At 38.5% G+C, this 72,089-nt stretch overlaps 3 protein-coding genes, 1 long non-coding RNA gene and 1 pseudogene across 8 annotated transcripts; 4 read left to right on the top strand and 1 right to left on the bottom strand.

The window, feature by feature from the left end:
• Positions 1-950: 950 nt before the first annotated feature.
• LOC118802762 lies at positions 951-9,289 on the bottom strand (annotated as a pseudogene).
• Positions 9,290-13,216: 3,927 nt separating this feature from the next.
• On the top strand, positions 13,217-18,525 carry LOC118802757 (alpha-1-antitrypsin homolog). Of its 2 annotated transcripts, XM_036563227.1 has the most exons (5): positions 13,217-13,327; positions 15,844-16,518; positions 16,634-16,904; positions 17,933-18,080; positions 18,174-18,513. In XM_036563227.1, the coding sequence occupies exons 2-5, from the start codon at positions 15,852-15,854 to the stop codon at positions 18,369-18,371; spliced, it is 1,284 nt and encodes a 427-aa protein (XP_036419120.1). In that variant the 5' UTR covers positions 13,217-13,327; positions 15,844-15,851; the 3' UTR covers positions 18,372-18,513. The 2 variants fall into 2 exon arrangements, with proteins under 2 accessions (XP_036419120.1, XP_036419121.1); XM_036563228.1 differs by lacking the exon at positions 13,217-13,327 and having other exon boundaries at positions 15,852-16,518; positions 18,174-18,525.
• A 21,731-nt stretch (positions 18,526-40,256) lies between these two features.
• LOC118802755 (alpha-1-antitrypsin homolog) lies at positions 40,257-45,577 on the top strand. Of its 3 annotated transcripts, none has more exons than XM_036563223.1 (5): positions 40,257-40,351; positions 40,821-41,495; positions 41,602-41,872; positions 44,232-44,379; positions 44,520-45,577. In XM_036563223.1, the coding sequence occupies exons 2-5, from the start codon at positions 40,829-40,831 to the stop codon at positions 44,706-44,708; spliced, it is 1,275 nt and encodes a 424-aa protein (XP_036419116.1). In that variant the 5' UTR covers positions 40,257-40,351; positions 40,821-40,828; the 3' UTR covers positions 44,709-45,577. The 3 variants fall into 3 exon arrangements, with proteins under 3 accessions (XP_036419116.1, XP_036419117.1, XP_036419118.1); XM_036563224.1 differs by having other exon boundaries at positions 40,297-40,351; positions 40,797-41,495; XM_036563225.1 differs by having other exon boundaries at positions 40,333-40,351; positions 41,038-41,495.
• A 9,096-nt stretch (positions 45,578-54,673) lies between these two features.
• LOC118802753 (alpha-1-antitrypsin homolog) lies at positions 54,674-70,726 on the top strand. 2 transcript variants are annotated; one of them, XM_036563222.1, is made up of 6 exons: positions 54,674-54,732; positions 55,513-56,187; positions 56,292-56,562; positions 58,379-58,526; positions 58,666-58,833; positions 70,691-70,726. In XM_036563222.1, the coding sequence occupies exons 2-6, from the start codon at positions 55,521-55,523 to the stop codon at positions 70,709-70,711; spliced, it is 1,275 nt and encodes a 424-aa protein (XP_036419115.1). In that variant the 5' UTR covers positions 54,674-54,732; positions 55,513-55,520; the 3' UTR covers positions 70,712-70,726. The 2 variants fall into 2 exon arrangements, with proteins under 2 accessions (XP_036419115.1, XP_036419114.1); XM_036563221.1 differs by lacking the exon at positions 70,691-70,726 and having other exon boundaries at positions 58,666-59,255.
• LOC118802756 lies at positions 60,277-70,684 on the top strand. The gene is made up of 3 exons (XR_005006780.1): positions 60,277-63,605; positions 70,326-70,420; positions 70,528-70,684. It is a non-coding gene; the product is annotated as an uncharacterized LOC118802756 (long non-coding RNA).
• Positions 70,727-72,089: the final 1,363 nt, after the last annotated feature.

Here is a 72,089-nt window from a genome sequence, read left to right as displayed (position 1 = left end):
GCAATTCATTTCAGAATAAAAAAAAAAACTTTTATTCTGAAATAAAAATAGTTTGTTAATGGTTATGTTAGGTCATAAATGCTTTAAAAAAGCATTCATAACATAAAAAAGCAAAAATGAGCTGTTCTATCTGATGAATATGAATATGTGATGAAGCTGACAGGTTTGTAACTGAATTTCTCCTTTTGATTCTCTCCTTAATGTGGGGCTTCTTTAGACAGATCTGCCGTGGATTTATTGCTTCTTATTGTCCTGCTGTGTGAAAGTGCTGTGGTTTTCAGATGCCTAACTGATGTAGTTCAGAATGTCTCTGGTTTTATTTGGCTGACAAAAACATCAACACTGTGGACGTTCTTTGAAAATGCTGTTTTTACACTTTGCAGCATTTTTCACAGGCAGTCTCACATTACATGTTTTGAACGGTATGGCTTTTGTTGATCTGCTGTTCTTTAGGGAACCAAACATGGTTCGTCTACACTGTAAAAAATAGCTTGTCAAATCTACCTAAAAAATTATTCCATGTGGTAACAAGTGAATTAACTAGTTTAATCAACTCAAAAAATTGCTTAGATTGAAATAATCATTCATTCAAAGTATTTATTCAGGTTGAATAAAACTAGTTCAACTGCTTGTTACAATATGAAGTGCATTTTTAGGTAGATTTGATGAGCCACTGTTTACATTGCAGACAAACCCTTTTCTAGCATCTTTATTTTGAAGAGTGTACTATTTATATGGTAAGTACTTCTGATCACAATGTGACTCGTTTTGTTTGGCAGACAAAAACATCAACACTATAAATGAATTGAAAATGCTGTATTTTATTTAACCCAACACTTTTATCTTCATACGCAGATTCAGATTAAATGTTTTTAACAGTGTGGCTTTTGCTCGATCTGCTGTTTGTTGAAATAAAGGTGCTTCAACAGTCATCTAGATCTGCAGTGTGGGTGGGAGGTGGCTGCCTCTATGCGGTGGGATCGGTTATCTTGCCCATGAAGAGGATACTCTTGGTGCTGTCATTCACAATAAAGACCAAGAAGGGTCTGTTGAGGTTCACAGGCCGTGGTCTGGCTGGAATAGCCATAGCTACAATCTCAATGGTGGTGGCAGCAGCTGTATGAGTGCCCTTCTCATCAACTTTGAGGACGGCCTGATGGAGGACCTGAGGGGAAGTCACACTTCTACATTGTAATCTGAAGTTTCCTATAAACGGCTTTGGGGAATGTTTATAAATATTTTTTCGGATTCTTTTACCTTGGAAAAATTCAAGTTTTTCGCCTCACTGATCCCGGAGAAGTCTGCAGTGTCCGAGAATGCATCAACTATTCCCATTTCCTTCAGAGTGTCCGCAAGTGAAAAGGAGGAAGAGGTGGAGAACTTGGGCATAAAGAGTTCCACATAACTGCACAGCAGAAGAGAGGAACCTTTAAACACAGTCACTTTATGAGAAACTCATAATTTTCCTGTCATTGTAAGGTTTCATGTGTGATTCCTGCACTATCCATTTGAAAGTTGTTTTTTACAGAAACCTTAAATGATATAGACACATTCTGAGAATTAATATCTTATATTACTGCTGTCAAAAACTTGTATCCCTATTTTTGTAGATTTTTAGTTTTTGTCATAATGTGAAAACCATCCCAGGTGACTGCCTCATGAAGCTGACTGAGAGAATGCTAAGCTGTCATCAAAGTAAAAGGTGGCACTTTGAATAATTTAAAGTGTAAACATTCAGGTTTGTTGTTTTTTGTTCACTACATAATTCAAGGTGTGCTCATTCATACTTTTGATGTCTTCAGTATTAATATACAGTGTAAAAAATAACAAAAATAAAGAAAAAATATTGGATGAGAAGGTACACTGTGATACTTTGACCTATTTGAAACATTTGTCTGCTGAACATGGGCCAGTAAACTGGCATTTTCTGGAATGTTTACTTCATCAAATATGACTGAAAATGGGAACTACAATATTGAAAGGTTGTCTGTACAACCTTTTGGTGTGGTGTGTCCCCAAAAGCCTCTAATCAGTAGATCAAATCCAGCTGAGGGTCACCTGGACACAAGTTTCACTGGAAGAGACTAAAAAAAACATTTGACCTTTCTATACTCTGGTATTAACAAGGTCAGTGTGCCAAATATGCTTAATTTTGCTTTGAAAGGTGACCTAGAAATAGAAATAGTATAGACTCAGTGTGGTCTCAGACTTTTGGATTCTGCTGTATCTTAATTACATTTTGTATTGTAGAATGTTTAATTTTGCTGAATTTCAAATAAGCTTTCATGCCTGATTTTGGTAAAACGTGGTCTACCAGCCCAGCACATGTTGCTGTAAGACACTGGATTATGATGTCTCTGTGGGGAACGGCGAGGCTGTGAAGGTGGGGACACACAGATTTGCTAGCGTTTGATCATTCGGTGCCTATGCTTCAAATGACACAATTGTGACTGCTGTGAATAATGCATCATAAAATAATGATCTGGAATTGAATGGCGCAGGAATTGAATCCTATGATTTCAAGCTTTCTTGTGGTATATGGCATCACTGTATTGTGGGACGGTTTGATGCATAAAAATGATGTATAAAAACTGGAGAAAAGAAGCTTACCTGTACAGTGATCTAGAAAAGGTTCATCTTAGAATGTGCAACTCAATCTAATGATCATGTCTTATGTAACATATTAAGGAGGAAGCTTCCTGAATTAAAGCTGCAAACAAACTTTAGGTTGGCTTAATAAAGCTGTTGCCATGGTATCCCAGATGATTCCTAACGTGTTAGTAGGCCTTTGCTGTGATATCGCAAGTGATTGCTAAAGTGTTAGTAGACTGTTGCTATGATGTCACTGTGTTATCTCAGGAAGTTGCTAAGGTGTTGCTTGGCCATTGCTGTGGTATTCCAGGTGGTTACTTAGGTGATGCTTGGCCATTGCTGTTATCCCAGGTGGTTGTTAAGGTGTTTCTAGACTATTGCTATGGTATTTCAGAGAGGTTGCTCAGGTGTTTCAAGGCTGAAATTGTACCCCAGGTGGTTGCTGTGTAAGTATGAAAGGCAATGTGAAAGATACTTTATGATATCATTAATGGCAGTAAGTTTAGAATTTTTGGAACGTCCCGCCTTTCATTTCCTACAGGAAAAAACTGCTTGAAAGAATCCTGTTAAAAAACTGTGCATGTGATCTGTCCCAAAAGAACACATACATGATTCCTGTATAGGCTTTATGAGTTTTGTCGGTCTACCTTGAAAACTGCAATCTGTGCAAAAAACAGTACAATAATAAAACAAAGAAGAGTAGGTTGTTTTGGTTTAGCCAAGTAGTGTGTTAAAAATAACAATTATTACTTATTAATATATTGATTTGCAAAGTTCTTGCTGAAACTAAAAGCTTGCTGCCTGAGGTTACCTGTCAGATAATCTGTCACACCAGTACTTGAGGTGATCCTTGTCAATGTTCTTCTCCAGCTCCTGCATTTACCCCTCATCAGGTAGAACAATCATCATGGAAGTGCTGCCTTTATAGGGGACCATGATAATCGAAGAGAAGTTATTTCGGTCATCGTAGAATTCATAAAAGCCGATGTTCTCCATCATGTCCACAGTCACCTTGGTGTTCTCATCCACATGAAAGTCAGCTTTTTTGGTATGCTCCAAATGAAAAGTATTTTCCCATTTGCCTTAGAGGGCAGAAATCATGGCTCATTACTGCAATTCATCATTTTAAAACACAGTTAAACTGAGGAAGATATTACTTTCTGATGGAATGTTTAGGTGCCTACTGTACCTCTGAAAAACACGTAGTTGATAAGCATCATCATAGTGTCCTGGTCCAGTTCCTTGATCATGTCAGTGATCATATCTTTGGTCTTTTTGGCGATGTACTTGTTGATTTCCTGCTCAGCAACTTCAGGTTTGGAGAAGTCCACACTGAAGGCCTCTCCTTGGTAGTAATGCTGAGCATCCTTTAGAAACTTGTCTACAGGTTTGAAGCCTTCTCGGACGGCTACAGCACTTCCTGCCTCCAGCAGCATGGTGTCCTCGCTGTGACCCAGCATGTGAAAAAGGTGCTCATAACCTTCATTGACCTGATCAGGAGTGAGGGCACTGTAGCCCAGGGTGCTGAAGATCTGTGAGTGGGTTTCACCTTTGGCTCCCAGGGCCAGCATGGACAGAGCCATGGAGATGCTCAGTGGAGAAAAGAAGACGTTCTTGCCTTCGGCTTCTGGATGGGCGGCCAGCTTCTTGTAGAGAGAGAAGGTAAAGTCAGCATTGTGGGGGGCGAGTCTCTGGGACAAGTGCTCATCTGCATCGTGGCTGGGGTGAGGTTCATCTTTGCCATGGTGGAGATGTTGATGGTGATCTGCTGAATGATCTTCATGACCATGTCGGGCCGCCGAGGACACCGTCAGCAGGAGGGAAACCAGGAAACAGCAAGAGATCTTTCCACACATTTTATCTCCTGGACAGAGAGAACACACTTATTCTGTATTTGAACAACAGTAGTGCAGTTAGTGAGGCTACATTTTGGTACCTGATGCATCATTACAGACTACATTGCGATGTCATCACTCTCAATGAAGGTACAATGTAACTTTCTTTCCCTGTACAGTTCCATAAAAATAACAGTAATGCTAAAAGCCATATTCTGCAATGCTGCTGTTACTGTCATCACTCTATATGAAGGTGAAAATGATAGGAGTGAGAAGAGCATTGCAGTAATCAGTTTGGGGAAATGTGCACATTGTAAAAATGTGCAAACTTGGTGACATTTGCAGTGAAAATTGCTTCAGTATGTAATGCACACTCATATATATGTATAATAATAATTGAACTACCTCACAATTACTCAAGAATGCAATTATATTGTTTTTTAAACGAAGTTCTTCTCAGGCTAAACAGCAGCAATTAATATAATAATAATAATTTAACATTTTTAGTTTCTCCAAAATGCGAGCTTAACAGACGAAGACAAACGTCTCTTTCAGGGAAGGCCTTGCATATTTCAGCAAGACAATAATAAACCACACACTGCATCCATCACAACTGCATATGTTCACAGAAGTCCAGGTGCTGAACTGGCCTGCCTGCATTTCAGACCTTTCACCAATAGACAACACTTGCCGCATCATGAAACGAAAAATCCAGCAAAGAAGACCCAGGACTGTTGAGCAGCTAGAATCCTACATCAAACAAAAATGGGACAACATTCCTCTCCCAAAATTCCAGCAATTGATCTCCTTACTTCCCAGATGTTGCTAAAAGAAGAGGGATGCTACACAATGGTAGAATTTGACCCTGTCCCAACTTTTTTGAGATGCGTTGCTGCCATCAAGTTCTAAACGAGTTAATGTTTTTCATGAATTGGTGAAATGTCTCACTTTCAACATGTGATATGTGTTCAATGTTCTATTGTGAATAAATGATAAATAAAATTTGCAAATCATTGCATTCTATTTTATTTGCATTTATTTACATTGTACACAGCATCCCAACTTTTCTGCAATTGGGGTTGTATGATCCATTAGTAAATTTTTCCAGTGAGTGATAGTAATAGCGTTTTTGACTTCCAGTTCATTAGGATGGTTTTCTTGGCGATGGTTAGAGCTGCGAGTTGGAGGTTTCCTTTGTCACAGTGATTGCTGATGTGTCTCCTATAACAGACACAGCTCTGGGGGCAGGGGCATATTGATATTTAAACACTGTGCTAATAATTGTTGATAATTGATAGGTTGATAATTTCTTGCCAGAAATGTTTTATGGGTGTGCAGTGCCACATGGCATGGATATAACTATCTGCGGTATTCTGTGCGCAATGCAAACAGATTTCAGACCTGATAAACCCCATTTTGAACATGTTTTGTCCAGCGTGGATGATTTTATATTGTATGAGCTGTAGTTTAGTACTTTTTAGTACTATTTTTATATATTTGTAACCAGAAATCTGCACCGGGAGGGATGGATAGATGTTCTCCCCATTGTATAGACAAAGTTATTTGCATCTGATTTAGAAACTATTTTGTAAGTTTTTGATTGAAGTTTGTTTGGAGATTGTGAGGGGTAGATCTGATGGATTTTTAGTCACTTTAATTATGGAGCACAGAAGGGATTTTTGCTGGTGGAATTTGAGAAATTGATGACTGCCAATGCTGTGATTCTGGTTAAGATGTGAAGGTGATGCCAAGATATTGTTGTGAAGAATGTGTTTATGGTGTGTAATGCCTTTATCAATCCAGGAAGCACAGTGTAGTGTGTTTTTTTTATTAATTTTTTTTTATTTATGAGGTCAGGGTTCTTCCAAATGGGGGGGGGAGTTAATATTCAAAGACAGGGACAGAGTTTGTGATTTTGTGAAATTTCCACCAGGCTGTCAGAGTTGTTGCTATTGTCGGATTTTCCAAGCAGGCCTGAGTGTTTGTTCTACATCAATCAGTCTATCTGGTTGGGATTTATCAATTTTAGTATATATTGTAATTGATTTGCATGGAAAAGTTGTAAAAATTTGGAGCTTCTAAACCTTCATGTTTTTTTTTAATTCTGTAATGTGGTCATTTTGATTCTGGGTGGTTTATTTTTCCGGTAAATATTTGAGATTTGAGTAGTGTCTAAGGACCAGGTTGTGGGAGGTTGAAGAGGCATCATTGAGAATAAGTAATTAACTTTGGGCAATATTGTCATTTTGATTAAAGCTACTCTACCTGTGAGGGAGACGGTAAGGTTTATCCACCCCTGGAGATCATCACTTATTGTTTTGAGAAGGGAGTGTAATTAAGATTAATTCTGATTTTGATACCTGAATTTGTAATGGAATTAGTGTTTAGTGGAATAGAAAGTGTCCAAAGAGGTGTATTACATATGTTCTTATTTATTGGTAGAACAGGGGATTTGGACCAGTTAATCGAGTAGTCTAAGATTTTGGAACCATTTCTGGTAGTTTGAATCATTTATTTTATTGAAAAGGATGGGTTTTGTAAGAAAAATATGATGTCATCTGCAAATTAACTAAGTTTATGTTGGGTGTTTAATGTCTGAATTCCTTTTACATTGACATTTTGTCATAATGCTGCAGCCATTGGTTCTATAAATATTGCAACTACGTGGGGAGAGAGAGAGCATCCTTGTCTAGTGCCACTGTGGAGAATGAAACGTTGTGATATTATGCCTTTAGTGGTTACAGTGGCCATGGGTGAAGTGTATAAGATCTTGATCCATTGAATAAATAAACCAAATTTCAAATTTTCTTTGTCAAAGGCTTCTTCTGCATTGAGGGTTACATTTGCTGTTTGCGATTCCTGATCGGCAGCTTATTGGATAATGTTGAGTAGTCGGCACATGTTAGTGGAAGAGTGTCTGCCTTTGAAGAAACTTGTTTGCTCAGGGTGGATTAGATATGGAATTATTGTTTCCAATGCCTTGCTTATAATTTTTATTGTTGTATTGATGAGTGATAAAGGGCAATAACCGATGGGTATGGTGGTATCTTTGTTGGGTTTGAGGTGGAGAGAAAATGTAGCTGTATTTATATCAGTGGAGAATCTCATATTTTGTTTGATTTCTATTGTTAATTTAATGAAAAGTGGTGCTAATATTGGCAAAAAATGTTTGTAAAAGTCAGCTGGAAAACCTACTGCTTTATTATTGGGCATTTGATTTAGGGCTTTAATGATATTGGTTCTTCTTGGGACTGTTTTTCTTCTTCTGTGAGTTTTGGTAGTTTAATGTTTTTGAGAAAAGTATAAATCTTCTGATTTTGGGTCATGGTCTGATAGCTTTTCATAAAAATTTCTGAATGTGTTATTAATTTTATCTTGGGTCTGCATAATCTTTCCTGTTGTTTTTTCTTTGTTTCTTTTAATGAGATTTGCTAAGATTTTGCTTGGTTTATTACTAAACTAAAAGTTTTCACATCTTAGTCTTTGTAACAAAAATTTGATCTCTCAATTACAAGTTCATTTAGCTGGAATTATAGTTCCTTAACTCTTTTAGTGTTTGTTCTGTAGGGTTACTTACTACTGTGTTTTCTACTTCTTAAATTTTCTTCACTCTAATGTTGATTCTTTTTCTCTGTTCTTTTTCTTATATGTAGAATAAAATGTTATTTTCCATCTTAATACTGCCTTTCCAGTTTCCCATAAGGTTGTAGATTGGGTTTAATTTATTTCTAGGAAGGATGCCCATTCTCTTTTGATGAAGGTTGAAAAGTTAGAATCATTAAGCAAAGAAGTATTAAAAAGACATCTTAGAACTGGTTTATGTTATTTTTCTTCCCAGATGATCGAGACGGGGGCATTGTCGCTTATTGTAATGGGGTGAATTTGTGTATGTATGATATTCTGATTGAGCAAATTGCTTATTAGAAAGTAACCTGTATGTGATTATTATTGATGGACTGGTGAGTAGACTGTAAATTCTTTTGGGATGTTTTAGTCGCCAACCTTCGGCATGACCAAAATCACTCATGGACTTTTTCATTGTTTCTGTAGATTTTCAATTACGAATGATTCTTGGGTTGGTTGTTCTGCTTAAACTTGGATGATGACTGTGTTAAAAGCACCACCAATTATAACTGGGAAGTCTGAAAGATTTGCGAGTTGTTCAAAAATGTTTAGAAAAAGGTGGGATTATCAGTATAAGGGCCATAGATATTTGCCATTATCATTGTATTGTTGTTAATAGTAATATTTATTCTTATAAATCGACCTTCAGGATCGGCGATAGTGCAATTATGTGTGAAAGACTTCTTTTAAGATGGCAACACCTCTTTGTCTGGAGTTGTAACAGGCTGAAAACGTGTGGCTAAAATGGCATGATTTCAAATTGTAATCGTTATTTTGAGATTTTTTCAAGAAATTCTGTCCTATTTCTGCAGGTCCATTCATCATGGAATTGTGACACGATGTAAAGGCTAGCAGATCAATTGATGCCGAAAAATAAAAATCTATAAAATGGAGATACATGTTTTGTTTTTGTTGGACAGTGATGATATGCTGAGCTTTTTATTTTTGGTATTTTACATTTGGCTTATTTGGTTCAAGTCATATCATTATTTACTGTGTCATTGTGTTCATAAATTTAAGATATCAAATAAATAGATCTAGACCTAACACTGACCATAACTTCTCAAATAGTTAATCACATTTTGGGGAAAACTTACAGCGCTGTTAAAACAACCGTAAGTTTAATGTAATATATTTTCTATGCTAGTTGTTACTGTTAAGTGAAATAAGGCTACTTACATGCAGGGAGCTCTCAGCAGGAGACAGGCTGGAGTGAAGGAACTGATCGAACGAAATCCTTTAAATGTTAGCCCATTCTCAATCCCAACGCGCCAAGCCCACCCCCACCCACACCCTCCACTACACCCCTTACCGTAAATCCAACACAACTGTTTACTCATGGACTTCATACAGTGATGCAATATTTAAGACAAAATTGATGACACACAAACTTTCTATGTTAGGGTCTTCAGTAGCCCCCTTTGTCTTGATGCAGTCAGGTTTGGGGTGTAATGTAATACAAATACTGGGATTCATGGCTGTAACTAGCTATGAGGACATCCAGGTCTGGACCTCGGTAGTTTCAGAAGGATATTTTTTCACTTTTCTCCATTCATGACATTAACCGCAGAAACAGCGCCGTTATGATAATACAGAAGTTCACTCAGGGGTGCAGCCTTCAATTTTTAGAATAATGAAATTGGATGTGTTTTCTGTGACCACTGTCACTGTATTATGGCCAGTTAAAATCTGCCGAGCTCCCCCTTATTTCCTTCAATGCTGCAATCACTGCTTAGCAACTGTTGCTATCCACAATTGCTTGAGTAGGTAATCAGCACCTGTCATAGTCGTAAAGGGCTTTATTAGCTTCATTGTGGAAAAAAGCAACGTAACAACCCAATGAGCAGTGACTGGTTCTCAGCTGACCTCCAGCAATAGACTTTACTGCCCACTCTGTTTATCTCTGTACAAGACGCTACACTGCCCTGAGTAACTCTGACTTCTTGAAATGTTCAGGTATGCAGCACACAAGCTATAGGCAAACATACAACATTGCAGTGGTAAAAATGTGCAATTATACAACAGATAGTTCTGACCTTACAATCTGATTGGTTGATAAATGTTCTAACAGTGCTGAGATTTGTAACAACACCACGGCTTTTTCACATCAAAACTGTATCACTCCGCTGATGTTGCCATGTAACGAGTGACGCGTTGCCGAATAACAGCAAGCTTTATGCATAAATGCTTATACCAAACGAGACATTGATAAAATCATTCAGAATTTAAAAATTTGACCTGCAGTCCGTTTGGCCAGACTCTGAAGAAGTTTTTTTATTTTTTATATTTGCCTATAGTTTGCGTGACTGCAGACACACATCCAATTCTAAATCTGCCATTACCATGAAAACTGTCAGGTTGTGTGCAGTAACAGCAGGAGATGGGCTGGAGTGAAGGAACTGATCAAACGAAATCCTTTAAATGTTAGCCCATTCTCAAATCCAATGTGCCAAGCCCACCTCCACCCCCGCTCTCCACCCCCACTCTCCACCCCTTACCGTAAATCCAACACAACTGTTTACTCATGGACTTCATACAGTGATGCAATATTTAATAGCTGCACACAGTATTAGACAAAATTGACGACACAGGAACTTTCTATGTTAGGGTCTTCAGTAGCCCCCTTTGCCTTGATGCAGTCAGGTTTGGGATGTAAGTAGTTCAGTAGTTTCAGAATGATTTTTTTTTTTTCACTTTTCTCCATTCATGAGATTAACTGTAGAAGCAGCGCCGTTATGATAATGCAGTAGTTCACTCAGGGGTGCAGCCACGGTGTCAGAGGTCCACCCAAATACAAAATGAGACACTGATAAAATGGATGATTTTAAGATAACATTTGACCCGCAGCCCGTTTGGCCAAACTCTGATATTTTTTTAAATGTTTGCCTATAGTTTGGGTGACTGCAGATGCACATCCAATTCTGAACCTGCCATTACCATGAAAACTGTCAGGTCGACTGCAATGACAGCAGAACGACTGAACACGCTGGAACTGGCTAGAAACAAACAGAGTATATTTTATGTCCATTTTACCATCTTGCCTGTAAATATGTCTCAGTATGTGCTGATATACCATAGTAGGCTAAAAATATTATCTAAACGAAAATTACATACTATGTTCTGCTTCAAGCTTTAGCTCTGCTTTTCTCGCATCTCCAGCAGGAAACTTTTCCTCAAAAGGAACAGTTTCTTGTAAAATGTCTCTCAACTTTTTTACGAGGCTGAAGTCAGCTTTTTACTCACCAGCTTCATGTTTCAATTTTCCCTGTTTCACCTTAAAAGGTGTCTGAGGCGGCAGAATATGACTGCTTCACCATATAAGGTTAGCTACTAGCTAGGCCAGATTGTTGTCTGTGTTGCTGTGTGACCACAAACACCAATCTGCGCAACAGCTCATTTGTCATGAGTTATGAATTTCAGCGCTTCTTTGATTTATTTTGCTTCTTTATTTTATTAAAACTGTTGTATAAAAGCAACTGAACACTCAAAGTCATGTGTTATCATGAATAACATCTACTGCGACCAAATCACAGTCATGAGAACACACACCCTCTTGTGTTCTATTGCTTAATTGACCTATTAAGATAGTAAAATGCAAACCTATATTTCATTTATTGTTTGGACTGCTCGTAATGTTGCTGGCTGAATGAGCATGTTTTAGTCTAGCTCCAGTAGCTGCTCAGTTTAGGCTACAGGGCTCCGTAGTTGGCAAAATTAGTGATTAGATGAGAAATGAAAGTTATTTTGTGTTATCTACACATAAAATACTATGACCAGCATGAGAAATTCGCTGTTAACTAGCATGCTGATGGTACAGCATCATGTAGCTAACATTATTAAGAAATCAGCAGGTATATTAGACTGTATTTTGTCTCATTAACTGTATGCGTAGCTGCCTTTCTCATTAGCTGGGGTTTGGTAGAGACTTTTATAATATATGTTTAATGTGTGCTTTTTCAGTAAGGTCAGATGACAGAGACGCAAAAAAACAAAGATAGAGAGAGAGAGAGAGAGAGAGAGAGAGAGAGGAAAATGTTATAAAATTAATTGAATTCAACACATTTTCAGCTGAAAATAAACATAGAAATAAAGAGTTTAATGATTTATTCATTAAATAAACTTAAACAGAGTAACTGGACTCAAATCAGGGTATGGAAGAGGAATAGCAGTTTATAGGAGAACGGAATAATGGGGAAGGAATAAATGAAAGGACCTCACTAAAATTTTTATCCTAGTTGCGGCTCTGCTGGGAAAACATTTTCAGAATTTAGAATTTAAGTACCTAGAATTCAGTATACTGTTACTTTTTACAGCCCAAGAATACTTACCCAGTAAATAAAAATTCAAAAGAAACACCATCAGTGCTCGTTTAATTATTTTATAATTAGTGCATGGCATATAGAACCTTTTTTTAAATGCTTCTATATATGACCAAAAAGGGTTCTTCTATTGTTATGATGTCAGGTTTGTGTTGAGTTATTGAAATGAATGGAATTTATTTATTTATTATTAAACAAATTAATGGAATTTAAAACAGTGACACTTCCAAAGGCCTTCTGATGTTATATAGGCAGTCATATGCAAGATTGTGGGCGCCCCTGGTCAAATTCCATGACTTATTGCTTTTCTAAGTGCTAGTAAGTTAACATATCCTCTAGGGAGAACACACATCTGCACAGTTTAATGCTGAATTACAGTTTATTGCTGAATTTAACATATTTAGGAAAAAAAAACAAGTAAAATATAAATATGGCCTGTGCATAGGATTTGGCATATTTTATATTTATGAATAATGCAGCAAATAAATGGAAATTGTGTATTAAAATGTATATAATATATATACATTGCACTGATGGTGTTTCTTTTGAATATTGTATGCTTTTTAATTGAGTGTGCAAGTTTTCTGAAAGTATGTAACTTGGACTGAATTCAGACACTTATTACTCTGTTCACATTTTCCCAATACATGTACAACCAATACTGCATCAAGGCAAAGGGGAGCGACTGAAGACCCTAACATAGAAAGTTGGTGTGTCAGCACTTTTGTCTGGTACTGTGTGCAACTGTTACATGTTGCATCACTGTTTGAAGTCCATGAGTAAACAGTTGTGTTAGATTTACGGTAAGAGGGCGGAGGGTGGGGGAGGAAGGTGGGGTTGTGGGTGGTTTTGGGGGTGGGCTTGGGTCATTGGGTTTGAGAATGGGCTAATATTTAAAGGATTATGTTCGATCAGTTTCTCCACTCCAGCCTGTGTCCTGCTGAGAGCTCCCTGCATGTAAGTAGCATTATTTAACTAAACAATAACATCTAACATATAAAATATATTACAATAAACTTAAATTTATTTTAACGAATCTGTACATTTTCCCTGAAATGTGATTAACTATTTGAGACGTTAAGGTCAGTGTTAGGTCTAGATCTTTTTATTTGATATCTTAATTTCTACATTGAACTCAATGACACAGTAAATAACGTTATGACTCGAACCAAATAAGCCAAATGCCAACAATAAGAAGCTTAGCATATCATCAATGTCTGACAAAAGCAAAACATTTTTTGCTTTTGTTGTTGATTTTTATCTTTCAGCACATTTGATCTGCTGTCCTTTACATTTTGTCCTGATTTCATGATGCATGGACCAACAGTAATGGTACAAAATTCCTTGTAGAAAGATCCCATTCCATTGGCTTTCATGTAAATTTACATGATTTAATATATTTATGCATCATCCACATTATAGGCTTATCACCAATGTCAAAAAAGGGAGTAAACATGCTCAGAATATTGAAGAATGTATAATTTGGTATAACTGTTGTGTAAATTCTATATATGAATGATCTGTTAATTGGTTGAGGTTTATATTGCTTAATTATAAAAGCTTTCATATCCATTAGCTTACCGGTAATGTAATCTGCTAATGTCACATGATAAATAAACCCCTTTCTAACAACACTGCAGAAAGTTTGCATCCTTAGGTTGAATAAATATGCAACAAAATAATAGCTTAATATACTAAGTAAAATAAGGTAATCATTTTGCATGACAGTGACAGTTCAGTTTTAAGTAATAAGTTAGCATATTTAGGTATCATTAGTTAACATATTTATATACAGTCTATTTGATCTACATTTAGTATTATGTAATGATGATGTGCCCCACCAAGTAAACCCATGAAGTAAATATAAGTAAACAAATCATTGTTCAGTATAATAATATATCATTAATTAACTGTGGACAGTATGCAGCCAGAAAGACTAGCGTCTGTGCTAATTCAATACCATCCAAACTTATTTACCGTCATTCTTTTAACATTAAAAGGTTTTCTGAATTTGCACAAACGCTACTCTCATCCTGCAGAGACGCAGTGCTGCAGAGCTCATGCGTCGAGTGAGAAGCCCTCTGTGTGCGACTGAAATTATGCCTGGGAAACATAGGGATGCCAAAGTGAATGGTGGGGAAGACTTTCACTGCCTATTAAAATTTATATTGGCACATTTTAACATTATATTTCACACTCCAACGAATATTAAACAATGGATCATCACCATGAAACACAGGATGTTTAATACTGAGTTGTTAATCTAAGTTTACATTGTCAGCTGAGTTACATTAGAAGACTCTTTGCAGCTACATGGCTTCACACCACTGCTTCACATTTCTAGGCTTTTTTTCTGTGGTAGCCTAATTGAACGCATGTATTGTTCATATTAGTTAATTTTTTTCAAAATGTATGATCAGGTCAGTCTAACCAACCACAACATCCTACATGACTTTGGGTTTTTCAGCAATAACTACTGATATGAGAAAAGTGCAGAAGTACTGTATGAAATACTGCACTCTTATGTTACATTGTTTTTTACTCATATTTTATGCTGCATTTGTGTGTTTCAATAAATGCTCCTCACCGATAAAGCTGTGTACTGTTCTTCAGAGATTTCACCGAAGCGCACACACATACACACACACACACACATATATATATATATATATATATATATCATTACACATATATATATATATCATCATTATATATACACACACACACACATATATATATATATATATATCATTACACATATATATATATATCATCATTATATATACACACACACACATATATATATATATATATATATATGTGTGTGTGTGTATATATAATGATGAGTAGACATGTTAAGCAGTAAATCGTATCACATATCGTTATCAAATGTATCATTACATACTGTACATCATCATCACTGATTAAGTAAATCAGCTTCACATTGCAGGTGTGAGTCCAGCCCATGTCCTGTAATTGTAATGAAATTTCTAATAATCCATTAATCACGAAATATTCAAAGTTAAAGGCATCAAAAAGACAATGTACAGAAATTCATGTGTCATAAAAAACCCAAAACATTTGTTAGACCGGATGCCATTGAGTTTCCTGAAGATTAGTGCATTGGTTATTAGCCTATAATTTGTGTCTCTATGAGACATTATGCAGTATGGAAAGGGTCTTAATTAATACATTAAGTCGTAATATTAATTACCACACTTAGTCAGAGTTGCATTAATAATTAATGATTATTCATATTTGATTCAGTTCATTAATGTATATACTTCATTATTTCCTGATTTCTTTAGTATTAGTCCATGCATTCAGTATTACTGTTATTTTTATGGAATTGTACAGGCAAAGAAATTTACGCTGTATTGTAGCCTGCAATGATGCATCTGGTACCAAAATATAGCCTCAGTAACTGCACTACTGTTGTTCAAATACAGAATAAGTGTGTTCTCTCTGTCCAGGAGATAAAATGTGTGGAAAGATCTCTTGCTGTTTCCTGGTTTCCCTCCTGCTGACGGTGTCCTTGGCGGCCCAACATGGTCATGAAGATCATTCAGCAGATCACCATCAACATCTCCACCATGGCAAGGATGAACCTCACCCCAGCCACGATGGAGATGAGCACTTGTCCCAGAGACTCGCCCCCCACAATGCTGACTTTACCTTCTCTCTCTACAAGAAGATGGCCGCCCATCCAGAAGCTCAAGGCAAGAACATCTTCTTCTCTCCACTGAGCATCTCCATGGCTCTGTCCATGCTGGCCCTGGGAGCCAAAGGTGAAACCCACTCACAGATCTTCAGCACCCTGGGCTACAGTGCCCTCACTCCTGATCAGGTCAATGAAGGTTATGAGCACCTTTTTCACATGCTGGGCCACAGTGAGGAAGCCATGCTGCTGGAGGCAGGAAGTGCTGTAGCCGTCCGAGAAGGCTTCAAACCTGTTGACAAGTTTCTAAAGGATGCTCAGCATTACTACCAAGGAGAGGCCTTCAGTGTGGACTTCTCCAAACCTGAAGTTGCTGTGCAAGAAGTCAACAAGTACATCGCCAAAAAGACCAAAGATATGATCACTGACATGATCAAGGAACTGGACCAGGACACTATGATGATGCTAATCAACTTCATATATTTCAGAGGTACAGTAGGCACCTAAACATTCCATCAGAAAGTAATATCTTCCTCAGTTTAACTGTGTTTTAAAACTGTGTTTTGATAAATTGCTGTAATGAGCCATGATTTCTGCCCTCTAAGGTAAGTGGGAAGAGCCTTTTAAAACGAGGAGAACCAAAAAAGACGACTTCCATGTGGATGAGAACACCAAGGTGACTGTGGACATGATGGCGAACACAGACTTTTACAAATTCTACGATGACCGAAATAATTTCTCTTCGATCATCATAGTCCCCTACAAAGGCAGCACTTCCATGATGATTGTTCTACCTGATGAGGGAAAAATGCAGGAAGTGGAGAAGAACATCGACAAGGAACGCCTCAAGTACTGGAGTGACAAATTACAAAGAAGGTAACCTCAGACAGCAGATTTTTAGTTTCAGCAAGAACTTTGCAAGTCAAATCATCAATGAGTAATATTTGATTTTTAAACACACTAGTTGGCTTAACCAAACCAGTGTTCCTTGCTTCCTTATTGTACTGTCTTTCACAGACTGCAGTTTGTGTAATGTAATGAATGTAATAAAGAGGCAGAGTCCAAAAGTTTGAGACCACACTGAAAATCTGGGACATTTAAACCAAGAAACAAACAACAAAGTTCTAAATTTGAATAAACAATAAGTATTCGTGATTCTGCACTATTTCTAGGTCCCCTTCAAAGCAAAATTAAGCCAGTTTGGGATACTGACCTTTTTAAGGCCAGTGTATAGAAAGGTCAGACATTTTTTAGTCTCTTCCAGTGAAGCTCATGTTCAGACAACCCTCAGCTCAAGAAGCTTAATTAGAAGCTTTTGCGCAGACTTATGGAGTCCATACCAGCTCGGGTGTTTGCTCTCATTAAAGAAAAAGCCTTAGAAATTCAGAAGTTCATGTTAAAATTTCAGTTATTTTACTTTTCAGTCAACGTGTTATGATGATAATATGAGTTTGTAATAAAAGTGCTTCATTAAATAAGAAAAGGATTCTCTAGCGGTGTCAGATTTTGGACCCCACTGAATATTACATTATTGTTTTCTTTCAGTGTTGTAGTACTAAGCAGTTTCCATTTTCAGTCATCTTTCAGGCACACATTCCAAATAATGTTAGTTTACTGCCAGCAGACAAATGTTGCAAATAGGTCAAGCTGTCACACTGCAATGCCTGGTACTCCAGCACCAACATCTGCATAAGTAGAGTTCACCTAAAAGAGTCAGATGATAATTGAAACTGTAATCATTTGCAATGAAAAAAAACATCAAAGGAAAACTTTTCAATGCTTGTCTTTGGTTATACCAGCACTGGCACAGTGAACAAAGCAAAGTCAAACTTTGTGTTGCAGCAAGTAAAAAAAGTTTTTCATAAAGTGACTGTGTTTAAAGGTTCCTCTCTTCTGCTCTGCAGTTATGTGGATCTCTTCATGCCCAAGTTCTCCATCTCTTCCTCCTTTTCACTTACGGACACTCTGAAGGAAATGGGAATAGTTGATGCATTCTCAGGCACCGCAGACTTCTCCGGGATCACTGAGGCGAAAAACTTGATGGTTTCCAAGGTAGAAGAAGCCAAAGATATTTTTAAACATTCCCTAAATCTGCTTGTAGGAAAGCTTACAGACTTACAATGTAAATGTGTGACTTCCCCTCAGGTCCTCCATAAGGCCGTCCTCAAAGTTGATGAGAAGGGCACTGAAGCAGCTGCTGCCACCACCGTAGAGATGGTACTTATGTCTATGCCAATGAGGCCAGTCCCCTTGAAGCTCAACAGACCATTCCTGGCCTTTATTGTGGATCACAGCACCAAGAGCATCCTCTTCATGGGCAAGATAACCGATCCCACCGCATAGAGGCAGCCAGCTCCCACCCACACCAGCACCCTTATTTCAACAAACAGCAGATCGAGCAAAAGCCACACTGTTAACAACATTTAATGTGAATCTGCATATGAAGATAACAGCGACCAAAGTGTTGGGTTAAATAAAATACAGCATTTTCAATTCATTTATAGTGTTGATGTTTTTGTTGGCCAAACAAAGTGAGTCACATTGTGATCAGGAGTAAATACAGTATGAATAGCATGCTCTTTGAAATAAAGGTTCTAGAAAAGGGTTGTTTGTGCAATGCCATCGAAGAACCATGTTTAGTTCCCTAAAGAACAGCAGATTAACAAAAGCCGCACTATTCAATACATTTAACGTGAGACTGTGAATGAAGAGAAGTGTAAAAACAGCATTTTCAAAATAACTTACACAGTGTTGATGTTTTTGTCAGCCAAATGAAATCAGACACATCTGAAACGGAATAAAGATTTTATGAATGGATATAAATTTCTACAAGAAAATGACTTTAGCTGTTCAAAAATGTTGGGAACTCAAACAGATCATATCTTAGTAATATTTATACTGACTTATTATGAAGTGTTTTCATATTTGGGCTGTTTCAGCACATCAAGTGATCTCAGTTCTGGTTTTCTGTGTAATTACAAACACATCAAACAAGATCCCTCTAAACAAACCCCAACATTTTCATTCCTTTTTTTATGTTTCGTCATATATGGTTGTATTTTTGGTCTGATCCGGCTCAGCACCAGAACCAAATCATGAGTCGGCCATTCGATAACCACAGCACATTCACACAGCTGGAATAAAGCTAAGACAATTAGAAGCAATAAATCTAGCAGATCTGTCCTAAGTAGCCACACATTCAGGAGAGAATCAACACACCGTAAAAAAAAAATCCAACTGGCTAAAATTTTGAACTGGCAAATTTAAAAAAATACAGTTGCCCAGCTTTCTCATGATGATTTAACTGACTCAACAACCTGTACTGAGGTCTGCATCATCTGACAATTTCAAGTTGATGTAATGTTTTTCCATGAATTGTAGTGTTTGGGCGGGTCTGCTCTTCAGCAAACTGACCCAGTAGCGTCTAACTGATTCTACATAATATCAATATCAAACCCAGTGCACAAAAGTACACTTAGAGTAAAGTTAACAAAAACAGCCATTAGCAGACTCTATTTGGTTTATACTGTATGTTCTCTGTAATTGGACTAAGTACATTTTCCTATAGCAGCCTGACTGTTAGCTAGCTAGATAACGCTAGCTAACATGATAATGGGCTAGTAACCCAGCTAACACGAAGAGACGGCCCAAGCTCAAGCTGCTGTGCGGCAGGCAAACCAGAATCAGGACGGGTACAGGTGAGGCTCGACAACTGATGTTTTAGCAAAAAATATATAAGAACAGATTCCACCTATACCAAAACAGATTCCACCTATATTAAGGCATATTCTACCATACTGACACAGATTCCACCCATAATGAGGCAGACTGTAGCATGTTGAGGCAGATTCTACCCAAACTGAGGCAGATTCCACTTGTATTGAAGCAGATTTTAATGTACCGAGGCAGATGCTAACTGTACTGAGGATGTGGACAATTCTGAATCGATTCAGAAATGTCAAAAATCTATTTTCTAAATTTTAAATGATAACGTAATGTTGACAGAATACAAAAGACAGAAGTGCGGAAGTGCAGTGCCTGGACAGTTTGTGGTGTACACACAACAAAGATACAAGATGGAGGAGCGGGAAATCAGACCAGCTCCCTCTGCATTAAAAGCTAGCGTATGAAAGCACTTTGGCTTCTATGAAGTTGAAGGGATAAAGGACCTGAATAAGAGCCACACTATATGCAAGCTGTGTCACATTAAACTAAGATATTTTGGAAACATGACAAACATGAGAAACCATATTACACGTTTTCACCTGGAGGAGGAAGAAAAACGCCTGGCTGTAGCTGCTGCGAACCAGAGGACCATCGAGCACGCAATGTCAAAACTTCCACCCCACTCTGAAAGGGCGAAGTGAATTACAAACTCTATCACAACTTTTATTGCCAGGGATGTGTGTCCGAACTCAGTCGTTGAGAACCAGGGCTTTCACGCTATGTTGCACTTTGGAGCCGAGATACAGCGTCCCGTCTCAAAGATATTTTACTGACACAGCAACCGCCCCCCCACCAATCTCTAAACTGAGACCAAAACCGAAGTTATGGAATCACTGAATAAAACAGGTAGGATAGCTGTAATCTGCTGCGTGGACATCCATTGCCACAGAGTCTTATGTCACCATAACTGCACATTTTATCACAGATGAGTGGCAGCTCGCATCTCATGTGCTCCAAACAAGAGTAGTGAATGAGAGCCACATGGGTGCTAATATGGCTGAGCTGTTTAAGAATGTTGCAGAGGAATGGCAGATCACTAAGAAATATTGAGTTTCAGTTACTGATAACGCATCCAACATGGCTGTTGCAGCTGAACTGGGTAAATTCCTACATGTGAAATGTTATGCCCACATGCTAAACCTGGCCTCTCAGCGAGCGCTCAAGTTGCCCACTGTGTCAAGGCTACTAGGGAGGGTAAGACATATTACTACATTTTTCCACCGCAGCCCCACTGCAAAACATCAGCTTGAAGAGAAGCAGAAGCTACTTGGTCTGACTAGACACAAGCTGATAACAGATGTGAGCACTAGGTGGAACAGTTCATATGAGATGGTGAACAGTTTTCTGGAGCAACAGCCTGCAGTCTGCGCCGCCTTACTTTCTCCTCAGGTAAGGAAAGCAGAGTCTGACATCTGCACTCTCAGTAGAGCAGACATTTCAAATGCAGAGGATATTATCAAGGCCCTAAAGCCCATGAAAGATGCAACTACTCTCTTGTCAGAGGAGGGCAACCCCACTATCTGTATGATTGCTCCTTTGCAAGCTCAACTCATCCAGGACACTAAGGACAGTATTGGAGAGTCAACAATGGTCCGGGAGTTAAAACAGGCCATCAACGGAGACCTCGGCAAGAGACACACTAGTGAGCAGGAGAGAAACGCTCTTTTGACAGCCTCTGCTCTGGACCCACGATTCAAGAGCCTTTGTTTCTTTTATGAGGAGGAGAGACGTATGGAAGAGTGATTGCTGAGGCTGCAGCAACTTCTACATAAACATAAAATTATTTAATAATTGACCACATAACAAATGTTCCATAAGAATGCAAGGGTTTTGATAATGACTAGAACAAGTAATTTGTGTTTTGTTAATAATTTTCAAATGTGGTTTGGACTGAAGATATTGACACTGTGATTTGAAAAAATGTAAGGCCCTTTGTGTTTACCTGTTCTTCTCATTGTGTTTACCTACAGCAAGAGATAAGAGTAGAAGAGGAGGAGAACCTAGAGCACAATACACTGAGGGAAGAAGGCACCCTGACCACTCAGGAGGAGCAGCACCAAAGCCCTGCTTCCAAAAGAAGGTCGTCATCATCATCTCTGCTAGAGAATCTGCTGGGGCAGAATATTACTTATGCTAGTATCCAGCTACATCCCATGTCTGCCTATGCCAGAGCTGAGGAGGAAGTGACCAAATACTGCAGTGCTCCATCAATCCTTCTCTCTGAGGTCCCTCTCAGCTGGTGGAGTAAAAATCAGGAGATGTTTCCTCTGATTTCCAGGTTGGCCAAAAGATATTTGTGTATTCCCGGCAACAGTGTCTCTGCAGAGAGAGTCTCTTCTACGGCAGGTGGCCCAAAGGTGGCCCACATATTAAAAAAATGCGGATTTGGCCCACGTCTCAAAACAGATCTGGTGCACTTCTGGCACAAATATGGCAGTTCTGCCTACTGTGAGCCAAACATGGCCCACATATAAAAAAATTCATATGGCCCACATGCCCCAAAACAGATCTGGTCCAATTCTGGCTCAGATATGGCAGTGCTGCCTACTGGCAAACAGCATGTAAGCAAAAAGTGGCCCACATATAAAATGCTAATATACCCTAGCATATTAGCATTTTGATTTAAATTCTCTTAAATGTACAATAATTTGACATACTCAGAGAGGATAGAATCCAAAAGAGTTACTATGTACATATATGTGTGTAACCTGTAAGGAAAAAAATACACCTATCTTCAAAAAATAAAACTGTGACATTGTTTAGTTCATTTATCTGAATTGTGTTCAATAAAAGAGCTTTTTGGCTTAAAATATATTATTTACATGGGACTGATGTAAGTCTAACTCTGAGTGAAAATCAGTCAGGTTAAAGTGATTTAATAAAGGCGTCAACAGGTCTGCTTTTCTGTCTGCTCATGTGTGCAATTAATAGCTCTTTAATTGTTGATTTTAATACTTCTCAAAGATTTGACATAAACTGTGTGGTAAGACAAGGCTGACCAATTTCGCCCTATTTGTTCATTTTAGTTACAGAGTTATTATCATTGTACATGAAAATAGTCTGGAAGGAATTTCCATTTTTGGCCATAAAATTAAAATGGCAGATGGCACTACCTTGTTTTTCAAAGATAGTTGTCAGCTGTCAAATAAATTTACCATAAATTTAGTTGAGTTTTTTTCTCAAGCTTCAGGTTTAAAACTGAACAAGGCCAAATGTGAAATAATGTCTTTTCATGATGGTGCTGACACCTCGATGTGCAATATTCCAGTTAAAAATACTGTTAAGTACCCTGGCATTTATATAACAAAAACTCTTTCAGCCAGACAACATTTGAACTTATCTGGTAGAATGAAAAAAACTAACAATATTTTTACCCTCTGGCTCCAGAGGGATTTATCTTTATATGGTAGAGTTCTGTTATCTAAAGCTGAGGGATTGTCTCGTTTTGTATACCCCTCTGTCTTTATTAGTGTGTCATTTCCTTATGAGATCAATAAAATATTTTTGGACTTTATCTGGAAAAATAAATCACACAAGCTTAAAAAAAAATGTGATTTCCAATAGTAGAGCAGAAGGTGGTTTGGAAGTATTAGATTTTATTGATACTATTAAAATACCCTTAGAATTAACTGGCTCCGAAGGTGTCTCCTAAATCCAAATTCAGTGTGGTTTTTCATCCCCAATCATATTTTTAACAACACTGGAGGCTTATCTTTTCTTTTGAAATGTAATTATTTGCCAAATAAGTTCCCAGTTTCTCTCTCTAAGTTTCATCAACAGGCTCTTTTTGCTTGGAAGTTGTGCTTTGTGCACAATTTCTCCCCGCATAGAACCCTTTTATGAAACAACTCTGAGATAACTGTCAGGAATAAGTCCTTATTTTTTTCCAAATGGTTTCAAAGAAATAATAATGTTCTTTCTTTATTTGACAATTCTGGAAATGTGCTCTCTTATGATCAATTCATGGCTACACATGACTTCCCAGTCCCCTTTAAAGAATATAATGCCTTGATTAGAGCTATTCCTGATGACCTCATTCATCTTGTAAAAAGTTATTTAAGTTTTTGTAATACCGAAATTATGCTACCCTCATTGCTTTTGGGTGGTATAAATATACTTGAAAAAAAGTGAAAATAAACATATTCGATATATTCTTCAACAAAGAAACAACATTTCCCCTAGGGGTAAGTTCTATTGGATGTCCTTTATTGAGGATATCAATTGGAAAAGGGCATGGCTTTTGCATTAATACTGTATGTCCAATAAGATACAAAAAAATTTAAAATTTTACATAAAATATACCCTGTGAATTCTGTTATTTCCAAATTTGTTGACATTGATAGCTTTTGCTCCTTCTGTGGATCTGCTGATGAAACTTTGACTCACCTTTTTTTTTAGTGTGAGAGAACGAATGACTTCTGGTCCAATTTATGTGCTCACATTTTCTAACCTGTCAAAATTAATTATTCCTTTAATCTCAAAGACAGTATTTGTTACTACAATAACTTTACTAACAAGCATCTTGAGTATATTGTTAATTTTTTCATTCAACATGCGAAATTCTTTATTCATAAACAGAAGTTTTCAAATTCTCAGCCAACCCTGTCCCTCTTTTTAGTGGAATTTAAATCACTACTGCAGTCCTTATATCTCGTAGAAACTAAGAAAAGTAACAGATTTTTGAATTTCTATGACCAGCTTTATGGAGAGACACTTGATTAACTGCCTTTCCTCTTGTATGTATGTGTGTGTGTGTGTGTGTGTGTGTGTGTGTATGCATCCTCTGTACTGTTCACATTCTTATACGGTGTCTGATAATGTATTGGTCTGATGTTGGTTGTATATTTTGTACATTCTTTAAAAAAAAGAGAGATTGTGGATCTTTCTTTCCCTCCCTGCTGTCAGGGGCTAAACAGGTAACTGTCTCTGGAGTTCACCTTACATTACAGTGTTGGTATTATAAGATTATTATCTGTTAATAATGTAAACCTCTGTGATAAAAACAGTGAGGTGAAGTAAATATATTAGGTTACCTTAATGAGACGTTAGCTAGCTAACGTCAGCTTAGTTAACTCATTTTTATGTTTTACCTTTAACTAACTAGCGCAAAGCTGTTAACTGTTGGCGTTGTAGGATGTTACCTAGCGTGTTAGTTAGCGGTTAGCATGTTAGCACTTTAGCTAGCCGGTTGGTTTGCAGCTAGCGTGTTAGCATGTTAGCTAGCTAGTTTGGTTTTTGGTTAGTTTGTTAGCACTAATCTAGCGTGTAGGTTCGCGGTTAGCGTGTTAGCATGTTAGCTAGTGGTTTGGTTTTTGGTTAGTTTGTTAGCACTAATCTAGCGTGTAAGTTAGCGGTTAGCGTGTTAGCATGTTAGCTAGTGGTTTGGTTTTCGGTTAGTTTGTTAGCACTAATCTAGTGTGTAAGTTAGCGGTTAGCGTGTTAGCATGTTGTGGGGTGGTTATTAAACTGAGGTGTTTTGTGTTTTCTAACAACATTTGCAGTCTTACTGGATCTGACTAGCTAACTTTGCTGTATTGTAAAGTCTTAAATATTGCTGTTGCAAAATGATTGGAAAACTAAAATGGAGACACTATTGCACTAATAAACCCTAATGAATATGATCAATACTAATATCAATTTCCACAGCATTACAATAAAAAAACAGCAGCTGTCCAGCATTGGCCAAAACTTTGAAGACAACACAGAAGTGCTACCGTTCAAAAAATTAGGACGTTTTATAACTATTTTGCTGAATGTTCTTTATTATGTCTTATACAACAGTTTGTCCCAACCTTACAGTCTGATTGGTTGAGAACCATTCTAACTATGTTTATATTTGTAATAACAGCATGGCTTTTTAACACCAAACTACATGACTCTCCTGGCGCTTTGGCAAATAACAACAAGCTTTATGCACACAAATCGGTAACGCTTTCTTTGAAGGGTGTCTACATAACACATTCATATCACCTTACATAAACACTTCATAACATGTTTATGAATGCTTAAATCAACATTCATAAACTATACATGTTTTACATGATATTAATATGGACTACTATGTCATTTTACCGAAAGATGTTTTTCAAAATAAAAGTCCTCATTTTATTTATTATTTTCAGTGAAACTCCTCTTTTCTGGACTGTCAGCATAAAATGACCTGGCTTTATCCCTTTGGACAGAAAGTGTTTTGACACTTTTTGCCTAAACTTTTTTTTTTTTTCTCAAGCATTTGTATTTTGCAATACGCTATTCTTTCTGCTTTTTACACTAATTATTCATATATAAAATGTACTGTTCATTCAACACTATACATAATTGTGAAAATGTTACTTAAACTAAGTTTAACTTTCTTGGGGTAAATGCTAACACTGTTATCCCAATTACTGTGGAGGTTTTATTTTTAGTGATGTTCTTCCTCACTTACGGTTTTGGAGAAGGCACAAGTATAACTGTGCATTGATTATCCTGTGTAACTGAGGTTAAATGTGACAAGCAATGTTATCACAAGGAATGATTCTTTTTTGGCATTACGTCAAAGTACAATCGAGTGGTGGCTCTTTGACTTTCCTCACTCAGGGTGCTGATAATTTGTAAGAAATGTCCTTTATAAATTTGCCTTGCTTTGCCTTCACCATAAAAGTGATGGAAGTCACGTTAGCCTCACTAAAGTGCATGTTACATGAATGGATGGATCTTGAACGGAATGGATAAGTATTATGGGCCTGTCCCACCACCACACAAAGTTTGAGACTTTAAGTTGATTGACTGTTCATAGCATATTTATGAGTAATTCACTGTCCATATAGTAAAGTGACATGCAAGACAACATTCATAAGTGATTCACAGCATTTTAAGGAGCTGTTAGTATACCATATAGTAAAGTGACATGCAAAGCAGCATTCATAAGTGATTCATAGCATTTTTAAGAGATGTTTACAGACCATATAGTAAAGTGACATGCAAAGCAGCATTCATAAGTGATTCATAGCATTTTTAAGAGATGTTTACAGACCATGTGTATAAATAGTGATAGTGATTTACAATTAAATATCTACAATTATTTTCCTTACCTTTGCAGCAAGACCCAATGACTGTGAAAAGGAGTCAATAAACACCACAAGTAGGAAGGTCCTTTTTTTTATTGGCAAGACCACTGTTCAGAACAGGCACTTAAACATGCTGCTCAAACTCAAATCAGGAAACCACAAACTCTTCTGAACATGGAACTGCAAAATAGGCAAACATAAAATAATCCGCCTTTACAGTAAAATAAAGCTCTGCTGATCGTTCAACACAGTTTCAATTATTAACACTGTCTTTAACACTGGGGTTAATACAGCCTATATCTGCAAATTTACCCTTTAACCCTGCAGGCGTGCAGGCTTCTGTTCACAGCAGGACAGTCTTGCCCAGCTAGCTAGTAAGTTAGCTAACAAAAAAGCGAAGGAAAAATTAAGACAACATCGGTAATTTGGATACGAATGGACTTATTTGAATTCATTGTCACTCCAGTTGGTTTCCCGATATATTTAATCTGTAACGAGAAACTATCAAATACTGAAAAGTCGCGAGGCTGAAATCAGCTTCTCGTGCGCCAGCTTGTTTTTCGAATTTACCCGTTCCACCTTAAATGCTGCAGCAGTTATATTCTGACACCTCAGGCGCCATTTAAGGTGGAACGGGTAAATTCGAACAAGAAGCTGGCGAACGAGAAGCGTTCGGCCTCGTAAAAAACCAACTTTGAGAGACATTTTACAAGAATTATTTCACTTTTTCACAAGATTATTTTACTTATCGGCAAAGTTTCGTGGTGGAGATGCGAGACATGCGGCCATAGCTGAGCTAAAGGTTAAAGCAGAGCAAAGTAAGTCTTTCGTTTCTATACTTTTAGCCTATACTAGCACATTAGCACATACTGAGACACATTACAGCCAGGATAGTAAAATGATTTTTGTTGACACTTCGCCGACCCCTGGTGTAGACCACGTCACTAGCCAAACGTGGACCTTGCATTTGGGACTAGCTTAACGTATCACTCCGCATCACTGCTGTGCGTCAGAAGTAATGCTCGTTTAGGCCACTAACTACTTCAGCTCGGCTGGCACCGTTACAAACAGTGCGCTAAGTTAAATCAGTATCAGTTATTTAAGTTCGAAAAAAAGAATGTTGTTAACAAGAGCCGCATAAGGTCTATTAATCTTTGGGGTTCAACTGAATCATGTAACTTAGTTAGCTAACTAGGCGAGATTAACATGAACGTTAGCTTGATGCATTTTAATAGCTAATGTAAGGTAGCGTTAGCCTGCTAGCTAGTTAGCAAAGTTTCTTGGCAACAGTTACTGATCAGCTAGCTAATTTAACTGCTATACTGCTAGTTATATATCCTACCTCTGCTATGGCAGTCTATCTAGCCCAGTACCATAACGTTCATGCGCTTCCAGTATAAATAGGCTCATCCTGTACGTGTAGAGTTCCACACATCTGACTGCTCCTGTTTGATCTTTGTATAGCCAGAAGAGGACAGACAACCAGCAGCAATGCCAGTATCATGATATCTTCAGACTCTTGCAGTGACTTGTGCCATTTTGTTTATTTTCTTCATATTTTTGTTTTGTTTTTCAGAGAATTTAAAATAATTTCAGTCTAAGAAGAAAAGGAGCTAAGTGAAGGCAATACCCCTTAAGTAATGGCCACATGAGGTGGTGTCTTTTATTTTTTGTTTTAGAAAAGAGTTGAAGATTTTATTGAACACATCTGTATTTTGCAGTTCCATGTTCAGAAGAGTTTGTAGTTTCCTGATTTGAGTTTGAGCAGCATGTTTAAGTGCCTGTTCTGGTCTTGCCAATAAAAAAAAGGACCTTCCTACTTGTGGTGTTTATTGACTCCTTTTCACAGTCATTGGGTCTTGCTGCAAAGGTAAGGAAAATAATTGTAGATATTTAATTGTAAATCACTATCACTATTTATACACATGGTCTGTAAACATCTCTTAAAAATGCTATGAATCACTTATGAATGCTGCTTTGCATGTCACTTTACTATATGGTATATTAACAGCTCCTTAAAATGCTGTGAATCACTTATGAATGTTGTCTTGCATGTCACTTTACTATATGGACAGTGAATTACTCATAAATATGCTATGAACAGTCAATCAACTTAAAGTCTCAAACTTTGTGTGGTGGTGGGACAGGCCCATAATACTTATCCATTCCGTTCAAGATCCATCCATTCATGTAACATGCACTTTAGTGAGGCTAACGTGACTTCCATCACTTTTATGGTGAAGGCAAAGCAAGGCAAATTTATAAAGGACATTTCTTACAAATTATCAGCACCCTGAGTGAGGAAAGTCAAAGAGCCACCACTCGATTGTACTTTGACGTAATGCCAAAAAAGGAATCATTCCTTGTGATAACAGTGCTTGTCACATTTAACCTCAGTTACACAGGATAATCAATGCACAGTTATACTTGTGCCTTCTCCAAAACCATAAGTGAGGAAGAACATCACTAAAAATAAAACCTCCACAGTAATTGGGATAACAGTGTTAGCATTTACCCCAAGAAAGTTAAACTTAGTTTAAGTAACATTTTCACAATTATGTATAGTGTTGAATGAACAGTACATTTTATATATGAATAATTAGTGTAAAAAGCAGAAAGAATAGCATATTGCAAAATACAAATGCTTGAGAAAAAAAAAAGTTGAAAGTCTAGGCAAAAAGTGTCAAAACACTTTCTGTCCAAAGGGATAAAGCCAGGTCATTTTATGCTGACAATCCAGAAAAGAGGAGTTTCACTGAAAATAATAAATAAAATGAGGACTTTTATTTTGAAAAACATCTTTCGGTAAAATGACATAGTAGTCCATATTAATATCATGTAAAACATGTATAGTTTATGAATGTTGATTTAAGGATTCATAAACATGTTATGAAGTGTTTATGTAAGGTGATATGAATGTGTTATGTAGACACCCTTCAAAGAAAGTGTTACCCACAAATCTTAGTTGTTTTGTATTTAGATAACATATGACCTATCCATTTTATTGAAGTACCATTTTACCATCTTGGCTGTAAATATGTCTCAGTATGTGCTAATGTCCCAGAATAGGGTAAAATAATATTATATGGACAAAACTGCAGACTTACGATGCTCTGCTTTAAGATATAGCCGTTTTTCTCACATCTCTGGCAGATACTTTTTGACAGTTTCTCGTTGTAAATTAAACATATCAGAAAACCAGCTGGAGTGATTATTAATGCAAATAAGTCCATTCATCTCCGAATTATCGATGTTCGTCTCAAATCTTTCTCTGTATCTTGCCTTTTTGTTAGCTGTTTGAGACTGTTGTTTGTGTTGTTATATTGACCAGCAGTCTGCGTGCCAGTCACAGGGTTAAAGGCTTTGTATTTAGTTTGTATTTACACACTTTTATTCTATTTTATTAGGTCCACCAAACGTATTGTTACTGCCAGGACATTTTTTTAAATTGTTATGTAGAATCTGTTGTCTTTACATTGAGTCAGACTTTCACGGTTAATGGAGCAGTAGAAATGTTCCAAAGTTATTGGGAAAAAAAAATCTTCTTCCATTAATTTCCACTTAAATTTAAGATTTATTTTCCCTTTCCTTTGAAGTTAACATTTTGGGGATGCAAGGTTTTGTCCCAACTGCAACAATATAAATGCGTGGTGGTCTTTTCCACTGATGTATGGGGCTGGGGGTGACTGCTATATTGTACAGCTATATCTTGTAGCAGAATATGCTTATAGTGGGTTAATGTGATGAAATGGACAGTGAGTGTACATACAAAGAAGTTATACCTAATTACCTAGAAACTGAACTATTTACATTTGTTTTTTTAAGAGATGCAGCATTGCCACTGGAATTAGTTCTAAGGTCAGTACATGGGCTGTTTAAACAAGAAATGTATTGCGAGTATTTTCTTTTAGATTATACATAAACTAGAAAAATTTCATTTGTGAATTTAGAAAAAAAAATGAGCACTACTCTTTGGTTTGTCTCATGTGAATCAGTATAGAACAGTATGTGAATCAGTATGGAACAAGAGACCAAAGCGGAGCAGAAAGGAAAAAAGTGCCACAAGATGCACATGTTGAATTTCCTCACTGAACTAAGTGACTGAAAATCCATGGAGAATTTTGTTGAGCTCTGATCAGTAATGTAAGTGAATCTTATGTGAACAATAACATGTAACATTTGTGTAGGGATTCGATTTAATGCTATATTTCTGTTTCCTTCAGAATGACCACATTAAAACCACAAGAGAGCACTTTAAACATACCTGAATGAAGACTGCAGCGAACTCATCAAAAAGAACCTGGTTGGTACACCTGACCTTTTTAGAGGACTTCATTAATGTTTAACTGTTTTATTTGGCACTGCTCAAAGATTATTTTGGCATTTAAATGGACATGTTTTCATGTCTGTTATAGTGCAACGGTTTTTATGCCAGTACATTGTGCACACCTAAATTGTGTCTGCACTCATCTGTTGTTACACATGATTTGGATGGAAAGGGACCATCATAGGACCACTACTGACTAGATATTATTTGGATGGTGGTCTGTTCTCAGCAGTGAAACTGACATTATGGTGTGTGTAATGTTGAAGCGAGTATATCAGACACAGTCATGCTCATATTTTTTTTTTTACAACATCAGTGTCACTGTTGTATCATTTTTGATTGTTGTTAGATTTATATTGAAAATAAAGGAAAATGCCTGACTGATTTACAGTGATGAATACATTTTGAAGAAATCCATTATTGTATATGTAGGCCAGTCATGATGGGAGGTTGTAGGCTGGTGGTAAATTGTCTTTGACTAGTTTTAAATAAGACTGAGAATCAATAGCCACATAGCAGCTGACTCTGGGACAGTTCCTGTGTGGACTGCTTACAAATCCAGGCCACCTATACCGTCCAGATTAGCCCCAGTAGTGTGTTTAATTTTTTACTAACTTACGGACCAGAGAAAAATGTGAAGGGGATTTGCTATCTGAAAAAAGTCTGGAGCTGATCTGTTCCTGATACGGCTTACATCTTGTGGTCAGCTTCTGGCTCAGATTAGGCACTGTAGTGTGCTTCACTTTTGGCTGATGTGGAGCAGTCCGCCCAAGTGGGCCAGATGAAAATAGGGGTGTGGGCCGGATCTGGGCCAGATTAATTTTGCTATCTGGGAGATGTCTTGGACTCTTTAGTATCTATTCATGTATAAGGGCAGCTTTTTATGTAGTTAGTTATTCAGAATATGCTGAAGTCTACAAGCATTATATTTGTATGGCAGCTGCTCGTACAGAATTGTACATTTTTTGTGATTTTTTTTTCTTTTGTCTGGGGGCTTCTATGCTCAGGATTTTGTTTAAAGTCAGACGTCTTGGATTCTTTATTATAGTATAAGGGCAGCTTTTTATGTTGTTAGTTATTCAGAAAAATTCAAGTCCACAAGCATTATTTTTGTATGAGAGCTGCTGGTACAGAAATCTTTTTCTGTTTTTATTGTCTTGTGTAAACTGTGGTGATTGTTAGAAGAATGTAGGAAAGCAGGACTGACAGGTGGGTGGCCAAAAAACGATTTTTTAATTGAATTTATTACAATAAATCAATTTTCAATAATGAACAATATAAAACAGATTTCCTGTAAGTATATACAGATAATTGCTATTTACAAGATTTACATTTTGTTCTCAAGAAAATATACATCCTCTGGCAGGCTTTTTTGGGGTTGGAGATGGTGGGAGGCTAACACTTCTTCCATGTTCAAAAAAGCCCAGCAGAAGATGTCACTATGGATAACATCAGCTGATTAAACGTAAGTGCAATACATGACAGGTTCCCCCAACCCTGGTCCTTCAGAACCCCTGCCCTGCAAATTTTAGTATTTTCCTTGTTCTAAACACACCCGCTTCAAGTGATGAAGGGCTTGTTAATCGGCTGATTAGTTTGTTTAGGTGTGTTGAGAGCAGGGGAAACACTAATAATATGTGCAATACAGGGGGTCCTCCAGGACATGGGTTAGGAACCACTGTAATGTATAAGTGCTATTCTGGGTTCTTTGCCCAAGCCTTTACAAGAGGCCCGTTTTCATAGTTTGTCAGGAGACATGCAACAGTGTAGAGCTGATTAATATTACCAAAAAGCCAGAGTGGAATATCAGCGTCAAAGAACTTGTGTTCTTTCACTCGGCGTAGGTGCTCCATGTGTAGCCTGAGGTATCAGCCTCCTCACCCCGTGTGTCAGCTTCCGCCGTTAGCTTTCTCCTCTCCCAAACCCCCGCTCGTGAATGTGGACTGGAGAAATTGTTCCACTCAAACAATGTCGGAACTGCTCCCTTCTTTACAGTCACTGCCCTGTCTCAGACACAGGCTCACGAACATCCTCTTTTTAAGATGCCAGCTACAAACGCAGGTATGGGAACTATTGGTAAAGTTCTTCCTCCGCATAGTGACAATCCATTTTCACCTGGTTTCTGCATCGGAGGGAAACGTATGAAAATGTACTTACTGGAGGCTTGACGCAAAGGCACACAGCAATGTTCAGCTGTAGCACGGTTGGTTCGTTGAAACCTAAAACTTCTTTTCCTGAGACATTATCGCCACTTAACAAAAATCACAGCAACGGTACGAGTAGTGAAAGTGTTGTAGCTGGCTGAGATTTTCCCGGAATTACATCAGCGCTCTGCGTGCATATAGCCCATTGGAACTAAGTTTTTTATTACAACCTACACAGGCTGCTTCCTTGCTCGACACCTCCATAAGCTCTGTGGGTGAAGCTCCTGATGCTGCAGATGTGTCTTTTGTTTTAACCAACTCAACCCATAAAGGTAGGCAGGACAGTGGGACAAGACAAAGTGGATGGTGAATGAGTCAAAGCTCATGGAACTGTTCTGCAGGTTTCACCAGTGTGGAGAGTTATTTGACCAGAAAATTGTCCATACATGCAGCAGCCAAATCAAAGTGGATTGCAAGTGCATAGTAGAACATGCATACAGATGGGAATGCTGCCCAGATGTTAGAGGGCTTCCAGAAAACAATTTGGTTGTTTCAATGTTCATTCTGTTCGCTGGTGCTAGCTACACAGAAATTGTTAAGTCTGCTCAATTTACAGATTCCCAAAATATCAACCTATTACTCTATCCAGTCATCATATCTCTTTCCTGTAATCGAGTATGCATATAACAGAAAACAGCATGATCTAATGAGACAACTTGTGGAGCAGATAGCAGCTGGAAAAGGGGTACAGAATTGTGATGATGCCAGGTCTGATTCTCCAGATATGTATTTTTACTGTTCAAAAGAGCTGAAATATTGTTTTGGTCCAATAATTATATAGTAATATTAGATTTTAAGTTTATCATACTGCTACCAGGCTACAGATCTAAGTACTCAACATACTCTTTTCAAGATGTCATGACGAAAGAAAATAATACACTTTGAACTACTTCAGTTATGATATGATATGTGTTTTCCAGTTGTTTTAAAGTGTAAGTAGTGTACATTATGAGAATGCCCAGAGCAACTGAAAAAACCCTATCTAGTACAATAAGACACTATTGTGTGTTTCCCAGATGGCTCATCATTATTATGAATGTAATTAACATGTTTCTAAAGCCGGTGTTACACTACACGACTTTTACCCCGATTTTCAGTCTGGCCGAGTCTGTGCTAATTGGCTTTATTCTGCAGATTTTTGGGTCAGTTGGAGTCGACAGTTGGAGAGAGAATCGAGTAGTGTGCGAGGGGTGCAGGACTCAGATTTTTTGCCTCCCAATCATGTTTCAGACCAGTCAGAGCATATCAAACATGTTTGATTTTTCCAACCTGACTCTGAGCGTAATTTAGTGTAAACTGGTCAGCGACTCAATCTGAACCTATTCCTGCAACGGCCCATGAAAACTGAGAGCGCGAAAAAAGAAAACACAGAAAGTAAACAAAGAAAAAATGGTGAAAAGTCCCTCACATGTGAAGAAAAGCTTTTAAGTTTAAGGCAAGAGCACAATCAAGTTTATGTACTTAAAACTCTAAAAAATTACCACACTGATCACATTTGTAAATCCATGAGCCTCACTTAAACATGTTTACCTGCTGTTTTTTTTGCTGTGTCAGCACAAACAGCAGAGAAAACAGCAGCAGCAGCAAGCTGCTCCACGTTTGTTTATTTGGGTCTCCTAGTAACAAGAGAACACCCAAGAGTTTGCGTGAGTTCAGTGAATTCCGTTCGGTTCAGCAACAGCTGAAAAGTTGAGTAGTGTGTGATCCCTAATATTTCAGTCACCCAAAAAGTCTGCAAAAACCAGTCGGATAGTGTGAGACGCCCAGTCTTTTTATAATCTGTTCAGACTTTAAATGTCAGGTAGTGTTTTACCCAATGATTATATAGTCTGGGCCCTACAAAAAATGTTTGTCACACTAGAGTTGTATGTAGAAGCAAGAAGGTGTAAGCTCATGACCTATATAAAAAATCAGTAAGCTCATTTAAATCTGAACTGTCACGTAATAATTTCTTTTGCAAAAATATCAACAATCTACAGGTTACTGAATGCACATGTTCGGTAGCTATGGAATCAGAAGGATGCAAACAAGGCTTGAACAGTCTTCTTCAAACAGGTGTTGGCGTGGACCTTGGGACCACTAATAGAGCTCTCTCCATGTAGAGTTATTGCTACATTTCCCATGAATTTGACCCATGACATCATAAAGGGTATTTGTTTTTTTATAAAATAGATATTTAGATTTGTGAATGACCAACAAGAAATAGATTTGACATCTAACAAGTGCCAATAAGTAATGATCTCTAAAACACTGAACATTAGGGGTGCAGGAAAAACTCGATTCTTAGATGCATCGCGATGCGGACGTGAACGATTCTGAATATTTAATTTATAACGTAATGTTGACGGAACACAAAAGGCTGAACTGGAAGTGGGTAAGTGCAGCGCCCGGACAGTCTGTGGCGGCACATAACAAAAACACCACTGGATGAGCGAGAAATCCGACCGGCTCCCTCTGCATTAAAAGCCAGGTTAGGTCAGGAGTCACAGCACAAATGTTAAGAAGAGACATTTTGCCTTTCAACAAAAATCAAACCACCTTGGGAGCCACAACATATAATGTCCAGTATGTCTCAGTGTGTGCTGATGTCCTAGTCTGGGCTAAAAATATAAATGAGAGCGCAGATTTACTCTACACTGCTTTAAGCTTTAGCTTTAGCCGCTTTCCTCCCATCTCCGCCAGAAAACCTTTCTTCAAAACTAGAAGAGTTTCCTGTAAAATGTCCGGCTGTTTTACGAGGCTGAAGTCGCTTCTCATTCGCCAGTTTCTCGTTCTAATTTTCCCGTTCCACCTTAAATTCTTAGGCGCCGAATGTAACTGCTGCACCATTTAAGGTGGAACGGGAAAATACGACAGAGAAGCGAGTTCATTTCGCAACTTTTTAGAGAAAGACAGTCTCTCAGCAGATTTAACCAACCGCGCTGCTTATAAATGCGAATAAGTCTCCAAATGTCCGTCTTAATCTGTTTTTTCGTTCACTACTGGCGAGGCCAGACCTCGGGGCTGTGTGACCTGCTGTCTGCTGTCTGTTCTCAGTCGTTGAGAACCAGGGCTTTCGCGCTATGCTGCTCACTGCTCACTCCAGTCTCGAAAATACATCCGAAGCATGTATCTAATGATTGCTCCATCACATTTGCGGGGTCCACCGATGGATGGAGAATGGTGAAGAATAAACATGTAAATAAACATCTCCTCATCTCGTATTCAGACACCACACTGTCTGAATATGCGATGAGGAGAAAGAAGTGGATTATGTACGACACACCTGCATACAGGGCTGTTTCCTCAGTCATGATGGACAAAAACCTTCTTAGAGATCTGCAACAAATGGCACACTTCAGGCATACGAGTAGGATGAACATTAACAATGACCCAATTCTCCATGCTAAATCCCTGATTTCATATCCATCCATTGTCTGACTTAGCTCAAGGAAATATATGGAAATTGACAACAAAAGCTATTTTCTGCACATATGCCTGCTGCAATTAAAATCTTTCTGGCAGTATAAAAATCAAATCTGTGTGCAGTTGCAGATTATACTGTTAGTCATCAGTCATTTCCAAAGCAAGTGGTTCTTCCAATCCAGGACAAATAACTGATCATGCTAATTTGCTATACAGTGAGTTTTTTGATATCAGGATTCCTGGTGGTCTATCTTTCTCAAGTGGTGAAGTACACCCAGAAATGACCTGGGTGTACTTCACTGCAATATTGAATCACAATTTGAATGTCAACCAGCATCAGGCAACCACAAGATCAGGTCTGTCATTTACCTTCACTGAGCTATGACAACTTCACCTTATATGTGTTTTGGAGAAGCATGAATGGTTAAAACTGCACTTGCTGAGCCTAATGCAGGTTATTCTATTTGAAGAAAAGAAGGTGAAAGCTATATAAGCGCCATAAATTAGGTTATTGCCTATTTTCGCCAGACATCACGAAACACTGCCCCGAAACCACTGTCTGGCTACTGCCTTCACTGTCTAGGATGGGGCTACACAAACAGGCATTTTCCATGGCACTTGCGAAGTCATATCATAGACTCCTGAGTTTTATTTTCTACATCCACATATTATCCGTACGGTGAACCAACAACCAGATCATTCTTTTTTCACTGTTTAGGTACACCGAAATACAAGATTGTTTTTACAAACCAAACCAAAGACTGGATTGCCAAAAAAGAGTATGCTCCTGCACAACAAACATTCAGAAATAAACTAGTAGAAAGAGTACTGGAATGCCGCATGGATATAAATGTAAAGCACAAAAATTACGCATCCCGTTTTTTCATATCTCCACACGTCCCAGAAATACTGCACCTATCTCAAGATCAAACAAGGAGGACGTGATCAAGCATTACAAGTCTCATCTCCAGCAATGTTGAATCATTAGATAAGGGTCTTTGTGAATGACCACACAACACAGCAACACAGGCATTCAAATTTAGTAGGCATGGGAGGACATCTGCTGCACCGACACCACCAATTTCCATTCATCCTGGGTTGTTCTGCTTCAGCACCAGCAGGTTCAGTCTGTCTCTCCATTTTGGCTCTCTCTTTTTCAAGCCTTTACAACTCTTCCTTTGTGTATTCTGGTTCAAATTGATATAGCTGTCTGACATTTTGGAAACTGACCTCCTCAAAGTCTTCTGCATATTCTGCCATCTTCAAAACTGTAAACAAAAGCCGCTGCTGGCGTTAGCCATGTTGAACGACTGCTGCTACAGGCTAATAACAACAAAAAGCATGTTAGCCTGCGCGCATTGATCTCAGCTGAAATGCATTTTTGAGAGGAAACATGGAAATGAACCTGAGGTAATACTTTATATTAAAAATACGATTTAAGCTAAAACTTTATAACAAAACTATCACAAAACACTGTCTCAGGTATCAAGCAACACATTCATAACCATTTTGTGTAATAACTTAATGGGATGTGGCTTGTAAAGCCATTAAATGCATCAGCGTCTGGTTCTTGTACTACAATGGTGAAGAATTTTGACTTGGTAAATTTTTCTAGAGAGACACATTTCACACTGAACCACTCTGAATGATTTTGTTTACATCTAAACCACTGAATGACTAAGTAGTTTTCCAAAATTGGTTCAAAGCCAGGTGTGAACAGGCTGGAGTCTGTTAGTCTCAGTTTTTATATCTGTAGTTGATTGATGGACGGCAGCTTCACACCAGCAATCCTCTCCTGACCATACGATTCCCAGCAGTTCCACCCTCTGTTTGAGGTCCTGGGCAATAGGCCCTTTTCACATTTCCATTTTTCTGCTGGAAGTGCTCATTTCAGGGTAACGCTGCTTCCGCTAATGCAATAACTCAAGTGTTCAAGTTTAAGCAAAATCAGCCTTATATCAGTTCCAGTGGTTTGTCAGCTGACGATGAGCAGAGGAGAAATGTTTGTGCATTTAACAAAGGAATAAACTTTGTCATATGAAGTAAAAGTACCACGGTGTCAGCATTTCAGCTTTGCTAACCTTACACTGAATGCAGTTTGTGCTTTAGAGTTGCTGTTTCAGCCACTTTCAGAGAAACAGTTTTTATTTTACTCCCTCAAAATCTGTCAGTATCTGAGAGAGCGAGTGTTTGGCAAAGAGTAGATGTTCATTCACTGGAACTGGTTAGTGGTGGAAAACATCTACAGTGGCCCTACAGACCCTGATGACCCAGCGTGCCCCCTGCCAGAACGTACACATGTTTATCTTTGTTGTAACTAGTTTATTGTTAGTGAGCTGTTTCAATATCTCCAGCCAGCATGGCCTATGTAGCATGTTTGTTATAGTTATTTTCACCTCCATCGATTTATCACTCTGTAGACGTTAGCTGACGTTACTGTATTCTGATAGCTGTGAAGGAGTTTTCCACTAATCTTTTATATCCTTATTTAGTTTGGATTACAGCATTGTTGTGTGTTTGGTTCTCCAACAGTTCTGAACACATCTTCTAAATTCCATTCCGGTTATTAACTGCGTGAGTGGAACTTGTTTTCTAACCAGTGTTTATGCACTTCTGTGTCTTGTGAAAAGGGCCTTTTACGATTCAGAAGAATTGGAACTGCTATTGATCTATTGATGGCTGGGTGGAAGAGGGAGCTCTTGTGAAATCTACAATTATCTCTAAAGATGATTCTGCTCCAAACTGTTAAAGCTGTATCAGGTCACAAGCTGTATTTCATAAGTGTCCAGTTAGTGCTGTACCTTCATGAAACTTCACAGTCTTCATACAGGAGACTTTGGAGCTGGTAAAAGAAGGACAGAGTTCAGGGAAGAGCACAGAGTCTTGAGGACCTCTGTGGTTGAGGTCTTGTTACCACTCTCTTAGGAAATATGGTTCTTGAAGGGTTCTTTAGTAAAAATAATGCTTCTATATAGAACCATGAACAATCAGAACCATTTACATCCTGAAATGAATGAATGTGTTGTATATGGTTCTGTAGTTCTATTGTATACAAGCTTGACATCATATAGACGAACGCTTTTTGGTGCTATATAGAACTATTTTCAAAAAGGTTCTATATGTCATATACTAATTTCTGAAATAATTAAACAAGCACTGATGGTGTTTCTTTTGCATATTGTTTTTTAAGTTATTTATTTATTGGGTAAGTATTCTAAAAGTATTCTCCTAAAAATGTAAAAAGTAACCATTTTCTGCCATTTTCTGAATTCTGCCTGTACAAAATGTACAAAATGATACTTAATTTCTGAATTCTAAATACATTTCCCCAATACTTCTATTCCATTATATCTGAAATCTGACTGCATCAATGCGAAGGGGGGCTACTGAAGACCCTAACATAGAAAGCTGGTGTGTCATCACTTTTGTCTGGTACTGTGTGCAACTGTTACATGTTGCATCACTGTTTGAAGTCCATGAGTAAACAGTAGTGTTGGATTTACGGTAAGGGGGTGGAGGGTGGGCTTGCTGAAGTTGAGAATGGGTTAATATTTAAAGGATTTCAATCAGTTTCTCCACTCCAGCCTGTGTCCTGTTGAGAGCTCCCTGCATGTAAGTAGCATTATATCACTAAACAATAACAACTAGCAATTAAAGTATTACATTAATAAAATATGACATTACATATTACATTGAATACAGATGAACTTGATTTTTGTGATGTAATTCAATTTAACTTTGTTATTATAATACATTTCTATAAGAGTGTGCATTATAAGCTAAAGCATGTTACACTAATGTCAATGTGAAAAACTTGATCAGCACTTTACTGGTTTGTCCTTCTGCCACAACCTGATTACTGCACTGCTGTTCTCACCCATAGCATTTTTACCTTCATCTAAAGTGATAACAATTACAGCAGCATTGCAGACCATGGCTTTAAGCATTACTGTTATTTTTATGGTACTGTACAGGTAAAGAAGTTTACATTGTATAGTAGTCTGTAATGATGCCAAAATATAGCCTCAGTAACTGCACTACTATTGTTCAAATACAGATTAAGGGTGTTCTCTCTGTCCAGGAGATAAAATGTGTGGAAAGATCTCTTGCTGTTTCCTGGTTTCCCTCCTGCTGACGGTGACGTGGGCGGCCCAACATGGTCATGAAGATCATTCAGCAGATCACCATCAACATCTCCACCATGGCAAGGATGAACCTCACCCCAGCCACGATGGAGATGAGGACTTGTCCCACAGACTCGCCCCCCACAATGCTGACTTTACCTTCTCTCTATACAGGAAGCTGGCAGCCCATCCAGAAACTCAAGGCAAGAACATCTTCTTCTCTCCACTGAGCATCTCCATGGCTCTGTCCATGCTGGCCCTGGGAGCCAAAGGTGAAACCCACTCACAGATCTTCAGCACCCTGGGCTACAGTGCCCTCACTCCTGATCAGGTTAATGAAGGTTATGAGCACCTTTTTCACATGCTGGGCCACAGCCAGGACGCCATGCTGCTGGAGGCAGGAAGTGCTGTAGCCGTCCGAGAAGGCTTCAAAGCTGTAGACAAGTTTCTAAAGGATGCTCAGCATTACTACCAAGGAGAGGCCCTCAGTGTGGACTTCTCCAAACCTACAGTTGCTGAGCAGGAAATCAACAAGTACATCGCCAAAAAGACCAAAGATATGATCACTGACATGATCAAGGAACTGGACCAGGACACTATGATGATGCTCATCAACTATATATATTTTAGAGGTAAAGTAGGCACCTAAACATTTCATCAGAAATTAATATCTTTTTCACTCATATGAGGATTTAATGTAAAAGCAGCCATAACATGCTTTGAATTCTGCCCTCTAAGGTAAATGGAAAAAGCCTTTTGACATAAAGTACACTGAAAAAGCAGATTTCCATGTGGATGAGAACACCACAGTGACGGTGAACATGATGAGAAAAGAAACCTATTACGAGTACTACAGGGACCGGAATAATTTCACTTCGATCATCATGGTCCCCTACAAAGGGGACACTTCCATGATGATTGTTCTACCTGATGAGGGAAAAATGCAGGAACTGGAGAAGAACATCGACAAGGATCATCTCAAGTACTGGCATGACAAATTATACGGAAGGTAACACCAGTCATCAGGCTTTTAATTTCAGTTAGAACATTACAAAGAAATTACCTACAAGTAACATTCATTTCCTATTGTATTTCTTGTCAATTTAGTGTTTTCATATTTGAAGGAAATTACATTAGGATTGTTTATTGGGAAATTGTATTGGGTATAACACTTGGGCTGGATGCAAGAGTGAATTAGTTTTGTTTACATTAGATTTCAGAGTCAATGAATTCATTGCTGAAAAAAAGAGTGGAGATATTCATATAAATTAAACAATACAGAAGAACAAAGAGCCCCAGTCATCTCTCGGGTTGTATCCTCTCCCTCGGGTTGCCACAAAGAAGAGACTGAGAACTCAGTCTTCCTCCCCATTTGCGGCAGAACTCCTTGGGTCAATCTTTGTGCTATTGCAGCTGCTACACTCCCACAGCCGCTCTCCGTTTCCTCCGCCGACCAACATGCCGTAAACGTCTGCGAGAGTGCTGCTTGTGTGTGTCGGAGCCCCAGCTCAGCCTCAGCCAGCCATGTCACTGGTCCCTGCTCAAAGCTTTGCTAGAGGGCCGTGGTCAAAGCCGTGGCCTGTGTTCTGCCATCTTCGCCCCCGCCCTCGCTGTGCTGCTTTTTCTTCCGCTGTCCTCTGCCAGTTTTGGTCGTTTCCACCATTCGCCTTTGAATTTGTGGAAGCGCCCTCTCCAGACTGCAGGGCGGTACTATCCCACTTCTAACACCAGTGTGGTATCAACATAGGACAAGATGCGGAAAACATGCGCTTTTATCGAATGCTCTTTTATTGAATGGCAGCAAAGGAAAACTGCTGCTCAGTGCTACTCCAACAGCCGAGAAAGCAGGCAGATTAATACACTTTTAACAGGTTATCAGTAACACATGAACATATCAGTGAAGTAGCAGTAGTGAAGCATCTGAATACACTGAAGTAAATATCTTATAACTGCTCTGTTAATAACATTACTTACATTAAGTAAATGTTTTGTTAATGTTACTTTCATTACACAAAACCTAACTTTACCCAACCTTACCCTAATCCTAACTCCATGTGTTTTTGACGTTACTGAGAGTCTGTTACATCTAAAAAGGGCCACTCAAAATAGTCACCATACCAATTAGCATAATAAGCACATTTTAAACTAACAGCAACACCTTATTTACAAATTCCACAAGTACAGTGCCTGCTGCTCTGCATGGCCACACTTTCCGCACTATGCTACAATATTTTAGCGTGTGTTATCTACATAAAAACAACAATACATAGTGCTGCTTTAACAGGGATTCATGAGTGTTTGGTAAATGTCTTTTGTTTTCAGCAAACAGTAGTTTCACATATTTATTTGTTCACTTATTTGGGTACTTACATAAGAGAGACAGAATAACAAAGCAAATATGTTTACAGCCAAAGACGTCAACATAGGTTTTTAACAACCACCACAGGAGATTATTATCAGGCCAACAGGCTCTTCCAGTAATATTCAGGCTATATGTTAGGCTTCAAGATTTAAACTTTTGTTGAAAGCTTCACTAAAAACCCAGCTTCACAGTAATGTAACATAGCAAATCTTGTACAGTCACTTGTGGGAGTTGGCATTACTGCAGCGGCGGTAAAGGCATAACTGAAGTCTGGCTACAAAGTGAAATTTTGGGTTGATGTCCGAGCATTTTATGTGCCATTCAATTTATTCAAAAGTTTGGTTTGAAGCAGTCTGTAGCAAGTTAAGAGATATCTGCCTGCCACTACACAACATGCAAAAACAGTCTGTGACCGGTTGTTTTGCATATCAGTCAAAAAGCCACATCATGTCAAATTAGATGTTTTTTGGCCATATTGAGTAACAAAACCTAGCAGACTCTGTGATGGCTTGTAATTCTAATGGAAAACCTGAGCCTTCATCATTTACGCCAGAACAGTTCTACCAAGGGGGGTTCTAACCTCTCAAAACCTTCACTTTGTAAGGAGCCTTTGTTCATTGCCATCAGAGGAGTTCTAAAGGGAAGGGGCTTGAGAACCACTTGAGTTTCTGTAATGTAATTATCAGAGTAACAGCTTAACAAACACACATTGTTTTAATGAAGACACACATTGTTTTAATGAAACCATGCTAAGAACATGTAGGGTTTAAGCCCCAGTGCCCCACCACCACCACACCTCCCAGCAACACCAGTAAGTAGTGCAGGGAGCCACATTGCCATGTGGGAGTAGATAATTTGTAAGTCAAGATTGAAATAAACCTTTTCTTGTCATTTTCATTTTTTAGCCTTTAGATTTTTCTGTCCAGTTGCCAAGAATCCCAAAATGATGATTTTGTGATAAAGTGACTTTAAGAACTTTGAAAGATTCCTCTGTTCTGCTGTGCAGATATGTGAAACTCTTCATGCCCAAGTTCTCCATCTCTGCCTCCTTTTCACTTGCGGACACTCTGATGGAAATGGGAATAGTCAGTGCGTTCTCAAGCAGTGCAGACTTCTCCGGGATCAATGAAGAGACCAACCTGAAGGTTTCCAAGGTAGAGAGATCTAAAGATGTTCATCATATGCTTGTAGGCTAACTTAATGCAGCCTAGATGAAGGTACAGTGCATTTGTGGCATGCATTACAGATCTAGAGATAATCCTTCACCTCACACAGATTCATGACTTCCCCACAGGTCCTCCATCAGGCCGTCCTCAAAGTTGATGAGAAGGGCACTGAAGCAGCTGCTGTCACCACCTCATTGAAGATACCTTATTCAGTATCTCCCACCATGAACGTCAACAGACCCTTCCTGGTCTTCATTGTGGAGGAAAGCACCAAGAGCATCCTCTTCATGGGCAAGATAACCAATCCCACCGCATAGAGGCAGCCAACTCCCACCCACACTAGCAGACCTAGATGACTGTTGAAATGCTATTGGAACACTTTCATTTCAACAAACAGCAGATCACACAAAAGCCATACTGACTGTATATGAAGTTAAGGGTTAAATTCATGAGTCCACATGTAAAATGTAACATGAGGGAAGAAGTCCCTCATGGTAAGATGTCACCACCCTCTCCTAGTTTATCTTCTGTTTAAACCATTTTGTAAATGTGAAATTACCATCTGAATTATGGCATTCCTGAGATTTATTCCTGTGGAAACAGTCAATCTTTTTTTTTTTTTTTTCCACTGGATAATAGAGATGTATGGATTACATAAGAAACATATTTTGAAATACATCACAACAGAGGGATGTGAAAAAACCTAGTTAGAAGTTAGACCTTAATTAAACCCAATATATACTGTTTAATTAATAAACAAATGGCATGTATCAGATGTTTTTGTTGTTGTTGTATTATGTCAAAACTATTAACACACAAATTAGTTTAAAAAGTTAGACTGTATATATTATAATATATATTAGAATATATTAGAATATTCTTAGTGTTTTATTTTGAGGAATACTTTCTGAAAAATGGAAGAAAAGAACAGACTAGTAATTATTAATGAATAATAATTGACATGTCAAGATTACATCAGGTTTTGTGCTAGAAAAACACAATTGCCTGCTGATACTGTTTATTGTCTCTAAGTGTGTTGAGGTTTCTGCTTCACCATCACAATCACAGACATGCTAAAGTCATGTATACATGCAGTTTAGCTCTAGACTTAAGACATTGTTCATATGGGGGACTTGTGCACCCACTTTCTTCTATATTTGGAAATAAAATGAGCAATTTGAATGAACCTGTACATTGTTAGTGTTTTTGTCAGCCAAATAAAATCAGGCAGGTTGTGAACAGAAATAAACACATTATGAGGAATGCTATAATTTTACAGGAAAATGACATCAGTTAGTCAAAACAGTTGGGAAATGAGACACATCCGTGTGGACTTTTATACGTGATGGTGAGAGATTCTTAAAATGGTTCTTCAGACAGATGGAGAATGAGTTGTACATGGCTCTATATCGAACCTTTTTGAAAAAGATTCTATATAGCACCAAAAAGGTGTCTGCTATAGTTATGACATCAAGTTTGTAATGATAGAAGAATCCTTTCTGGTGCTATAAAGGACCATATACAACACAAAGAAGAACCATTTTATCATGTAAAGAACAATGTAATCATGCAAATGGTTTGTTGAGTGTCTGTGGTTCTATGTAGAGCAACTGTGTTTACTAAAGAACCCTTGAAGAACCATCTTTTTTAAGGGTGTTGTAACGGGTTTTGCCATTTTTAATATTATTATTGCTAGAACCTTATGTGAGGGTGTGAGGTAACCCGGATTTATTTGAAGTCTACAGACCAGGGCAAGAGAGAGAAACGCTCGCACCAAGGATGCTTCAGAAAAGGGGAATTTATTGGCTAAATATCAAACTACTTTTGGACTACATTCAATGATAAACAATAGAAAATAAAACAAGAAAACAAAACAAAACAAAGTGATAGTAATGAAAGACAAAATAGCTCGAGTAAGCTAAGAGTGATTCACGGCTAAATGGTATGAGGCAGTGTGGTTTGGGGAGTTGCTTGGGAGAGGCTCTAGAGAATTAACCTAAGCCTGGACGGGAATAACTATATGGCTGGATGTACCTATAAAAGTTCTCTTATTAAATAAATTGGCGTCAGGGCCCTGACTGCAAATTGATGGTTCCAGCTTACGCTGGAGTCGGGCTGACTTCAGGAGGGGGCGTCTCAGGACAGACTCGATCGAAGGCTGGAACTCACACGGTGGTTCCTCTCCTAGCTGGCCGTGGACGCTGCATCTCTGTGCGGGCACGCGCCTTCCCGTCAGTGATTGGGCGGAGGCGTCTCGTGGCCGTCTGACGGTGGAGCTTGGGCAGCCTTTCGATGGTCGATCTGTTCACAGATCAGTGCGCGGCTCTGGGTGCAATGCTGGGTCTCCGTGGCGTCCGAACTGCTCCCACTCCACTGGCGAGGTTCAGGTTGCAATCAGGGTTCTGAGGCTGGTGATACTAATTTAACTAACTACCTCTCTTTAGCAGAATTGAAAGTTATGGATATATCCTCCCTGGCCCGACAAGAAATATCCACCTTCCTTCTCTGAGGGTGGTTCAAACTTAAGGTGTGTAGACGAACAGGCAAGTTACAAAAAAGGTTTCAGATCTGATAATTTAGCGTCCTAATACTTCTGACCTGTCTTTCTGACCAAGGCCGGCACAAACTTAGAAACCTAGCTATCCTTGTGTTCCGAACGCAGGAATCTGCACTCAAATTTGCGGTGCACTCTGGTTTTGCTCGGCTGGAGGCCCTACCCTTTGGAGGTGGAGCCAGAGTGTTGATAGGTTCTCCTCACCTAAGGTTACTAGCTACTCACTGTTTCCAACTCTGATTGGTTGTGCATAGTTTGAGGAATGCCTTCCCCAGAATCACTGCCTTCTTTGTTTCAGCTAGTTTAAACAAAGAAAAAGAACATTTCTATATCATCAAATTGGTTTAACTTTCAAAATCAAGGAATGAACAACTAGGATATTCAGGCATGTTTCTAAGAGAGAGTTTAACCCTTGTTACCTGATACACAACATGTCAAAGAACACAGGTACTATTTGCCTATCATATCTGAACATGATCCATTGCATGAAAAATAAAATCGACAATAAAAGGAAAGGAACAAAGGAAGAAAAGGAAAGAAAACCACATTCAGGATACATCTTGGTCAATGGTCTAAACTCACAGCAATTAAATGGTTGGGTCTGACTGTTATCAAAGTTATACACTACGTATTTCTAGCACTTAATAGTAGAAAAAGATACAGGTAATATTTAGGTACTAAACAACAACAAGATTAACACAACAAGTAGTATTACTTACAGATTATATAAATGTTGATAATCAAGCAGACAAAGCAAGAAGTTTCTTGGGTTCCTTATAAGCACATGTCCTTACAGTGGTGATGTGGTAATTTGCGGTTTCACCCCTTGGGGGTGCTGTGGGTCCATGCTTGAGATCCCTAGGGAATTTAGAAAGTTGGAATTTTGCCGTCCAAAGTCGTACGAGCTCCATTTTGGTATGTCTAGTTTAGTTAAAAAGAGTTCTAATGAACGGTTGCAGTTTGGAGTGGACATATACCTTAGAAATTTACTTTCTGTTACTTAGAGATAAAGTTGTCCACAGGACTTTGGAGGGCCATGTGGGCAATATTCCAGGAAGGCGTTGTCCTGTTGCCCTCTAGGTCAAGGGAGAGGGGTGCTGGTTCTTGATTCAGCTGTAAATCTGACTGAGTCTGGGGTTGGGGGTGTTAAGCCGACAGATTTACACCTCAATTCCAGACTTGCTGGAGCCAAAAGGCTCTTAACTTTGGGTTGTTGATACGTTAGAAACACTAACCTAGGGGTAAGGTTTCAGCCAGTGTTCGTTACAGTGTAGAACAGTTATTTGCTGAAATGAGTAGACTCCTGATATCCATTGTGAAAAAAAACAAAAAAAAAAAACAAAATCAAATGAAAAGAGCAAAATGTAAACACAAACAAAAACACTGAGGAACATGAACAAACTAGAACTAAACCTACAAAGGAACAAGTAAAAACCACAAAGCACACGGCCATATTCATCACAGGGCTCCAGACTGAAACTAAAATCGCAAGTAATAAAATTAATTAACTCGTCAGTGGCAACAGGTAGCAACTTTGGATTATCATTTTTATGGGTAACTATTTATTACTATTGTTCTGTACTTATTTTTTGTTTTTATGTATTTTCTTTTATCATTTTTCGTCCTAAAACCTCACCGATAGATTAGAGCGTCACATGGACTCGTCCGCCTATCAAAAAACACGCCTGCGTGCTCGCGAGACTTCAACCAGAGCGGCAAAAACGGGACAAACAAAGCAGCTCAGCTTCTTGCAGTTCATGTCAGCGTGTGGAAAATTGTGAAGTATCATATTTTTCACACAGTCTGCGTCTCCGACAGACCTTAAGAGGTCATCTGCTCAACCCCAGTCTGACTCAGGACCAGTGAACTTGTGAAAGACGCACACGAAGATGTATAAACAACTGTCCTCTTCAAGCACTTCATACAAAAGTACAACCACAGAAAGATTTCAGAACTTATTGGCTTCAGGAATTTGCGTGTCTCAGGTATGATAAGAGAAAGCAGACTATATTGCGAATTCTGTTCGAAAGCGAGCCAAGATACAGCTGGAAAAACGACGGTGAAAAAACATGGCGAGAGTCGAACGCATAGAAGCGCACGCAGTTTTATCATGTCAAGAGTGATCCTAGGGAAACTCCCTTAGCTCGTGCAGTGTCTCGTGCATGCGAAAAAACAGCCGAGAAAGAATTCAAAGAGGTTTAAAAATAAATTTGGCACAATCCTCCCAAATCTTGTTAATGAAAAATAGCGGACTGGATGTGTCGAGAATCAGGCACGGTGGAAGGCAGAGATACTTAAAGGGGAATTCCACCGATTTTTCAAAATCTCTGTACAATTCAGTGGTTGAGATATAAACAGTCGTTCAGATTTTTTTTTAATGTGAAATGGTTTATTTGCAGAGAACAGACTCATGTTCTTACAGTGGCGGTGAGTCGCCATGACTACAACACAAATATAGCCATTTTATTTACTATCCCAAACCATCAGTGAACCTACACGTGTCTTTTGAGTTTTTATGTAATGTTGATGATAGTAAAATAGTGGCAAATTTGAACATTTTTTGGGGACTATTTTGCTCCAAACTGTTAAAGCTGCATCAGGTCACAAACTCTCTATATTTCATAGGAGTCCAGTCAGTGTCACCTTCACCAAACTTCACAATCTACAGGAGTCTTTGGAGCTGCAGTTACTGGAATAAGAAGAGCAGAGTTCGGGAGGAGCACACGGTGTTGAGGAGCTCTGTGCTTGATGTCTTGTTACCACTCTCTTAGGAAATATGGTTCTTGAAGGGTTCTTTAGTAAAGACAATGCTTCTATATAAAACCATGAACACTCAGACCCCTTTACATCCTGAAATGGTTCTTTGTATGGTGAAATTGTTCTTTAGATTGATGAAGAATGTGTTGTATATGGTTCTGTAGTTCTGTTGTATACAAGCTTGACATCATATAGACAATCGCTTTTTGGTGCTATATAGAACTATTTTCAAAGTGGTTCTATATGTCATATGCTAATTTCTGAAATAATTAAACAAGCACTGATGGTGTTTCGTTTGAATATTATGTTTGTTTGTTTTTTTAAGTATTCCAAAAGTATTCACCTTAAAATGTAAAAAGTAACCGTATTCTGAATTCTGCCTGTACAAAACGTAACTTAGAATGAATACAGATACTTAATTTCTGAATTCTGAATACCAGTGGGGTCTCTGGCACAGAAAGCCTGGTAGGGTACAATAAACTGTAGGGGCAGCAGCCGACTCGTCAATGAAACTACACACAAACCTGATCCAAACACAAACGCACTCCATCACTGAAATCACAAATTCACAAATTAATGCAGGAACGGAAGTGGAGAACATGAGTGATATGATAATGACATTGTGACAGCATCGCATTACGAATCCAGAGTTATCTAGCGGTATATGATCATTGCGGTCTGCAAATGCATATCCAAAGCAACATATCAGAGCAGGGAAATACACTGCCTTCCAGGCGTTAGGAATAACACGCTTTGTAATAATGCAGAATGACTCACCAGTGACGTTCAATGCTCGAAAAGACAAGATGCATGACAATCTTTCAGCTGGGCAAACTCGTCAAAAACTTTTCTCTCCACCAATCCATGGAATGAATTCAAGTGATAGCATAGCAAAGGCAGGCAAGAAAGCAGAAGACTGTTTTTAGCAACACTCTTGGTTAGTCATGTTTTTCTCTTGTACCTCCCTTTACTGAAGGAGCAGTTTTTGTCCTTTGCACACTGAATGATGTTGAAATATTCTGGCTGGTGTGTCCCACACATTTAATCTCTAATTTCTCCTCTAATGGCAGGGTCCCAAATTTAACTTTTATTACATTTTCGACTTGGCTCATTATATTACCTTGCTATCATGAGTGGCTATCACAACTGATTGATATATATATATATATATATATATATATATATATATATATATTATGATTCTATCATATGTATGTATGTCTCTATCATCACTGTCCATAAAAAACAAAGGATTTTCATTTTCTTTTTATTTTTCCGCATCTGCTGTCGTTTGTATCGGATCAACAGAAATACTACAGAATTACTTGCAAAAATATCCAGTTAAATTTAAAGTAAAAAGAAGTTTGTCTTCTCCTGTAAAGATAACATTTTGAGAAACAAAAAAAAATTTTATTAACTGAAATGAACTTTGTTTAGAAAACAATACTATCACGTTCTTGATTTTTGTGATGTAATTCAATTTAACTTTGTTATTATACATATATAAAAGTGTGCATTATAAGCTAAAGCATATTTCACTAATGCCAATGTGGAAAACTTTACTGGTTTGTCCTTCTGCCACAACCTGATTACTGCACTGCTGTTCTCACTCATAGCATTTTTACCTTACCTAAAGTGATGACTGTAACAGCAGCATTGCAGACCATGGCTTTTAGCATTACTGTTATTTTTATGGAATTGTATATGTAAAGAAGTTTACATTGTATAGTAGTCTGTAATGATGCCAAAATGTAGCCTCACTAACTGCACTACTGTTGTTCAAATACAGAATAAGTGTGTTCTCTCTGTCCAGGAGATAAAATGTGTGGAAAGATCTCTTGCTGTTTCCTGGTTTCCCTCCTGCTGACGGTGACATGGGCGGCCTGACATGGTCATGAGGATCATTCAGCAAATCACCATCAACATCTCCACCATGGCAAGGATGAACCTCACCCCAGTCATGATAGAGATGCTTATTCTCAAGTAGACTTTGATAATAAAGTCGTAATATTTTGAGAATAAAGTCGTAATATTTCGAGAAAAAAAAGTCATAATATTTCGAGGATAAAGTGGGCTAACTGTAGGGGGCCTGCCATAAGGCGTTGGGGTCTTTGTTGCTGTAATGGCGACGGCGAAGAGTGGTGCTGGAGTTCCTCTCACTCTTGTCTCCCTGTGGATTGATCATTTTGATTATCATTCTCATTGTCTGTGAAGCTTCATGACCTCTTTGAATGGAATGCAGATGTAGCCACCGACAGCTGTGTAGATGACCACTGCCTGCGATTCTCCTTCAACAAAACAGACAGTTTCCTCCAAGTCCGTCTGGTAAACACAGTTAAATAAACACAGTTTCTTGCACAGCTGTTTCAGTGTTCTTATACTATAACAGTCTGGTGCTGATGTGCCAGGAGAGACATGGAGACTGAGTATTCCTTTATTGGTGAAACCAATACAAATGTATAACTCTGCCAACTCCTCAACGTCCCTCATTTTAACACGAGGAGATGCTACCTTTCCTTTGCAAAGTCTTTGGCCACAATATTCCTGGTATTACTGCCACTTTAATGACAACTTTTTTCTCTTAATATTACAACTTTTTTTCTTGAAATATTACAACCTTATTCTCAAAGTCTACTATTTTTATTTTTATTGGCCCTAAAACACCATCGCAAAAAACAATGCATACATACTGCTGCTTTAACAGGGATTCATGAGTGCTTGGTAAATGGCTATCCAGTGCATGAGTAGTTGGTCATTAAACTACCAGCACTGGCCTGATAGTCCAAATGATACTAATTGAGTGGTTTGTTTTCAGGAAGCAATAGTTTTGCATATTTATTTGTTCACTTATTTGGGTACTTACATAAGAGAGACAGAATAACAAAGCAAATATGTTTACAGAATGTCAACATAGGTTTTTAACAACCACCAAAGGAGATTATTATCAGGCCAACAGGCTCTTCCAGTAATATTCAGGCTATATGTTAGGCTTCAAGATTTAAAAGTTTGTTGAAAGCTTCACTAAAAACCCAGCTTCACAGTAATGTAACATAGCAAATCTTGTACAGTCACTTGTGGGAGTTCGCAATATTGCAGCAGTGGCAGAGGCATAATCGAAGGGCTGATGTCTGAGCATTTTAGCATTAAGAGACATCTGCCCAGAACATGCAATTGGTTGTTTTGCATGCCATTCAAATGGCCACATCCTGTCAAATTAGATAGTTTGGGGCCATGTTGAGTGACAAAACTAGAATTACAAGCAGACTCTGTGACGGCTTGTAGTGGAGAACCTGAGCTTTCATCATTTATGCCATAATGGTTCTAACAGGGGGGTTCTAACCCGGCAAATCCTGTCCAGATGTCATGAATCTCAAAATGATGATTTTGTGATAAAGTGACTTTAAGAACTTTGAAAGATTCCTCTGTTCTGCTGTGCAGATATGTGAAACTCTTCATGCCCAAGTTCTCCATCTCTGCCTCCTTTTCACTTGCGGACACTCTGAAGGAAATGGGAATAGTCAGTGCGTTCTCAGACAGTGCAGATTTCTCGGGGATCAGTGAGGAGACCAACCCGAAGCTTTCCAAGGTAGAGGGATCTAAAGATGTTCATCATATGCTTGTAGGCTAACCTAATGCAGCCTAGATGAAGGTACAGTGCATTTGTGGCATGCATTACAGATCTAGAGCTAATCCTTCACCTCACATGGATTTGTGACTTCCCACAGGTCCTTCATCAGGCCGTCCTCAAAGTTGATGAGAAGGGCACTGAAGCTGCTGCTGCCACCACCATAGAGATGCTACCTTATTTAATCTCTCCCACCATGAACGTCAACAAATCCTTCCTGGTCTTCATTGTGGAGGACAGCACCAAGTGCATCCTCTTCATAGGCAAGATAACCAATCCCACCGCATAGAGGCAGCCAAGTCCCACCCACACCAGCAGACCTGAATGACTGTTGAAATGCTATTGAAATACTTTCAACAAACAGCCAATCAAAAAAGCCATATTGACTGTAAATGAAGTTAAGGTTAAAGTCCACGTGTAAAATGTAACATAGAGGAAGAAGCCCCTCATGGTAAGATGTCAACACCCTCTCTCATTTGATCTGAGTGATGGAATTCACATTCATATTATCCCTGGATAATAGAGATGAACTCATTACATAAGAAACATTTTTTTAAATACATGACTACAGGAGGATGTGAAAAATTAATTAATTTGTTATAGTGTTTTTCTATGAAGTTAGACCTTAATTATGCCAAAATAAGACTGTCATATAGGTTGTGAACAGAGGCAGCATGTGTGAATTAGGCTTTAGAGAAATGGCGGAGCCTTCAGTCCAACGGCCACAGCTGCCCAGCAAAAAAAAAAAAAAACGCTCTGTGGTTTAATTCCTGCTTTGTGTTTACTGGGAATAAATGGCGTTTAGTAAAGTCATCAGTAAGCCTGATGACCATGACGGGCGTGTTATTTCAGCAGAGGATAATGTATTTGTAAGTAGACTGTGTCAGTTATTGGATGTGCGCGGGACTGCACGGGTGGGAGCAGGTCAAAGTGCTTTGGTTGTGGGGGACAGGAGAAATACTTCAGATTTTCTGTGGGAGCGGGACTGAAACAGTCCCATGCAGACTACATCTCCGTCAGACCTTAAGAGGTCATCTCTTCAACCCCATGCTTAAATACTTGCACTGTGAAATCATTCTTCAGATTCATGGAGAATGTGTTGAATATGGTTCTATAGGTCTTCTATTGTATACAAGCTTGGCATCATATAGATGAACCTTTATAAATGCTATATAGAACCATTTTCAAAAAGGTTTTGTCTGGTACTGTGTGCAACTGTTACATGTTGCATCACTGTTTGAAGTCCATAAGCAAACAGTAGTGTTAGATTTACGGTAAGGGGGTGGGCGGTGTGGGTGGACGGTGGGCGTTGGGTCACTGGGTTTGAGAATGGGCTAATATTTAAAGGACTGCGTTTGATCAGTTCCTTCACTCCAGCCTGTCTCCTGCTGAGAGCTCCCTGCATGTAAGTAGCATTATTTCACTAAAAAATAACATCTAACATGTAAAATATATTCCATTAAACTTACATTTATTTTAACAATACTGTACATTTTCCCCAAAATGTAATTCAATATTTGAGACGTTATGGTCAGTGTTTGATCTAGATCTTTTTATTTCATTTAAACTTCTGCACTGAACTCAGTGACACAGTAAATAACATTATGACCAAATAAACTAAATGTGAAATATCAAAAATAAAAAGCTTAGCATATCATCACTGTCCAAAAAAAGCGAAACATGTATCTCCATTTTGTTCAGTTTTTATCTTTATGCCCTGTTAGAGCTGCTGTCCTTTACATTTTGTCATAATTTAATGATACATGGACCAACAGAAATGGTACAAAATTCTTTAAAAATATATCTGATTACATTATTCTTTTGTGATGTAATTCAATTCAACTTTTTTATTATATGCATATGAGTGTGGATTATAAACTAAAGCATATTTCATTAGTATCAAAGTGGAAAAACTTGATTAACACTTTAATTGTTTGTTTTTCAGCCCTAACCTGATTACTGCACTGCTATTCTCACTCCTAGCATTTTCACCTACATCTAGAGTGATGACAGTGACAGCAGCATTGCAGACTATGGCTTTTAGCATTACTGTTATTTTTATGGTACTGTACTGGGAAAGAAGTTTAAATTGCATTGTAGTTTCTAATAATGCATCTGGTACCAAAATGTAGCCTCAAACTGCACTATTGTTCAAATACAGAATAAGTGTGTTCTCTCTGTCCAGGAGATAAAATGTGTGGAAAGATCTCTTGCTGTTTCCTGGTTTCCCTCCTGCTGACGGTGTCCTTGGCGGCCCCAAATGTTCATGAGGATCATTCAGTAGATCACCATCAACATCTCCACCATGGCAAGGATGAACCTCACCCCAGCCATGATGGAGATGAGCACTTGTCCCAGAGACTCGCCCCCCACAATGCTGACTTTACCTTCTCCCTCTACAAGAAGCTGGCAGCCGATCCAGAAACTCAAGGCAAGAACATCTTCTTCTCTCCACTGAGCATCTCCATGGCTCTGTCCATGCTGGCCCTGGGAGCCAAAGGTGAAACCCACTCACAGATCTTCAGCACCCTGGGCTACAGTGCCCTCACTCCTGATCAGGTCAATGAAGGTTATGAGCACCTTTTTCACATGCTGGGTCACAGCCAGGACGCCATGCTGCTGGAGGCAGGAAGTGCTGTAGCCGTCCGAGAAGGCTTCAAACCTGTGGACAAGTTTCTAAAGGATGCTCAGCATTACTACCAAGGAGAGGCCTTCAGTGTGGACTTCTCCAAACCTGAAGTCGCTGTGCAAGAAGTCAACAAGTACATCGCCAAAAAGACCAAAGATATGATCACTGACATGATCAAGGAACTGGACCAGGACACTATGATGATGCTTATCAACTTTATGTATTTCAGAGGTACAGTAGGCACCTAAACATTTAATCAGAAATGAATATCCTTCTCAATTATATCAAGTTTATGTAAAAACAGCCATAACAAGCCTTGAATTCTGCCCTCTAAGGTAAATGGGAAAAGCCTTTTAACATAAATTACACCAAAAAGGCAGACTTCCATGTGGATGAGAACACCAAGGTGACGGTGGACATGATGAGTAAAGAAAGCTATTACGAGTACTACAGGGACCGGAATAATTTCACTTCGATCATCATGGTCCCCTACAAAGGCAACACTTCCATGATGATTGTTCTACCTGATGAGGGAAAGATGAAGGAGCTGGAGAAGAACATCAACAAGGATCACCTCAAGTACTGGCATGACAGATTATATGGAAGGTAACCCCAGTCATCGGGCTTTTAATTTTATCTAGAACATTACAAATCAATTACCTACAAGTAACATTAATTTCATATTTTATTTCTTGTCAATTTATTGTTTATTTATTTGAAGGAAATCACATTAGGATTGTGGATTAGAAAATGGTCTTGGGCATAACATTTAGGCTGGTTGCAAGGGTGAATTAGTTTAAGTCAGATTTCACCAAGAATTCATTTGCTGAAAAAAATAGAGTGGATATATTCATAACAAAATAAACAGTACAAAAGAACAAAGGCCTCCAGTCCTCTTTTGGGGCTGTATCCTCTCTGTCAAGGTGTCACAATGGAGAGACTGAGTGCTTCCCTATTCACCCTATTCATGGCAGATCTCCTTGCAGCTCGTAGGGTCAATCTTTGCCCTACTGGGGGCAACGCTTCCACAGCTGCTCTCTGTTCACTATGCTGCCCAATACACTGTAGACGCCAGCGAGTGTGTTGCTTGTGTGTATTGGAGAACCCAACTCTCAGTTTTGGCCAACCATGCCACCGGTGCCTGCATGAAGCTTTGCTGGAGGGCCGTGGTCATTGCTGCCAGGCCAGCACACTGCTTTGCCGGCAGGCCGTTGTCAGCCACCGTCCTCCAGCCTGGGCTCCACTGCTGAGCCTTGCGTGCGGCTTCTTGTTCTGCCATCCTTGCCACCCACCCTCACTACGTGGCTTCTTCTTCCACAGTCCTATGCCAGGCTTGGTCTTCTCCACTGTTTCCCCTTTCAGTTTGTGGAAGCACCATTTCCCTCCAGACCGCAGGGGGGCACTATCCCACTTCTAGCACCAGTGTGGTGTCAGCATAGGACAAGATGAGGGAAATGTAGTGCTTTAACCGAATGCTCTTTTATTGAACGGCAGCAAAGGAGAACTGCCACTATTGAAACAGCTGAAACAGTGGGCAGGTCACTTCCAGCCATACACTGTCCATACATGGTAGAAACTTAATACTGCTTAACTACCCTACAACCCAACACAGATTAGCACAATAAGCACGCTTTAAACTAACAACAACAACTTATTTACAAATAAGAGTCTTTCCGCAACTACGGTGCCTGCTACTCTGCATGGCCACGCCTCCCGCACTCCCACAGCAGCATGAGCCAGCAGTTGGATGCAACAATATTTTCTATATTCTACATAAAAAAACAACACGTACATAGTGCTGCTTTCAAAAGGGATTCATGTGCATTCAGTAAATTGCTACCCAGTACTAACTGGTCATTAAACTACCAGCTCTGGCCTGATAGTCCAAATGATTCTAATTGACTGGTTTGTTTTCAGCAAACAATAGTCACACACACACACACACACACATATATATATATATATATATATATAATGTATATATATATAATACTATATATATATATATATATATATATACACACACGTATACATATCCTGCATTAAAAAAAAATAATGACTCACAGTAAATTATTATCAGTCTAAAAGGCTCTTACAGTAATTTTCAGGATTTATGTTAGGCTTCAAGATTTAAAAATTTGTTGAAAGCTTCACAAATAGCTTTGCAGTAACATAACATAGCAAATCTTGTACAGTCACTTGTGGGAGTTAGCGTTATTGTAGCGGTGGTAAAGGCATTTACTACAGTAAGTAGTGTAGGAAGCCACATTGCCATGTGGGAGTAGATATTTTGTAAACCTTTTCTTGTTTTCAAATTTGAACCTTTAGATTTTTCTGTCCAGTTGCCATGAATTCCAAAATGATGATTTTGTGATAAAGTGACTTTAAGAAGTATGAAAGATTCCTCTCTTCTGCTGTGCAGTTATGTGGAGCTCTTCATGCCCAAGTTCTCCATCTCTGCCTCCTTTTCACTTGCGGACACTCTGAAGGAAATGGGAATAGTCAGTGCGTTCTCAGACAGTGCAGATTTCTCGGGGATCAGTGAGGAGACCGACCTGAAGGTTTCCAAGGTAGAGGGATCTAAAGATGTTCATCATATGCTTGTAGGCTAACCTAATGCAGCCTAGATTAAGGTACAGTGCATTTGTGGCATGCATTACAGATCTAGAGCTAATCCTTCACCTCACATGGATTTGTGACTTCCCACAGGTCCTTCATCAGGCCGTCCTCAAAGTTGATGAGAAGGGCACTGAAGCAGCTGCTGTCACCACCATAGAGATGCTACCTGATTCAATCCCTCCCACCGTGAAACTCAACAGACCCTTCCTGGTCTTCATTGTGGAGGACAGCACCAAGAGCATCCTCTTCATGGGCAAGATAACCAATCCCACCGCATAGAGGCAGCCAAGTCCCACCCACACCAGCAGACCTGAATGACTGTTGAAATGCTATTGAAATACTTTCAACAAACAGCCAATCAAAAAAGCCATATTGACTGTATATGAAGTTAAGGTTAAAGTCCACGTGTAAAATGTACATAGAGGAAGAAGCCCCTCATGGTAAGATGTCACCACCCTCTCTCATTTGATCTGAGTGATGGAATTCACATTCATATTATCCCTGGATAATAGAGATGAACTCATTACATAAGAAACATTTTTTTTAAATACATGACTACAGGAGGATGTGAAAAATTAATTAATTTGTTATAGTGTTTTTCTATGAAGTTAGACCTTAATTATGCCAAAATAAGACTGTCATATAGGTTGTGAACAGAAATAAACACATTATGAATAATACTGTAACATGGCAGAATGATTTAGACGCTCACAGGGTAAAAAAGCTAAAAAAGTCTTTATTGTTTGAGTCAGAATCCAGAGTCGTAGTCAGTACACAGGCATGGGCCAAATCCAAAAAGGACAGGCAGCACAAAAAGACAAACCTAACAAACAGCAAACAGTCCAAGAGGGTTAGGCAAAAAGGCAAAGTCGAAAAACAGGCAAAATGGTCAGAATCAGAAATCACAACAATACAAAGAAACGCTCAGTAGCTCTATGAAATAGACACAATACCTCACAATGACTAACTCTGAAAGCTCAGGCTTTATACTAACACTGACTACCAGTGACAGGTGAAACACACCAGTACTCAGGAGAATGAGATCAATGACTGGAGCAAGCGGAGGGGTCAGGAGTCATGTGATCCCCCAGAAGGTTCTGGAAGATGGAGTCTGAGTAGTTCTCAGGGCTGGAGGGTTGCGTGACAAATACTATAATTTTATAAGAAAATAGTCTCAGTTAGTCAAAACATTTGTAAAATAAGTCAGATCAGTGTGGACATTTCTACATGATGCTGATAACTGATTGCTACAGGTTCTACTTTGACTGGAACAATTTCTCTTCGATCATCATGGTGCCTTACAAAGGCAACACTTCCATGATTGTTCTACCTGATGAGGGAAAAATGCAGGAGCTGGAGAAGAACATCAACAAGAATCACCTCAAGTACTAGCATGACGAGTTATTCGACAGGTAACCTCGGTCACCAGGCTAATTATTTGTAAACCCCTTTAAATCTCAGGCTTATTACATGTTTAGGTTTATTATTCAGTAACTACAGGAACTTAAATGCAAACTGGCTGAGCTATTCTTAGAATGTTCTTCAGATTGATGGAGAATGTGTCGTACATGGTTCTAAATAGAACCTTTTTGAAAAAGATTTTATATAGCACCAACAATGTTTCTGCTATAGTTACGATATCAAGCTTGTAATGATAGAGGAATCCTTTTTGGTGCTATAAAGGGCCATATCCAACACAAAGAAGAACCATTTCCCCATGTAAACAACCATTTAATCATGCAAAGGTTTCTTTGAGTGTCTGGTTCTATATAGAGCCACTATCTTTACTAAAGAACCCCTGAAAAACCATCTTTTTAAGATTGTAGAATAATAAGTAGATTGAAAATATTCATAGTGAAAGAAACAAAAAAAATACAAAAAAGAAAGTCAATCAAATGAAAAGAGCAAAACGTAAACAACAAAACAAGAACACTGAGGAAGATGAACAAATTAGAACTAAACCTACAAAGGAACAAAAATAGACCACAAAGCAAACAGTCATATTCGTCACAGGGCTTCAGACTGTAACTAAAATCATCGCAATTGCGACCAAAATTATTAATTTGCAAGTGATAAAATTAACTCGCCAGTGGCGACAGGTAGCAACTTTGGATTATTATTTTTTTGTGGGTAACTATTTATTAATATTGTTCTGTACTTATTACTTTTTTGTTTTTATGTATTTTCTTTCATCATTTTTCGTCTTAAAACGTAACTGATAGCCCCAGCCCGTCCTGTCTCATAATACCACTTTACACCACAAGAGGCAATAGTGAGTCACTGCAGTGCCAAGTCTGCCATCAGTCCAACATAAGAGGATAAAGAGGATAGCTCTTGACGAAGAAAGAGATGAGGTTTGATGCTGAACTTGCAACATTTCTTCTAAACTGGTAAGGAAAGGAAGGAGTAAGGAGACAGAGGAGGGATTGTGTGTTTCCTTGCTTCTTACGATAGGGGTGGACACCACAACCTTCTTGCAGTATTTTGCCACCTGTTTGGAATGTGGAGAGTGAATTTGACAGGTGGTGTCATCTTACAGTTTGTTCCTTTAAGACAGGGGTCACAAATGTCATTTTGTCCTTTCAAGAAAAATCAAACCACTTTGGGAGCTGCAACATTCTGTGTCCATTGTACCATCTTGGTTGTAAATATGTCTCAGTATGTGCTAATATACTAGTATAGGCTAAAAATATAAACTAAAACTCAGGGTTACTTTGCTCTGCTTTAAGCTTTAATTCAAACTATAGCCACTTTTCCCGCATCTCCAGCAGGAAACTTTTTCCCTAAAGTAAAATAGTTCCTTGTAAAATGTCTTTCAACATTAGTTTTTTTGCGAGGCTGAAGTCAGCTTCTCGTTCACCAGCTTCTTGTTTGAATTTTCACATTCCACCTTAAACAGTGCCTGACTGCAGAATTCAACTGCTGCACCATGTAAGGTGGAACAGGAACAAGAAGCTGGTGAATGAGAAACTGACTTCAGCTTCATGACTTTTTAGAGCTTGACCGTTTGTCATTGCAGATTAAATGTATCAAGAAACCAGCTGGAGTGATTATAAATGCAAATAAGTTCATTCATCTCCGAATTATCGATGTTCGTCTTAAATCTTTCTCTTTGCCTTTTTGTTAACTACTAGCTAGACGAGATTGTTGTCTGCGTTGCTATGGCAGTCTGCGCACAAGTCTTCAGGGTTCGGTCAACAGAGCTTTATTTAACTGCAAAGGAGGATTATTTTATTTTTACCTAAAATCTAATTCTGCTGTTGAGCCACAACAGGGCAGTAAAAGAGCTGCATTGCGGCTTTAAGACATTGAAAAAGAAATGTCAAAAGGACTTTGCTTTTCCATATGAACCTTTTCCAGCCATTATACACAGAAAAGCAAATCCAAATATACATTTTGGATTTGAATTTGAATCATGTCTTTAATAATGCACACTCACACTCGAAATGCAATTTTAAATACACAACTGAATTAGCATTTGAATTTAAATAAAATCAGGAATATGCTGCCATATTTTGCAACCAGGCATTAAAATCTATCTTTAATGGAGGTCCGGTCTGTGATAGCTGATGCATGTTTAAACCCAGCATTGAGTCACTCCAGTTTAAAGGCGAGAAAATCTGGTTGTCCCAAAACGATCAGTTTACCTGTGTTGTCCGGCTGAAATTAATGTACACGTAGTAGGTTTCCATGACGTGCCCATGTCTCCTTATTTTGTTGACATTTGACATAAATGTAGACTTTTAATAAGACTTAAAAACAAACTCGAATCGGAGGCGTTTAATCAATGTAAACAGGAAAAAATTCTTCATAAATATTTTAGCTCACACAATTGATTAGCTTGCTAAATTAGCAAACTTAATTTACAGATTAACATTAGCACTGGCCTTATATTAACATGCATGGTAAACATTAAAATATGAATTATTGTTCATGTGATATACACAACGGCCATTAGTCTTGTTTGTGTGCAGTTCAACCAGATACTTATGGTCAACAACAGATGTTAGAGCCCATATGTCAAACACAAAGATGTTCAAACTGGGGTCCTCGTGCACAATATTTTAATGTTACTTCATCAATGGATGGTCAGGAACATTAACAAAAAAAGTTACAGCTAACATAATCTCTATTTGAATTCACTGAATGACAGAAAGGTAACGTTAGCCGACGCAAACCAAGAAGTATTTTGTTTTGTTGCAAGTTTTCCCATCAGTCAATTTGACCAGTCATTTTAACAACTTTTTATGGGTATGTTATAACTTAAAGCTACATTGAAGTATGTCATTTGGTGCAACCGGTTAAATTCTAGTAGCTCGTAAACTTGAACTTAGTGGCGGTTTATGTTTAAACTAGGCTACGATCAAACTTTTGTTCAGTTGGTGTAACTGGCTGCTGGCCCACGACACAATCCTATCCAGTCAGTGAAATTATTTTCATTTTCTATTAATATTAGCCTGTTTTACAATGCATTGCACTGCAACACCCAGCATGCACTGCAAACTTTTGTGAGCTTCCACCCACTTCTTCAAACCACAATTCTACACTTTTTTACACCAGTCACATCACCAAATGCACCAACTGCATTTCCGCTGCAGTTCAACCAACATAAACACTATAAACACTATAAACTATTTTTTGTATTTTGAATACACAGTGGCCGGTTCAGGTTATATCAAAACTTTATTTAAAAATAAATAAAAACAAAAGTGTGCTCTTTATTAATGTGGCCCTTTTAGTGGCAGAGTTTGACTCTCCTGTGTTAGAGCAAACACCAAATATGCAGCAGATACACTTTAACCATTAATGAGACATGCTAGCACGCCCATGTGGAGCGAGCTCCACCCATTTGGCACTAGCTCAACCCATTTATAGCCCTGCCCATTTGGAGCTGGCTTCAGTCTGCAGACACACGCGAAGACGGAGAAAAAGTAAACACAGCCTCCTCAAATTTCTCATCTGTAGAAATTGTCTTCGAAGAGCTGCAGATTTTAGAACATCCTGTTTGTGAACTTCCTCGTAATGATCAGGTGAGAAATGATCACTGCATACACAGAGTTTTTGGACTCCTCCATTTTCCTGGTCAACCTTAAATGCTGCAGCAGTTATATTATTACCTGTCTGTAAATGTTGTGCATAATAAACTGATCTGTTTAATTCTGAAGTAATTAAAACTAGTATACAATAAATTAATATGACAGTACTTTTCATCCGCATGTATATTGTCCATTTTGGAGCTTCTCTTAGCTGTGTTTAGCAAGAGAAACAGATCTAAGCAAGCAATCATGCTACTTTATTTACTTGTTTATTTATTTTGCATGTCACAAGATGAACATAATTCAGATTCTGTGATATATACATATATATAATCTTTAATAGAAGTAAACAGAAAACAATCGTACTGATAAATACTTTTTGTACTGTTTGTTGCTTTCTGTAGTTCCACCGTTGTTTGGCGTTGTTTTCTGTTCGGTGAATGCGTGCACAAGAGGACATGGTTTGTCAAAGGGAATGTGAATTTGAGGGGGAACTGAATTAAATACAACACCGACATCTGTACAGGCACCAGGGTGAAACTGCTGCACCATTTAAGGTGGAACGGGAAATTTGAATAAGAAACTTATGAAGAAGCGAACTGCAGCTTCGTAATGAGGCTTTTACTGAACAGTTCGTGGTTCGTTGTTAGAGGTGATGTGCCGACACCACACCTGGATTCCTTTGTTCTGTTTATTGTTTATACAAAACACCTAATTTCACACCTTTATCGTTATTTGAGATGCAGCTTCCAGCGAACTGACTCACACTTATGGAGCCTTAGATGGGTTACAAACAAACATACCCGCGCAGTGGCAGAGGAGCACTACAAAGTAGAGCGTTAACATTTGGCTGCTTGTGCTTAACCGTCTGGGCTCTGAGGGCATTTTCTTTATTTTTGCATATATTCTTAAATTCACCCTTAAAGCCACTTGCATACGATATGAAACCTACATATTTCTCTCATATCTGTCTCTGTAATGAGGCTCTTTTGACCTGGAGTACTGTGTACAGAGACAATTCACTCCTGAAGCTGAAAAACTGAAATCTAATTTTGTTGTACTCATGTGGATGAATTGTTTTGGATGAATTTGTTTTGAAACGGGGTTAACAAAGTCTCAGGTTCACAAAAGTAGTGGAATGTATAAATAAAACAGTAGATAAATGTTCTCCTCAATACTACTTTCCAAAACTGCTGCAGTAACTTCAGCAGCTGTAAACTCTCTGCACGCCATTTCACATGTGTCTCTGATGTGGACTGAATGAAGAATGAAGGGTTTCCAGCATGACAAGTTAGTCTTCAGTGTCCATTAGTCAGTTTCACACAAATTGTAGATGGACACACGAATCCACCAGTTCCACACAGTGAGAGGCAGATGACGTGTGTCATCCTCTCTTCACAGCCTCATAACTCCAGATGTGAGTCACATACGATCTCGTGATAAGATGGAATGGAAAGGGCGACTCTACAGATTCAGGAAATGTTTGAACTGTATTTCTGTGCTGTGTTATCACAAAGATATTAAAAGAAACACAGGGAAATGTCTAATTTGACATGCTGGCATGTTTGTTGAATGCAGAGGGTTAACAAATCAAGAGGAATCTTGGAACGATATCATCATCATTGTTTTCTTTTTCTATGTTAACTACATCTATGATACCCAAATCATTATTCTATCTATTTTCCATATATAACAAAACTAGAGAATTCTGTTGTAAAGTACTTTTCTTGAGTTTCAGTGGTAGCCTGTTTCTGCTGATAAATTCGACACAATATCTTAACATCGTAGTAGGTTTTATTTTGTAAATTACCACATCATTATTTAGTTCCATTATAAGCAAATAAGCAAAAATGAATAAATTAAATAAGCAGCACCCTATTAAAGGTAAAAAAAAAAAACTAAAATGTAACTTACATTCAAATGGGAAACAAGAATAAATAAACATTGTACCCAAATCAAATTACAGTTAAACAAACTATAAGGCAACTTTCAGGCAATATCTCACCGATATTCATAAAGTGGCCTGTTATAATCATACTGCAGAATTGGGCATCTTTGCTCCTGACACTGTGGTGCTTCCTATTAATGAAGCAGCACAACATAGTCAGAGCTAATTTGTAGGTCAATAGTGTCATAATAATGTGCCACTTGTTGAGTGTCTGCTTTCCATTTCCGTTTTTACCTGAGAAACCTCCTCACGCTTCTTTCTTCTCAGTCGGAATACAGGCTGATGATCACCTTTCAGGGGGGGATTGGATTTGGATTCCTCTGTCCAGTGAGCAAACAGTTTTCCATGGCTGGAAAAATATTGAGGAAAAAAGACTCAATGTGTGTACCATGCAAAAACTTACCGAGTTATTTAAATTTTAATAAATGAATATATTATTCAAACACAACTGAGATACCTGTCCAGTCCACAGTTCTCCATCAGCATCAAACACCACCATTTCCACAGGTATGCCATGTCATGCTGTACATAAAACATAGGTAGATGTCCAAGGAAATATTTAAAAATTAAGGTCTGTCCAAATGATATTAGAAATAGTAAAATGTAATTACAAATGCGAAATCAAAGGGTGCGTCTAGCACTATGGAAAAGGCAGAAACATACAAATCCTTACTGTACATGCACTCAGCAAACTGGAATTTCAACTTACACATGCATAAGCAAAGAAGAACCAAATGTGCCTTTTCCAAAATGCATTCGGACTAGCTTGAAGCAGGTCATAAGATCGTGACCATCTCAGAACAGAACGTGCACTCCATTTCATCTAGTGACCTTAACAGAGTTGTGTATCTCTGGGCACTAAATCCAAGTGGTGGCTGAGTGTGTTTAGATCTTTCTCTGGCCTCAAAACCTAAAGGAGACATGCAGTCTTGGTTCTCATTAAAAGGAATCTAACATGACATTCTCAAATCTAGGGAAAGGGATAATACAATCATATACAACAAATACTGCCACTGATATTTCTTATTTCATATAAACAGTAGTGCCATGGTTTAAATTAGACTATATGTGCCACTTGTTTGACTGTAATGCAGTGATGGTATTTTTAAAGTGTACACAATAATAATGTTGTGTCTATTGGATATCACAGTATACCTTATTATGGAACATCACACATGGCTAAAACCGTTCATGAGGTCTGTGATTGGTTTCAGGAACATGATGTGGAAAACCTAACCGTGCCGAACTCTTGCATGCCTTTGCACTGAGGACAGTCAATTTGTATGCTGGTCTTTCAATGTCCAGTACATAGATCAGCTAATTAAAAGACCGATATTGTAAAAGCTATTGTCAATTACTGATTTTGAGGAAACACTCTGTGTAATTTTAATTTTATACAACTGTGCTTGGTAAAATTCAAGATGCCTGACAGGCAGTAATGTTCTCACACTTTGTGAATGTTTCACGCTGAGGTCCACAAAACTCTGTTCGTTGAGAAGTAGAAAGAGAAATGAAGTATGTTAACAGCAGGATCACAAGGAACTAAAAACACAAACAATAAATAAATTAATAAATAAATAAACCACACACACATACATACATACATACATAAAACAAGGGACTGACCTGGATATGGCCTGACCTGTAGTTGTGTTGCATGCTCGACTCCTAACAACAGAAAAACATCTTGTCCGTCACTGGCTTGGGAGGCTGGGGAAGATGGGTAAGAACTAAAGATAAGGAGGGATTATGTACATAACTAAAAAAAAAAAACATATATAAAGCATACATAATGTGTAGGCAACCAACTTAGTATAAAGAACCAACTTAAGTCAGAGAGGGTGATATTTTCAGTTTCATGGGGTCTGTGGCCATGTTGAACCAGTAGTTCCAGAAGTTTCTTATTTTTTGCCTTGTTCTTGTGATGAATAATGTTGAGCATCACAAAGATGTGTGTTGATGCCACCATGTTATTCAGAAAGCAGTTGTTCTTATAAAAACTTGCCAAAAAAATGCTCTGCAATTTGACTATTTAGCCAACCTTGCAGTTCTAGGGCCAGGTTGATTTTCCTGAGGATGTCCTGAGGGTCTTTTGTGTTGGAATCATGCATTTTGTCATACAAGATGTACAGTTTTTCCAAGACAAAAACAGATCTGCTTAATCGCTATGACTCTCTTCCCTCAAACTGAACTGCCATGTGGGCAAAGGACAACTGACCACCCACCTAGAAAATATACCCATGTATAAATAAAGCAGAACATGTAACAATTAGAGATGAACTCTAATCATGAATAAAACACTCAGTTTAGCTAGATGGCATTTACTTGTTGGTTTGCATTTATTAGATGTTTATTTTTATTTATTTACTCTACATATTTAGTATTTACTATTACATAATTAGAAGAAAAAAACGTAAATTTATTACATTTAATTTAAATACTTTTATTGCGTAAAACAGTTAAAAACAGAACTGAACAGTATACAGATAAACCTGTGGTGTTTACACTTCAGCACACAGCAGCTTCTCTGGCTCAAAAACAGAGCTGAATGTTGTTTCACATCCCAATTTCTCAAGTCGTTTGTCTCATACATGCATCTTGTTCTCTCGTGCTGCATCTCTGAGTGTCAGTTCAGTAAATATCACTGTCATTTAAGCTTTCAGTATCAGTGACTTTCAGTGTTTTTTCTGTCTTGACTGAAGTGACAGACCATGAGACCCCACTGCTAGTGGATGCACAGGCCCAGCTAGCAGGCTACTATTCTAAAGGCTAAATCGAGGCTAAAGGCACCATCATCATTACGCCGAGATTCTGGCGGGTCCTTTCACTCCCTCAATAACATTAACTCAGACTGTGACCACATAGCGGCAGACTAGTGATTACGACGTGTTGAGTTCTGTCTACTGGTGTGCACTATTTAGTACACTATTTAGTATCCCGTCATAGCAGAATGCATATTTTTATTACTAAATGTTGTAAAAATATTGGCTTGAAGACATAACCATGAGCATGCTGATTGTTTTTTTTTTTTACTAAATTGAAGAAAAAAAAACTATTTTACCCATGTGTGGTGTTCGGGTCTGTTGGACCCATTTTCAGTGTTCACCACTGTACACACCCCTACACATTTATATTACACATGTGGTGTTGTGGTGAACCCACAGAGAATAAAAGTGTGGAGGTGCTGTGTCCCTTCACTCTGTTCTCCTCCTACATAGCCTGCTGTCAGTGTGTGTGTGTCTGTGTGTGTATGTGTTTGTATATGTGTGTGTGTCAACATGGACAAGCTGCTGACTGGCTACAGCTGCTAAAGGAGAACCCTACGCTGGCTACTTGTGATATTTTAAACATCTGTTTTTTTACATAAATTAATACGGCTGTATTGATTTAAAAAAACAATAATGCGGTGGGTCCACCAGAACCCACTGAGTAACAAAAACATGAATGTCACACAAGGGTTAAAAAGATTTTTGAAGCAACTATATTCACATTTTGGCATGTATTTACAGAGATGAGTTTGGTGACAAGCCAAGTTCAGATTAGCCTAGCATCTCCCGCTGTAAACTAGAGAAGCAGATGTCAGACATCAATCATGCCTTGGCTGGTCAACTGTATCTGGGGTGATTGATAAGTCATATTTATACTACACTAACTAAGTCCACTAAAGATGTCATTCTAAAGATGTATAATGTAAACATCTTGTGTGTATAGCATTCTGATTGCTTTCACATGCAGTAATCAGTTTCCTCAAGTGTTTGAAACAGTTCTAGAGTGTGTTTGAGTTTTATGACACATAAAATGATCCATTTTGAGGCATGATTAGTGAAACACACATTCCAGATAATTCAGCAGATTTAACAGGTTAGCTTGCAGTTTTGTTGCAGACAAATGTATAAGATGAGTCTTTAGCTGAAGAGACCTACCCCTTCTCATTCTCATGCAAACAAATCCTCTCTAAACCAGAATACATTCTGAACATTGAAGAGTACAGTATGGTGTCCCACTGGGCTCCGTTACTGTTCTCCCTTTATTTACAGTGACAATCTGTAAACGCATGACAACCTTCATTTTTGTCCTAATGATACTCATTTATATGTGTCAGCTTAGCCAGATACAGTGACACAGTTGAAACATAATGGAAGATCATGTTAAAGATTTAATAACCCGGATTACCAGAAACGTACTCTTGCTGACAGAAGTGATATTTTGTGCTCTCATTAAGTGGAAATAACAATAGTTTTTCAGTACAAAAAAAAAAATGCTGTAAAAGACCTGTAACTCTGGATACTAGTTCACCATTTGAATCCCATATCAATAATATCACTAAGATTTTATTACTAGAGATATATATCCAAAATAAAACACATACTAATCCTACTACCTTACTGCAGGCTCCAACTACTTCAGAATACTTCAGTGGTCACTGAGAATTATTGGCCTCCTGTTACATTTTGCATTAACAAGCTCTCACATATGCCAAGTTCCAGCATATCTTACTGATTTGTTAAAGCATTATAGTCCATCCGGACCACTTCACCCAGCTCAGGCTGCTTACTGAAAAAAATTTAACTTTTCCCTAGTGGAAGGAAAGGGGCTATATAAATAATAGTTATTAAATGACAATATTATGTTTTAACTTCTTTAATCTTAAAAAAAAAACAACAAACTGGAAAATCATGAATTTGTGATTGTCACTTCCTCTTTTTCACTGTGCAGAGTTGTGGATCTGTTCATGCCTAGGTTGTCCATCTCTTCTTCCTTTTCAGTAATGGACACTCAGAAGGAAATGGAGATAGTTGATGCCTCAGAAACTGCAGATTTCTCTGGGATCAATGAGGAGACCAAACTAAAGGCTTCCAAGGTAAAACATGCTTATATTCTAAATTGGAAATGAATGCAGAGACTAGATGAAAGTGTGTGATGTTTAGAGACAAACCTTCACCTCACGTACGGGTGACTTCCCCGCAGGTCCTCCATGAGGGCATCCTCAAAGTTGATGAGAAGGGCACTGAAGCAGCTGCTGCCACCTTCATGGAAGTTAAAGTTGTGTCTAGGCCACCCACTATTAACTTTAACAGACCCTTCCTGTTCTTGATTGCGGAAAACTGCAACAAGCACATTCAGGGGCAAGATAACCGATCCCACCGCATAGAGGCAGCCAACTCCCACCCACATCAGCAGACCTAGATTGCTTGATCTGCTGTTTGTTGAAATAAAAGTGCTTCAACAAACAGCAGATCAAGCAAAAGCCATACTGTTAAATTTAATGGGAGGCTTCATGTGAAGTTAACAGCAACCAAAGTGTTGAGTTAAATAAAATACAGCATTGTCAATTAATTTACACAGTGTTGATGTTTTTGTCGGCCAAATAAAGTGAGTCACATTGTGAACCGGAATAAATACAATATGAAAAGTACGCTTCTAAAAACACGTGCCAGAAAGGGATATTTGGGGGCCTCATAAGAACCATGTTCAGTAACAGTTCTTATGAGTTCAATTTTGGTAAATAAGATGTGAGACTACGGAGAACCATTTTACAGTTGAAAGAACCTCTACATAATGTAAAGGCTCTAGAAAGAACCATTGAATTCATAAAGAAACTTTATATTTTTGCAAAATATTTGCAATATCAGGTGAATTTTTAAATGCAAACTAGTCCTAGATTTTTTACCCAACCTTCACAACTATCACAAGAACCAGAAACTTTAACCATATTAGCCCTGTTTTTTCAAACCTACACTGGCTGCCAGTTAAATTTCGCATTGAGTACCAAACTCTTTCACTGACATGTCAAGTTCTACACAGCCTCACCCGTCAGTACCTGAGTGAACTTTATTTTGAACCATCACGCCTACTTAGATCACAAAGTGCTGGCTTACTGTTATTACCTAGAATTAATAAAGTTATATCAGGGGGTAGGGCCTTTTCATACAAAGCCCCCCAGCTTTGGAATAATCTTCCGGTCAGTGTTCGGGACTCAGACACAGCCTCAGTCTTTACGTCTAGGCTTTCCTGTTAGATAAAAGTTGCAGATCTGGAGGTTCATGGACAGAGTATTATGGTAAACTGGGAGTGTTAGTGCTGTCGCCAGCTGCTCTCCCGTGCTCACTCAGTTTTGTTGACAGTGGAGTGGAGGGGTGCTGACATCTCAGGGAGCCCTCATGTCTCTGTTACCTTTCTGGCTCTCCCTCTTAGTTAGGCTGCAATAGCTCGACCTGCCGGAGTCTCTGCTGCACTCTGTTAACCCTGTAAAATGTAATCAGTCACTCTTCACAGAACTAACTCTGTGTGTTTCTGTGCTGAGCTGAATAACTGCCCATCCTGTGCATCTTATGCTGTTGCTTCATCTGCCTTGATCAAGTGCCCACTGCTCACCAGCCTTCTGGACTGGTTTGACCACCATGGTGAGCTACGTTGTACAAACCTCACCTGTATGAACCGGCCCTTCTGATGATACCGCTGCATTTTTTAAATCATAGACATTGCTACTCCTGCATTTCCCCTTTTGGCATATGTTATACTAATGATCA

Source organism: Colossoma macropomum, unplaced genomic scaffold (genome assembly GCF_904425465.1).
Source record: "Colossoma macropomum unplaced genomic scaffold, Colossoma_macropomum, whole genome shotgun sequence".
Taxonomy (NCBI): Eukaryota; Metazoa; Chordata; class Actinopteri; order Characiformes; family Serrasalmidae; genus Colossoma; species Colossoma macropomum.
The sequence above is the reverse complement of the archived record's forward strand: the minus strand, read 5'-3'. Positions and strand labels throughout refer to the sequence as shown.

What these genes read in the sequence shown, in the direction of transcription:
- LOC118802757 (XM_036563228.1), top strand. Translation starts at nt 15,852, where the DNA reads ATGTGTGGAAAGATCTCTTGCTGTTTCCTGGTTTCCCTCCTGCTGACG. An exon ending in AGTGACAAATTACAAAGAAG is followed by an intron (nt 16,905 to 17,932) that starts GTAACCTCAGAC and finishes TCTGCTCTGCAG; the next exon opens with TTATGTGGATCTCTTCATGC. An exon ending in AAAACTTGATGGTTTCCAAG is followed by an intron (nt 18,081 to 18,173) that starts GTAGAAGAAGCC and finishes ACTTCCCCTCAG; the next exon opens with GTCCTCCATAAGGCCGTCCT.
- LOC118802755 (XM_036563223.1), top strand. Translation starts at nt 40,829, where the DNA reads ATGTGTGGAAAGATCTCTTGCTGTTTCCTGGTTTCCCTCCTGCTGACG. An exon ending in CAACTATATATATTTTAGAG is followed by an intron (nt 41,496 to 41,601) that starts GTAAAGTAGGCA and finishes CTGCCCTCTAAG; the next exon opens with GTAAATGGAAAAAGCCTTTT. An exon ending in CATGACAAATTATACGGAAG is followed by an intron (nt 41,873 to 44,231) that starts GTAACACCAGTC and finishes TCTGCTGTGCAG; the next exon opens with ATATGTGAAACTCTTCATGC.
- LOC118802753 (XM_036563222.1), top strand. Translation starts at nt 55,521, where the DNA reads ATGTGTGGAAAGATCTCTTGCTGTTTCCTGGTTTCCCTCCTGCTGACG. An exon ending in CATGACAGATTATATGGAAG is followed by an intron (nt 56,563 to 58,378) that starts GTAACCCCAGTC and finishes TCTGCTGTGCAG; the next exon opens with TTATGTGGAGCTCTTCATGC. An exon ending in CCGACCTGAAGGTTTCCAAG is followed by an intron (nt 58,527 to 58,665) that starts GTAGAGGGATCT and finishes GACTTCCCACAG; the next exon opens with GTCCTTCATCAGGCCGTCCT.